The sequence below is a fragment of the Hyaena hyaena genome, unplaced genomic scaffold (genome assembly GCF_003009895.1).
Source record: "Hyaena hyaena isolate Hyena2069 unplaced genomic scaffold, ASM300989v1 scaffold_568, whole genome shotgun sequence".
Classification (NCBI taxonomy): Eukaryota; Metazoa; Chordata; class Mammalia; order Carnivora; family Hyaenidae; genus Hyaena; species Hyaena hyaena.
The window spans coordinates 1,063,550-1,134,533 of record NW_024081199.1 but is presented as its reverse complement, the minus strand read 5'-3'; the positions used below and the strand labels follow the sequence as shown (position 1 = coordinate 1,134,533).

Sequence of the window (70,984 nt, the reverse complement as noted above, 5' to 3'; positions counted from 1 at the left end):
TAGTGGTTAAAGTTTAGACCAAAGAGGCCACAGTGGGTCACTACAGGTTAGAAATCACCATCCACAACTCCCAATCTTCAAAGAGTCTTTATACAACCATCCTGACTTCTGCTCTACCTTCAAACCTTGTAAATTGAGAACCCTACTTCCTAAAATCGTCAACGTTATTTATCTCAGGTAATCATGGTTAATCAGATCAACTACCCACTGGTAATCAGTAATCCAGTTCTTTGACATAAACAGGGAACAACAGAACTTTAATGTATCATTATTGACAATAATAGCAACTAACATTTACTGAAGACTCACTCTGTGACGTCACTGTGCATTATCCATTTTTTTATGTTTATTTATTTTTGAAAAAGAGAGTGTGAGCGGGGGAGGAGCAGAGAGAGGGAAACACAGAAACCAAAGCAGGCTCCAGGCTCTGAGGTGTCAGCACAGAGCCTGTCATGGGGCTCAAACTCACAAACCATGAGATCATGACTAGAGCCTAAATTGGATGTTCAACCGACTGACCCAACCAGGCGCCTCTCACTGTACACTATCTAATTTAGTGTTCACTAAAACTATGAATGTACACTATATTAAACCCATTTTACCCATGTAAAACCTAGTTCCTAACATGCACCCTATTCCTGTTTAAATACAGGAAATGTGTTTAGAAATAACTAATAGAATTTTGGAATTATAAAAGATCATATATCTTAATATAGTGTCTTGTATGTTTATTCTCCTCACTGACACTTGATTGGTAGTACTTCATAAGCCATAAAGATGATCACACTATAAAATGTTTGAAACCTTTTTTTCACTTAATATATTGAGATATCTTTATATAAATAAATAAGGATTAAAAAGTTTCAACAGCACTTGAGATCAAAGAAACTGGCACTTTCTCATTTTGGTTTAAGTTTTTACAAAGAACACAAAAAAGTAAATTATTTCCATTCCTAAAGAACAAAATAAGATTCCAGTACTGCATCTGCCTGTGTTGCGGGACACTGACACGGATTCACTGATACAAAAAATCTGTAATAATCATTTGCACCTACTTAGAGCTTTATGGTTTGTAAAGCACATTTGCATATGGCTTGACCTTATCTTCTCAGTAATCTCATGTGATATGCAGCATGATGCCAACTTTTTGGGCAAGGAAACTGAGGCTCAAAGAGTTTACAGTATGCATGACTCAAGGTTATACAAAATCAAACAGTAGAAGTTGGACTCTGGTCTCTTGATGCTAAGTGGTGCATATTTTCCACTACTTGGGTATCTTTCTGTGGTTACCTATCCATGTGCCCTGGGTCCCAAGTATTTTCTGGATTCTTCTTGGTCACTTTTCCTAAAGGTTTACATTATAAGTTTTCACTCTGGGGATCTGCTGTTTTGAAAAGGGCATCTGTGTATAACAGCTGCTTCTGATCGCTGTGAAGATAAAGATAACACCTTCTTAGTCACCTGTTCTTAGATAGCCCCTCTGTGGAAAGATGGTACACACATTGCAAGTATGAGCATAGCACCTCCTTCCCCTCCCTTGCTGTGGACTTCCCTGAGTCCTGACTACTCTCAGAGCGCAAGTCTTGGGGGAAACTTCCAGAGAAGAACAACCACAATCAGCCGTTATTGTATGTTTCCTATGTGCCAAGAATCAGTCCCAACAATAATGGTGTGCCCATTTTCACATGAAGAAACTGAGATTCAGGAAGGTAAAGTCACTAGCCCATGATCACAGTCAGTAAGGGATGGAATGGAAATTTATACCCAGTCATGTGTCCCCACATGCTATGCTCCTCTTCGCTGCCCTTGAGGAGTGAGTACACAATGGAAAAGAAGGAATCGGAAATCCTGTTTGGGTTTTTAAAAGTATACATCTTGATCATTTTTTAAATGTTTATTTATTTTGAGAGAGACAGAGAGAGCAGGGGAGAGGCAGAGAGAGAGAGGGAGAGAGAATCTCAAGCAGGTTCCATGCTGTCAGCACAGAGCCCAAAGAGGGGCTCAATCTCATGACCATGAGACCATGACCTGAGCTGAAATCAAGAGTCGGATGCTTAACTGACTGAGCCACGCAGGCTCCTTTAGATCATTCTTAAATGTACAGTTCAGCCTTATTAAATACATTCACACTCTTGTGCAACCTTCATAGTGTCCATATCCAGAAATTTTTCACCTTGCAAAACTGAAACTCTGCACCCATTAAACACTAACCCCTTACCCCTCCTCCCTGCTCCACCCCGGGCAACCATCATTCTACTTTCTGTGCCTATGAATCTGACTGTATTCAGTATATCATGTAAGTGGAGTAATGTAGTATTTGTCTTTTGTGACTGACTTATTTCACTCAGCCAAGGTTCATCCATGTTGTAGCATGTGTCTGTATTTCCTTCCTTTTTTAATGCTGAATAACATTTGTAGGTACATTCCACATTTCACTTACCCATTCATCCACTGATATACACCTGGGCTGTTTCCACCTTTTAGCTGTTGTGAATAATGCTGTTATGAGCATAGGTGGACAAATGTCTCTTTGAGACTATGATTTCAATTCTTTTGGGTATGTACCCAGAAGCAGACTTGTTGGATCATACGGTAATACTTATAACTTATAATTTATAACTTAAAAAATAAAAGCTTTTTTATGTGACTCTCACATAGATTAAAAAATATTTAATAATGAGTCATGGAAGACAATAGTGAAAGAAGACGATGGGCTTAAAGGTCACTGAGGTCATCATGGGCTCCAGGAGCACCTATTGGGCTGTGTGATTCCTGAGGACAGGGGCCGGCTTTGGAGCTTTATACTCCAGCCCACCCCATGCCCAACACCACGCCTATCTTCTTGCAGGTGCACAATATACACGGACTGAAGGAATGACTTCACCAGAACATCTAGGCAGGTGACAAATTTTCCCAAAGGTAACAAAAGGACTGCATGGAAGCAGTGCTCCAGTGACAATGGAGGATAGGACTTTATCCTGTTTACTCTCTGTGTGAACTTGGGCACCTAACTTCTTGGGCCTTTTTCTCCTGTTACATGAAGACACTACCACTTTGTATCATCACAGGATGATTGTGAAAATTCACCATTTGTTCTTTCAACAAATATTGTATGGCTCCTTGCCCAGAGCTAGATCAAATTCGAAATGAGCATTCAATGAGCGTTGCTTGAGTTTTCATTTTGTATCATTTTGCACAGTATTTTTGTATTCCTTGGTTAGTTCTACATTGAAGTGACTGGTGTCATTCCTTAGCCTTTAAAGCAAGGCTCTAAAAAGAAAGAGGGTGCTCAGGGCTTTTTGAGGGCTTCAAACATGACTTTCGTCTGTTAGTTCTATAAACCAGAAGATTGTCTCCCATGTCCTTCAGGAGAGAAGCCCTGGGTCATGAGCTTCTGGGAAACCGTGGATTCCTCTGCTCTCGGAAAAACCCATCAGCTCGCCTAATCCATAATGGGCATCTCCAGCTGCAAGGAGAAGTTAATGAGGTGTGCGGGATAGTGATGGGAAAAGGCCAGCCTTTCCATCACTCTGACACCACAGCTAAGTGAAGGCCATGAAAGGGAACTAGCCATAGGGTAAGAGAGAAGGACCAGAAAACAATATCCACTTCATTAGCTGGTGATTCCGAATGTGTGGAAAGAGGCCAAGGTCCAACCTACAGACTGTGACGGGACATTCTTACTAGGCAGTGAGAGGTCTGGGCAAAGGCCAGCCTGAGAACGTCCTCACTGCCTCTGTCCAGTGGCATCTTGGGGACATTTTCCCTTTATCCTTTGCCTTCCTACCTCCCCCACACCTTCCTACCTTTCTTTTCTTTCTTCCTTCCTACCTTCCTTCCTTCCTTCCTTCCTTCCTTCCTTCCTTCCTTCCTTCCTTCTTTCCTTCCTTCCTTCCTTCCTTCCTTCCTTCCTTCCTTCCTTCCTTCCTTCCTTCCTTTCTTTCTTTCTTTCTTTCTTTCTTTCTTTCTTTCTTTCTTTCTTTCTTTCTTTCTTTTCTTCCTTCTTTCCTTCCTTTCTTTCTCTCTCTCTCTCTCTTCCTTCCTTCCTTCCTTCCTTCCTTCCTTCCTTCCTTCCTTCCTTCCTTCCTTCCTTCCCTTCTTTTTTTCTTCCTCTTCCTTGCTCTCTCTCTTTCTCTCCCTTTTACCTTTCTTCCTTTCCTTTTAAAATTATATTAATCTGACCTCTTTTTCTCATTATCCTCCATTTCTTCCTTTGATCCTTTCTCTCATCCTGTGCCTCCAATCCATTTCCCCTTTTATCCAAATCTTAAAAAATTCCTAAGAGGCAGATATCTGGGGTCCTCTAGGAAGATTTTCACTTAATAAAATAAAATAAAATAAAATAAAATGTAACCCTTTCATGCATTAGAACAGGGATTCCAGAGCAGAGTGCACATGGCAGGGACAGGATGAAAACACGCTCTTACTTTCATGTTTGTGTGAATTCCATAGCCTTTTAAAATTTTCTTTAAATTTTGTTTAAATTTGTCTAAAAATTCTGTTTGCTTTAAAATGAGCATAAAGTATTAGTCCAGTAGCACACATAGTAAGTGTATTGATTACTTAATACAAGTAATAGGATTGAGGTGCTTGAACATTTTTATTTTAACTGAGGGATAGTTGGGAAAACCATTTACAGATCACTGCTTTAAAGAAAAGCCCCTTAAAAACTACCGGTTCAGGGGCACCTGGGTGGCTCAGTCAGTTAAGCATCCAACTGGATTTCGGCTCAAGTCATGATCTCATGGTTTGTGGGTTCGAGCCCTGTGTTGGGCTCCATGCTGACAGTGTGGAACCTGCTTGAGATTCTCTCTCTTCATCTCTCTCTCTGTCTCTGTCTCTCTCTCCCCCCTTTCTCTCTGCCCTTCCTGTGCTCTCTTTTGCTCAAATAAATACATAAGCTTAAAAAAAAACAACAACACCTCATTCAATTCATTCCTCTTAAAATTCAGTGCCTTTGACTGCACTCAGAGGGGATTTCTGGGCTCCCAGGGCCCAGAGTTGAGGGGGTGCCACAGGCTGAGAAACTACACTGAGCTTTTCACTTGAAAAGCCTTCCCTGGGAAGACCCCTCACTACCACGTGTCTCCTGCATGCTCTTTCACTTGGCTGCCCTTTGACCTTTCTCCAGAGCATGACATCCTCAGACTTGCTGTGGCTCTGCTTACTCACTGGTTCCCTGGTAGGTCCCCCACTCTTGCTGGAGCAAAAGCTCTGTGAGGCCAGGCCTTCCTCAGCTTTCCTCCCCGCTGCCCCCTAGTAGGAGAACTGTGCCCCCCACACATAGGCTAACAAAGTGCCGCCAATGGGACCAGACAGGGCTTGAGGATGAACCCTTAGAAATGGAATCGTGGATCGTCTCTCTTCTCTGTTTCATCATTCATCTTCTGAAGGCTAATTTCACAGCAACTGTGATGCTTAATTACACTGAGTTAGAACACTCTCTGACTCCGTGGCCAGTCTGAACTCCTTGAGGATAGGTGCTATACCTCTAAGGTCTCCAAATCCCCAACACTTCACATAGAGTAAATCCTTGATGGCTGTTTGTTGAATGAATAAGTGAATGTCATCTGGGCCTTGGACATGCAGGAAGCTGGCATCAGCACAGAGCGTAAGCGGTCTGCCAGCAAGCACCTTACGGACTGCTGGCTGCACCCAGGACTCATTCTCAAGACTACCAACCAACACACAAGATTTAGAAAGTTTCTTTCCTGCAGCTTTAGATATTTACAACCCACTTAGAGGAGATAAAGCAGAATCATGTAGTGCCTCCAAAAAGCTAACAGTGGTTTCATGTTTCCCAGGTTTAATTAAACAAGAGAAGGCACATTCATAAGCCCTGCTGGTAAGTCCAGTCTAGGAGTGTTGAGAACCTACTATGTGCTGGTTAGGACTTAGGACCTGGTAACACAAAGATGAATAAAAATGAAACCCTGCCTTTGAAGACCCCCCAGGCCAGACAGCTGGTGAGGTCATTTCCACCGCATGGGCAAAGAGCGGAGGGAGAGATAAGTGCAGAAGATACCGGAAGCAGAAAGGAGCAGATAACCCAAGGGGTTCTCAACCTCGGCACTGTTGACATTTGGACCAGAGAATTCTTTGTTTGGGGGGCTGTTCTGTGACTTGCAGGGTGTTTAGCAGCATCGGTGGCCTCTACCCACCAGATGCTATAGCAACCCCTGCTAGGACAATACAAAATGCCTCTAGACTACAGAAGTCGTGGGGCCCAGTACAACATGAAAACGTGGGACCCTTTGTTCAAAAAGCAGGTAAAACAAGTGTTATTGAAGATCCTGAAATATAAAGATTTTACAATTCTTCAGTGATCTCTCTCTCTCTCCCTCTATGCCCTCTCTCCCTCCATCCCCTCCCCATACACTTTTTCTCCCCACCCTCCCGCCAACTCCCCATTTTTATTTGCTACTTCACGTGGCACTCCCTGGGGAATGGGGACGCTAGTGGGGTTAGTGCAAGCCCCCATAGGTGTCTGAGGACTGCTCTGTGACTCAGTATGCACACATGCACTCGGCCCACCAGCTGCCAGTTTCCCCCTCTGACCAGTCACCTGCCCAGTGCCTGGTGCTCCAGCTGTGAGCATGGAAATCAAGCCATGTGTGTACCCTTCCCACCGCTGCTGCTCTGAATCATCGCAGACAGGCAACCCCCAGAGGCATTACAAGGATGTGGTTGGGTGAAGGCCTTACAGTGGCCTGCCCGATGCTCCATGGCACTGCCAGCCTGTGTCAGGGATGCCCCATCCTGAGACACCACGGCTGGAGCAGCCTTCCTCAGTCTCCCCATGCCCACAATCGCGCCCCCTAAAGGCACAGAGGGAGGCAGTGGCTGCTGGGTGAGAGTGGGGAGACAGGCCTCCAGGGCCAGGGACACCAGGTTGTGCAGGAGTTGGGGCCAAAATTCCATCCCAGAAAGTCAGAGGCGACAGGAGAGGGTTCTGGTGAGTTGAGGCTCCAAGCCCCTGGGGCAAGCTCCATCATCCAGTCAGTCTTCACTTATAAAATAGAAATACAAAGGTAAAATTATTAAGAATTTCAGGACAGTGACTACAGTGTGTTTAACCCCAAGCACATCCAGGAAGCCAGCCCTGCCCGATAATGCCAGATCTGCCATAGGGCCCAAACCAGCCTCGGCTGAGAACCACTAAACTCAGTCCGGGTTTTCTAAGGGAGTGAGCCCTCAGCGGATCCCAGAAGACTGTGGGGGGTGAGGAATTGTTAGAAGGAACTGAACTAATCAGGAAAATTTTCCTGTGTGGCAACTGGGTGGCTCAGTCAGTTAAGCGTCTGACTTTGGCTCAGACCATGATCTGTTCATGAGTTTGAGCCCTACATCGGGCTCTGTGCTGACAGCTCAGAGCCTGGAGCCTCCTTTGGATTCTGTGTCTCCCTCTTTCTCTGCCCCTCCCTTGTTTGTGCTCTCTCTCTCTCTTTCTTTCCCTCTCTCTCTCAAAAATAAACAAATGTTAAAAAAATTTTTTTAAAAAGGAACATTTCTCGTGGCTCATGAATTGTAAAGCAAGTTTACAGGGAAGTTGCAGAATCTGGTTTGGTCTTTAAGCTTTTGTTCAGAACTTCTTTCTGCCTGAAAGGCTGTGTGACTTCTTGTCAAAATCCTACTTATCCTTCTAGGACTCTGAGCCCTTACAGCATTTTGCAGGTTCTCCTATGATTATTAGCATTTGCTTCTATGATTAATTGTGCCAGGTGGTTTACATATTTATCTTTCCTGCCAAATTCTTACTTTGTAGATGAAGAAATGGAGGTTCAGAGTGTCTCTGAGTTTCTGAGGTCATACCTCGGAAGTGGCAGAGACAAATTTCAAACCCAGATCAGCCTGACTCCAAGCCCTGCGCTGATTTCCCTGTTGCATATGCCTCTTGGCTAGTACAGATGTTAGAAGCCAGACAGTGCTACTTTTGATTTCTAACTTTGTATGAGCAATAACAGGCTTTCTGCAACTCAAGCTCTCTGAGATTCAGCTGAGAAAACTAAGAGTAGGAATGTAGGAAGAGTAGGAAGAGAGACATGAGAAACTGTCTCATGGGGCTGTTAGTAGGAGTGAGATGTCTTATGTAAAACAACCGGCACAGGGCTTATTATAAAGCCTGCTCCATTCTAACCAGAAATAGAAGTCTATATGCCCCACTATGTAAATTGAATCTTGCCTATCTCAGAGGCCAGACACCTACCACAGTGCCTGGCACATTGTGAGTGCTCAGTAAATGTTTGCTACGTTGACTCAGCAACCCTGCAATGCTCTTTACCCCCAGGCCGGGAGCAGGGACTGTGTGTAGTCATGAGAGCATTAAAGGACACCATCCCTTAGCGTGGGCCGCATGGTCACTGTCATGCCCAAGGTACGTGTCGTGGACAGCATTCCTACCTGGACACAACAGGCAGAGAGAGTGCAGGAACCCCCATGGGAGGAGAGGAGATGCAGGTTGGGGAGGTACAGGGCAACAGCAAGTGCATAGCATTTCCTGCCTCATAGATTGGACCTTGTGTTCAGTGCAGCTTTGCGGAGTAGAGATGGGAGTCTCCAGTTGTGTCTTGTTCTTAGGTCTTGTACATGCACTTTGTGGTCCTCCTGTCATTATACAAACACAGTGCTGTGGAGAAAACACTGGTGTCTAGATTCAGAAGACTTGGGTTAAGACTTAGGTGGCTCTGGCACCTTCAGAGGATCATTTTTCCTCTCTCAGCCTCAGCTTCCTCATCTGTGAAATGGGAATAGTAATGTCTGCCTTGCCTTCTTTATGGGACTGTTTTGAGGATCAAAGGAAAGGAGAAAGCTCTTTGGACACCATTAAACCCTGTTCACATATTATAGTTCTTTATGTATCAGATATCTCCTTGGACAGGAAAGATTGATCTCTATCTCTTACACAAGATGTCTCTTGTGATGTGTCTCACAAGATGGTTGAGACCATTCAATGTGCTTCTATGTGCTCCTCCCTCAGTTTGGGTATGTAGAAGGTTTGGAAGTTGCCAGAAAGAGCCATAAAGGAGGCACTGAGAATGTGGGATTAGGAGGTCTGTCATTCAAATCCCAGTCTCTGTTCCTCAACCATTTGTGGATCTTTGGGCCAGTCCTCTATCAGAGTTCCATTTGCTCATCAATAAAGTGGGGATGATACCTCCTACCTCATAAGTTCATGAGGAGAAGGGGAGAATACAGTAAGGGCACCTCACTAACACTTATTTGAATATTAATCTGAAAACAGATTCCAAGAGATTTTAGTAAAGACTATGGTTCTTTTTTTCTTTTTTCCTAAATACCATAACTTACCCCACATGGTTCATTCAACAAACACTTATGGAGCACCTGCTGTGTGGTGGGCCCACTGCCAGTCACTCTTCATGGCTGTGCTAGGAGGAGGAATAGATTATTGCTCTGGAGTGAAGGTTTTCTATGCTAGGTGTAGTATTTATTAGTTTAATATCATACTAGGTTGCTAGTTTTTAATCTTTTACAAGCTACTGGGAACACCCTATTTCTAAAAATGAGCCAGGAGAAGGATGTGGATTGTTAAATTGAAATGAGAGAAATCTCCACTACCCCTAAGAGTTTCCCTGGCAAAGATCATCTGATAGTATGTTTGGGAAATAAAAGCACAGAGCTCGAAGGCGTTTCTAGAAAGAAAGCTGAGGTCTGGGCTTAGTGGGATTTGAGATCTTCCTGTATCCATTTGTTATTAGTTCACAGCTCTCCCCCAAAGGACTTCACACATAGCAGATGCTTGTTAGTATTTGTCAGTGAACTTACTCTGGAAATTCTGCATTTAGAGGAGAGGCAGGGAGGGAGACAGAGAAGGAGGGAGGGGGCACTTGAGCCATGTACTGTGATTGAGGAAGCACTTGATTTATAGGTAAGCTTTACTCTGGCTGGCCCCCATACAAGGTGTTTTCCTGTGTTCTCATTTAATTCTTCCATTAACCCTGTAAGGTATAAATTCCATTATTATCACCATCTACATGTGGTGTTGATATATATAAAGACTCAAAGAAATTAAGTACCTTGCCCAAAGTCATAGCTATACCCCTACCCCACACCACTCCCCAGAGAGCAGCCAGTCTGCTTGGCTCCAATGCTAGGATTTCTCTAGTGCAATGTTCTGTATCTCTTGGGAAAGTCATTTCTCCTTCTTTATCTGCTAATATTTTAGTCTGGAAATAAAGACTGTGATATGGGGTGACTACAAGGTCTCTTCAGATCTTTGGATTTCTACCTGTATAACTACTTTATCCAAGGGTTGACCAACTGGACCAATTCCAGCCAGCCAGTTGTTGTAATAGTTTCATCAGAACACAGCCACACAGGGGCACCAGGGTGACTCAGTCGGTTGAGCATCTGACTTAGGCTCAAGTCATGATCTCATGGTTCATAGGTTTGAGCCCTGTGTCAGGCTCTGTGCTGACAGCTCAGAGCCTGGAGCCCACTTCAGATTCTGTGTCTCCCTCTCTCTCTCTGCCCCTCCCCCCCTCACACTCTGTCTCTCAAAATAAGTAAACATTAAACTACAACTTCATTGCTGACAATTTGGAAAATCGAGCAGTACACTTAAAGCAACAAAAATCTTCCTTAGTGGTGGCATCCAGAGGTGATCACTTACTTGTTCATTTATTCAACAGGTATTTTATTGAGCATATGCTATGTATCAGGCACCTCTTCAGGCACTGAAGAGGAGGACATGAGACAGTCCCTACCCTCATGGAGCCTTCTGTTTGTGGTGTACTTTTTCAAGGGCTGCTCAAAAGCCCCACGGCCAGCACTACACAGAGGTCCAGTATGAGCTCTCAAGCCATCTGCCCAAAGGCCTGGAAAAAGACAGCCTGGTAATATGAAACCATTGAGAAATGTCAAATTATAGAAGATTTAGGGAATTCAAATGGTCATATGGACTAACTGGCTCTTTTTTTTTTTTCCTTTCAAGCAATGCTTTTATGAATAAGATAATTTATTAAACATTACTGAAGAGAAATCTCATTTGGGACAGGCATTTTGTTTTCTTTGAACTAATTAAGTAGCATTTCTTTCTTTTTTAAAAAAATTATTTCTGAGAGAGAGAGAGACAGTGTGAGCAGGGGAGGGTCAGAGAGAGAGGGAGACACAGAATCTGAAACAGGTTCCAGGCTCTGAGCTAGCTGTCAGCACAGAGCCCGACGCAGGGCTCGAACCCACAAACCGAGAGATCATGACCTGAGCCGAAGTTGGACGCTCAACCGGCTGAGCTACCCAGGCACCCCTTAAGCATTTCAATGTCCATTTATTGGCATAAAATTTATTGGGATCCTGTGTGAAATATGCTATTTCCTCCTGGTTGGGTGCTATGAAGCCCACACTAAGGAATCTGATAATGTCCTATAGGTATCATCCTTCCCTCTACCATGGTAGGGGCATCATGAGAATGCCAACATGATTCCAAGCTTAGACGATCACTGAACTTTTTGAGACCTTAGAAAAAAAAATTCTTATGGAAAATTTGAAATATATAAATAGAATAGTACAATGTCCCCATATGTTTCATCATTCAATTTCAGAAATTATAAACAGTTTGCCAGTCATGTTTCATATCTATCCCTTCCCATTTTACAGGGTGAGGGGGCTAACTGGTCATTTTTCATTAAAAAAATTTTTTTTAAGTTTATTTATTTTTGAGAGAGAGAGAGCACAAGCAAGGGAGGGGCAGAGAGAAAAGGGGACACAGAATCCAAAGCAAGCTTCAGGCTCTGAACTGTCAGCCCAGAGCACAACACAAGGCTTGAACTCATGAACCATGAGATCATGACCTGCGCCAAAGTTGGATGGTTAACCGACTGAACCACCCAGGCTCCCCTAACTGGCCATTTTTCAAAAAGCAGAATCAGAGGACCAGAGAAGGTGCTCACCAAAGCCCTTGGGAAGGTGAAGAGTCCTCCAGAAAGAAGTATTGTATACAGAGCTGGAAACTCAGACTCTAACCCTGCAGTGTAGAATGTCCTCTAGACCACGACAGTGTTTCAGAGCAGGATAGAACAGTATTTATGCTTTACTCTAGTGATGATTTCATTTTGGGGCCTTCTAGGGACTGCCAAATCAATGGAAGAGCCTTGGAGAGTGGAAATGGCAGAGGGTAGAGAGGGCCAGGCTCTCTCTCCTGGAAGCAAAGGAGGGTTGCCATGGAAAGTAGGAGGAAGATGATGTGCCTGAGAGCAGAAAAGGAAAGTCACTTATGCTGCGAGGCCACAGGAGAGTTGAATCCACTGGAACAACATTTGCCATCCTGTGAAATTTCCAATATGGTGCTCCAAAGACTTTCATAGAGTAATGAGTCAATTGGATTTTAAATGACCCTACCCCAGGGCCTGTACTTCACACAGCAAATCTTGGGATTTGACCTGCAGGTGCATCTTTTGAGTAGAAGAACTTCATATGACCTCTTAAAAAAAAATAAAAAAAAAAAGCTAGGAATGAAAGATCCCAAAGAGATCAGGTGCCTTACTTGTTTGCATGTTTTCATGACCTGTTGCTGCTGCTTTCTAAACACGTGGGAGCTGGTCATCCTCTGGGAACTCACAATTACTAACTCATTTAACCCTCACACAAAAGCCCAGTAGGGTGTATTATTATCATTTTCCACATAAGGAATCTGAGGGTCAGAGTGATGATGCATTATGCCCAAATCGCACTGCTGGTTAAGCAGATCTGAGACTCAAACTGAGGTAGGTCTGCTTGATTTCAACATCTACCCTCTATTTCTCTGCCATGGGTCCTTCACTTCTGCTGCATGGAGTCCCCTATTTCAATTTCCCATCTCCCAAAATGGTAAAAGCTGGAGACTTTCCTCTTTTATCCCTGCTCAAAAGTCCTAAGCCCCAATCCCAGCCCCTCATTTACTCCAAGAGCTGCAAGCCACCTCCTTAAAGTGTCTTATGTTTTATTTTCCCACCTTTAAAGGGAGGCTACTATATCAGCCTATCACCATTGTATCCTGCCTGAAGCATAAGTACAGAGTATTTCAAACTGTACTCTTGTTTCCTCTATTTGGGGGAAGTTTAACCAAAGGGTTTTAAGAGATAACTCATTGAATTAGCATTTATGACCCACATCCTGAAGAACTCTCTGCTGAGATACTTAACACTTTTCTTTTTAAATGTCCATAGGAAGAGGTAGGTATTGGATCTGCTCACAGAGCTGTAGTTGCTGTTACTTAGTGAGCACTCATATTACACCAGGTAACATATTCAAGGTAGGAATGAGCAGGATTACAGGAAGTTGCTGGACATGAATAGCCAGATTAACTGAAAGACGGACCTGGACACTCACAGGAAGTTTCCCTATGAAAGTGAAACTTCCCGTACGTTCACATCGTTGGCTTAGGGTAGAGGGGAAAGAATGGGTTTGCTACCACCTGAATTTTGATAGATAAGGAAGCTTGAGTCAGACTGGGCACATGGTAGTTGGAACTACAAATCAAAGCTTTGCTGTTAAAAGGGAAGTGATTGCTGGTTTTTTAATGGGTTTTCCCAACTGAACACAGAAACTGATCTTCAATTACACTTGACTGCTTCTATAATGATAGCAAGTGAGACACAGAGAAAAAGAGATTGTTCTCCAGGGACATTTACTCTGAACACTTCATTATCCTGACTGAGGGGAACTGAGTAGGCAGAGAATGTTCTCCCATTGGGCCAAATTGTGAGGGGCAAGGACCTGCCATTTGTCACAACAAACTAAAAGACAATAGGGTGAAATGAAGGACCCTCATTTCCATGAACTTATTAACTCTTTCTCAAGGAAAGAGCCTAAGATAGTGTAACACTCCCTGAAGGTTCCATGCACACAATCACCCCCTTCCTTCTGGCTCCAGCACGTGTCCCAGGCATGCCCAGCAGACCCCGTGTTTAAGAAGCAGCCTCACTCTTTAGCAGCTAGACTTGGATCAGTCACACCTGGAGCTTCAGCTCTAACACACCAAGGAGATTTGATCCAGAAGAAAGCAGATGAGAGCCTCTAACCCTTCCTCCCCCTTGCTGAAATTCCTCTTTTCCCAGAACTAGCCCGGACTTCCTCCTAATTGTCTTTTAAAGGTGGGAATGGTAGGAGAATTTGATTAGAAGCTCCTTTGCAAATTCCCTGCTGCTTCTGAATTTTTGTCCCTAATCTCCCAGTCCCTCCAACACCAGTGTGGGATCTGCCTGATTCTGAGAATGCTAACACACCGCCTCCCCCCCCCCCCCCCCCCCCCCCCCCCCCCGCCCCGCCGGCCCGCCCAAAAGGGTTAGATTTTCCTACTGGGAACTGGCTTCCTCCCCCTTCCAGACTGAAAAGCATGAACACCAATTTTTAGACAAAGGGGTTCACAAGTGGTCTCATTCAATGTATGTACCACTCCTCCCCCCCAACTGTCTGTATCAGTATTTCGCCGATGAAGAACTGATGCTTAGAGAGGGTCAGGGGGTGTCCTCTGCCCCAGGAGCTATGGGTTTGTGATCAGTGGATCCTAAAAAGCCCCTTGCCCTGTTCTGCAGGTGAGGGCCAGCCCGGACGACCAGATGCGTTGCAGGCCTCCTACCCGACCTCCCCCCCCCCCCCCCCCCCCCCCCCCCGCTTTGGCGCCCGGGGAGATGTAGTGAAACTCCCATAAAGCTTGAAAGGTTCCGGCTTCCTTCCTGACACGGACCCAGGTGGAAAAAAACTTCATTCCCTCAGCGGCTTCGTGGTCGCCTGCTCCCACCACTGCTGCGGTGACCTCGCGTCCGCAGAGCGCCGTCCATGGCCCTGGAAACTGTTGTGTCCTGGAGCTGCGAATAAACCAGCAGGCAGGCCCCGGGGACACGCGGCTCCAACTGTCCGTCCAGCTAGCTGCAGGCCACGCGTTGCTTTCACTGCTAGAAAGGAGGCCTGGCAATCCTAGTTTTGCCCGGAAAGCGGAGGCGCTTTGATATTCCGGGTTTAAAGACGAGAGCATGGCCCAGGCGGCCAGCTCCCCCGCGGCTTGGCCAGCCTAGGTGCTAGTGCAGCTGGGCTGCTGGGGGGGCTCAACTTTGGCTGCTCCCCTGACCATAAATTAGTGGGCGCCTCCTCCCAAGGGTTCTCCGGGCCTCCTTCCCGCTCGCCTGCGCTCTCCGGGCCAGCAGTTCTGCAAATCCAAACCTCCAGACCCGTGTGCTAAGGGTCTGGGGTCTGCAGAACGATAAGCCGGATAGAGCTAAATGGGGTCGCGGCGATCCACACTCACCCCGCCTGATAACCCCACTTCCCCCGGGTCTCCGCGTCCATTCCCAAGGAGTCAGTTTTTCCTCTCCGGGATTGCTCTCCCTGTCGGCCACCTGCGTCTGTTGGGATGCCTCGGAAGGTCTCTACTCTTCGCATCCTCCTCCATCTCCTTCCAAGACCACCCTAACTTCTTCCAGATCTCCTATGAAACCCCGAAGGGCAGTTTCTTCTCTCCAGACTAAACCGGACCCGCAGCGGGTGGAAAAGCCCCGAAGCCTCCCACACTAGGCTGCAAACTACTTGCTTACCAAGTCCAAAGGTCAGCTAAAGTTTGGCTGATAAACAGAACCCGTACAAGAAGGTCTTCAGCCCCCCAGCGTGAGTACAATGGACCCTGGTAAGCCCTGCTCCCGGCCGGGGTCTCCAGCTCTCCGGTCTGCCCCTCATGCGCTCCCTCTCTCGTTTTTCCCCCCTCCCCACGACCATTTGCATCTTGCCGAAAGCCGGGCCCTCCCCACTAATTTGCATATCTTATATGGCCTAATGGTGGCGATCATGGCAAGTTAGAAATTTTCTGACTCCTCTCGGAGGAGACTCCGGGACCCCGGGGAGTAACAGGTGTCTGAAGGGTGGGGGGGTTCCTGGACTTGGGGTTCGCTTGTGAAACTCCCCTCCACCCTCCTGTCTCGCGCCCACCCAACTCCCCTCAGCCCCTTCTTTTTCTTTCCTTGGAAAATGGTGTCCAAGCTCACGTCGCTCCAGCAAGAACTCCTGAGCGCCCTGCTGAGCTCCGGGGTCACCAAGGAGGTGCTGGTCCAGGCCTTAGAAGAGTTGCTGCCATCCCCGAGTTTCGGGGTGAAGCTGGAGACGCTACCCCTGTCCCCCGGGAGCGGGGCCGACTCCGACACCAAGCCAGTCTTCCATACTCTCACGAACGGCCACGCCAAGGGCCGCCTGTCTGGGGACGAGGGTTCTGAGGACGGGGACGACTATGACACCCCTCCCATCCTCAAGGAGCTGCAGGCGCTCAACACCGAGGAGGCGGCGGAGCAACGGGCGGAGGTGGACCGGATGCTCAGGTAGGCGCGGGCCGAGGTGGAGGCCCTAGAACCCAGGGCTTGTGCCTGAGCGACGCCGCGTCCAACCCCTCTCGCCAAGCCTGTTTCCCACGAAGGAAGACCCCCGGGGGGCGCTCCGCTTCTCTCCCAACACCTGGACCCCTCCCAGTACCTCAGTCGGAGGGCCCTGAATCCTGAGGCTCCCTCTCCCCCTGCCCAGGCCAGCGCTCGGGACCGAGGGGCCCTCCCGGCCTGGGAGAACCGGAGCTGCGGAGCCCTTTGCGGAAGGGTTGCGCGCCCTACTGAAGGTACGGGTGGGTGCAATGAGGCAGTGGCCATTTCCCAGAGCAGAGGCTCGGGCCCGCACAAGTCCCAGGCCGAGCGTTTCCCCCGGGCCAGCCTCCTCCCCGATCCCGGGAAACGCAGGCCGGCCTCAGGCGCCCTGTCCTGCCGTTCTTTGCAGAGGGCCTGGGGACCCCCGGAGCCGGGACCCGGCGGGGCCAATTCTTTAGCGGGCACTCCCATCTGCAGCGCCCATGCAAGACCCCAGGATTATCCGGAATCCCCAAAGCCAGTTCAGATTTGCAAAAGGAAATGTTTGAGTGTTGCAGGGCCGGGGCTCACCCGCACGGGGCAAAAGAATCACGTATCTAAGCAAGCCGGCGACAAATTCGGCTGAGATAGCATTTGCAGAGGATTTGGTCTCATACTGAGAAATAAGGGCGTCTCCAGATCTCGCCCCGGACATCCCGGCGTCCCGGGGAATTCAGGCAGGCTGGGATCCTTTGCTGGGCCTCTCCGACCCGCCGAGGGCTTTGACAGCTGGTTACTAATTATCCAAGGAGCCCAGCGGTTCCCTTAGACCGCACGTCTCTCTCGGCCGCTCGGCTCGAGGACCGAGCCCCTCGCGTGGCCTCGGACACTTGAACGCCGCGGTTTCAAGGCAGGGACCAGGACCAAAGTCGCGCCCCGATTCAATCAGGCAGCCTCAGTCGTGAGAGCAGCAGTTTGGGGTGGGATGTGACCTTGTATTTGAATTTGCGATCTGGGGACTCAGCGGCTTACTCTCTAGCAAAGACGCTGGGGGATTTCTAGATTTTCCCCCCAAAAGTATTTGGCTATTCGTAGGTTTGAGGTTCTTGCCTCGCAGTTTCCCCCGAGCGGCGGCGGTTTCTCCCCTGCCGGATTCGGGCGCAGGAAGGTGAGGAGTCGGAAGAGGAGCAGCTGGGGCTCTGGGGCGGTCGGGCGATCTAACCGAGCTCCCGCTGCCTGCCACCGGCAGCCCGCGGGGCCCAGGCCCGTCTACCTGGCCGCAAGCAGCCGTCTTCTAGCCGGTCTCTGGGAGGATTTGGGCAGCACGAGGCGACCCAGGGCCCCCTCCGCACCCAGCCCCGCGCTGGGCTGGACGCAGCAGAGATGTAACATAAACGGCAGCACGTGGAGTTGGGGTGTTATTAATTTATTTCTATAAATCATCAACAGAAAGATACACAGAGTCGCGATTAGGTTGAAAAGAGAGGCGGGTTATTCATTGGTGAAGTTGTAAACGCTGCTTAGACGGGGAAGGAAATCCAAACGCCGACGTGGGTCGGCTCGCCGCTGCCCTCGCGCACGCTCGGCCCTGCGGGGCGCTCCCGGCCAACCCCCGGCGCCGGACCTCGGTTGCCCCCGCGGCCCCCGCCGACCCGGGGCCGCGCGCGCCTGCAAGCCCTGCGCGAGCCTCGACCCTCTGCCCTCCGCCCAGCGCTTGGCTCCAGCGGGGCGGGGAGGGAGGCGAGGGGCCGACCCCCTCACCCGGGTAGAGGCGCAGGACAGACCCAAGGTTTTTCCCCCTTTCCCAGGCGAGCGCCACCTTCCCTCCCCCCATCTTCGGGAGTGCTCAGACTTTATTAAAGTAATTTTTCAAGAAATTGCAAGCGGTTCCCAGGTCACTGAACGGTCGGCTTCTGAGCACTCCCTTTTTTGCCCACCCTGTTCTCCTAAAGCTGAGAGAACAGAATTAAATTCACTTTTTGTACTGCCTGGACGCTCTTTATACCTCCTAGAAAGGAAAGGAGAGAAGTGAAGTTCCGGGAGTGCGCGCCGCCCAGCCCCGGGACCCGGGCTCTCGGCTCGGAGCCGCCAGGTTCGCAGGCCTCTGTCCTGGGGCGCCTGCCGCGTTTGCAAAGTGGGCTGCTCCCTGAGGAAGCCAGAGTCGAAGCTTCTTAAGGAACGCGCGGTGAACCGTGCTGGGCTTTTCTCCTCGTGGGCAGCAAAGTCACTGTTCGGAAGGAGCGTGCTGGGCCCCACTGGGGTCGAACGTTTGACACCTGCGCCCTGAGCGCAGTGGTCACTTGTGCTTCTCCGGATCCGTGTATTTGTCGGGCTCTGGAACCCCTCATTATAAGCTGTATTTTCAAATGAACAAGCATAATGAGCTCTCTGGGCGCTTCCCGGTGAACACAGGTGAATTCTGTGATTAGAGAGCTGGAAAGGTATAAATAACTGCGCCATCTTACCCCTGATTCTAGTCCTTAGATACGGCCTTAAAAGTTTGCTACTTTGCAAGGTTTCCTTGGACCTTTTTTTTTTTAACCTTCCCAATTGTTAAGATAATTATTCTTTCCACAGAAACCTCCGCTCTAAAGAACATTACACTACTATGCTAGCTTTCTTAGACACACGAAATGAACACAGGTGAAGAAATTTGAACCAAACGAAAATAGTCAAAGAATCTGTTAAAGCGATATCAACTTTGAAAATCCACTTTTTCTAACTTTCGAAGCAATTGTATTTGTTGGAAGTGTTTTTCCACCCTAAAACCATCTGTGGAAATACTTGTCAGAAGTAAGCTTTTAACGTGATCGCTGGTGTTTATACAGGTATATGCATTCCACCGACCTATTACACTACTTTTACTCAAGGTGAATTTTGCATGTGTGAAACTGGAATGTGTTTTCACATTTTTTGTTCTTGTTGTTAGTTTCTTGTGTTTCATTACTTGGACATAGCTTTATAAATACTCGCGAAATGTATTAACTTATATATGATTGATCTTAAAAGTTTGTCTTTCCCAAAAATATCCCTACCAAAGTCTATGATCCTGTGAATTTAATATCAGACTTGTTAATATAGCCACAATTATTCAAATGCTTACAAAATAGTTTAATTACTAGGATTTTAAGTTCATCAAACAAAAACTAATTTTATTTGACATATGATAAGCACCATTTAGAAATGAATTGACTAATTTACAACCCTACCCGTTTTATCCTCTGCTTTATACGTTCTTTATTGTTTGGGATGAAACAAATTTTTCCCTTTTTTCTTTTCATGTTCTATGAGGCTACTTTACACATCGGCATATAGTAAAAGGGTGCTGGGTCTTTTTTTTTTTTAATTAAATATAGAGCTGTATTAAACACACAGTGTACGTGATGTATTGCATTAATACTTTTGTTCTATACTTTGCCTCATTTCTTAATTTCTTGTTTTAAATGATATCTCTCACTTTTAAGTCAATAAGCAATGAAAGATAGTAGCAAAGTTGAAAACACCTTAAACAAATACAATTCAAAGGCACTGGTACATTGCTGTAAAATTGCTTATGTATACCTGTGTTTATGAGAAATGAAAAGTATAAATAAGTTTATCCCAAGCTTGAAATTTATGAAAGACATTGCCTTCCAGAAACTCTTACCCAATCAGGGTAGAACTGCAAGAATACAGGAAACCATCGCATTTGGGATGGTTAATATCTCATTCAGAAACTGAAAATATTCCCACTCTGTTTCATCTGAGAGGTGGGGCTCTGGTGACTTTTTTTTTTTTTAACTTGGCTCATCTCACTGGAGCAATTCTTCACTCCAGGAGGAACATCATTGTATTTCTTAAAACTTTTCTGAAACTGTTTAGCATTTGCCCAAGAAGTTCTTCTTGCTTCTCAAGAGACAAGCACACATGTTTCACTCCACTCTCGTAAGCTAGGAAACTGAGACACCCATTCAGAAAGGAAATAAGGTAGAAAAGGTCTAGCATCAAAACTGATGCTGCCCCCCTATCATTGCAGGATCAATGTCCCTGAGCTAATGGCATCTCCACTTTCCAGACAGGGAAAATTCTTGCCTTCAAGCCTCTCACTTTCCAGGAAAATGAAGGAAGGCAAAATAAAATGGGAACGTTTCTTTCTGCTTAATGAGAAAGAGTGCAGGTGGTGCTGTCCCATCCTTAAGACAGGAGGTCCTCCTCACCTTTACCCTCCTGGTCTCACATGAAAGGAATGGAGTGTACTGTATAGAAGCTTTCATCTCCCTTTTTTCTAGGTTCTGTTTTGGCCTCCCCTCTCTCCCGAGGATGGAGAAATAGGTGAAGATCAAGGTTTTGCAAATAGTTTAGGTAAAACTCCTAAAAAGAGAATCTTTCTCCCCAGACATCTTCCATCAAATTCATAACCATCTGCTTATCTGTCTAGTGAGGACCCCTGGAGGGCTGCCAAAATGATAAAGGGCTACATGCAGCAACACAACATCCCCCAGAGGGAAGTGGTCGATGTCACAGGTCTGAACCAGTCACACCTCTCTCAGCATCTCAACAAGGGCACTCCCATGAAGACCCAGAAGCGAGCAGCCCTCTACACCTGGTACGTCCGAAAGCAACGGGAGATCCTCCGACGTAAGTGCTTTAATCCCCCCTGGACCTCAACCTGTGGTGACCTTTGCCCTGATTCTGACCCCTGTGGATTGCCTCAGTTTCCCCTTCCACAAGATGGCCTGCATAGCACTTGGCAAATATTAGGAAGCTTGTAGATGGATTTGGTTTCCATAATTATTGTACAATGGATTGGCTTTGATCATTTTCTTCTCCATGGTCCCTTATTACCTAGCCAGCTACCTTGACAAGTACTTTAGAGTATGCCTTGAATTTCCTGGTCCCTGCTTCCAACATCCTTCTCTTTGAAGCCAAGTAGGTCACAGTGGAATATTGTCTCCCAAGTCAGCCAAGCAACTACCCCTTGATATATAACCACAGATAAGAGTTTCCAAGGAAGATGTTTTGTAGCAATCAATAATATTGATCACTGTTCCTGTTCTCTCTTCCCTTTGGAGAGAATGTACAAAATTGAAGATATTTGTATATATAGATATATTCAGAACTCGACCCTGCTATTTGGGAGGGGGTTGCACTTGCATCCTGAAGCAACTTAAGGTGATTATTCACATTTACCAAAATCAGTAAAGCTTTGAGACTTGAGCTGGTGATGCTGTCTGATGAAGAAGCTTCTCTGGCTAAATCGGGACATAACACAAGTGTCTGCGTTTGGAACTCTGACTGATCAATACTTGTCATTTCCATCCCCATCCCCAAATCTCCTCTCTGTCCCAACATCTTTTCCACCTACTAATACCAAGAGATTTTTGTTTTGAAGTATTGGGAAGTTTGAACTGCATTTGAAAGATATTCTGTGTTTATTTTAGGACAGTGTACTTTTATTATCCTTTAATTATTTCAATCAGCCCTTTTCCTAGGAAAATTTTGTATGAGCTTCCACCCTTCCCATATACTATCCTCTGGGCCATGGTCTTCTCTGCCTTTGTTAAGATGCCAGTTTCCACCACCTTCTGGGTTGGATTTTTCTCCCCTCTCACTGGATGTCCACTTCTTAAAATCATTCTCATTTTCTGTCCTACACTGCTCTAAAGTGATTGTTTCAGTATTTATGATCTCAATGTCTGTGGGCTGGAAAGGCCTTCATGGTGGAAGGAAATGTTTCAGACCTCCATCTCCTGTTGTGGCTGCTTGTTGTAAGCGTTAAATGGATAGATTAGAAGAAGCAAAGCAGCATAGGAGAAGAGGCCCCTTTTAAACTCTGGGTTGATTCACTCCCCATGTTGACTAGGTCTTTAAGAATTTGTGTTTTTGACATGAAGCGACTCTCTGTAATTCCTGGAAAGGCAGAGAACATTCTCAGGAGCCAGAGTCTCCGAAGGCCAGGGAACCATTGGACCTGCCCTTGCTCCAATCCAAGCCCCATGTGGCATCTCCAGTTTGAGCTGCCTCTCTGTGCTCAATGGAAGTTCCCTCAGAAAGGAGAGGGAGACAGGAAAGGCCAGCTAGAAGCTTTGAAAAACACACACATCCTAGAAAGTTTTGCAACATGCTTGAAAAGAAACATTTTACAAAAACATATGACAGGCCCTGCCAGGGATTTTTTGAGTTATTGTTATTGCTGTTTTAAAGCCACATGAGACATAAACCTTAAGAAACTGTAAATACTATCTGAACATCGATTATGTGCCAAACACTGCTGGGCTGTGAAATACACAGGCCCTTTTCTCCAGGGAGTTACAACCCAATGGGGGAGATGATATGTTCAAGTCAATGACAGCTGCTTTCAAAAAGCTGTTATAAAGGTATACACAAGGGGTAGCAGAGGCACTGTTAAATTGCCTAGAGGCCTCACAGAAGGCTTCCTAGAGGAGGTGACATTGGAACCAATTCTTGAAGGATGAATACCAGACACATAAATGTGAGATAAAAATTAGGAATTGAGATGAATAAAAGAGGGACACAAGTGAATGGGGTGTGTGGAAGGAGAAAGAAATGGGAGAATTTGAAAAGATGACCCACTGGTGCACCTGGGTGTCTCAGTCGGTTAAGCATCCAACTCTTGATTTTGGCTTAGGTCGTGATCTGACCTCATGGTCAGAGATCAAGCCCTGAGTCAGGCTCTGCACTGATAGTGCTTGGGATTCTTTCCCTCTTTCTCTGCCCCTCCCTGCCCTCTCACAAATTAAAAAAACAAAACAAAAAAACAAAAAAAGTTTTAAAAAAAGATGACATAAATTTTTTTTAAAAAACTAAAACTAATAAGTGAAAATATTCATGGGCCCATCTACACATAGAGAATGTGCTTGTCCATGCTGGCTCCTGAGTCTATAAATAGGCTGTTGAAACCAGCTTCTTAAAGAATTTTTATGGGCAGTGAACATTTTCTGTCCTCTCACTTCCCGTCCTCCCCCCAACTTTAATCTAGAAGGAACTGAAGGAGAGGTGGTGGATTCTGCTTCTTCAAAAATTGTGAAGCTAGGGTCCTGAGGTGGGTAGAGCCTGGATGGTTCTGGACCCCCACAGGCAATGTATTGAGGCTGATTCTGGCACACACAGGTTTCTGAATATAGTGCCAGTGGCTGCCTCCTCAGAGGGCAGCCCCGCACTTCTGGATGACTGTGAGTGATCTTCACACCTATCACAGACAACAGTGGAGTCCATTGTATTACCTCCACCCAAGTCAGATTGCAAGGTTTTGGGGATGCATTGGTTGAGTTTTGTTTTTAGCAATAGGTGACGCATAGGCTGCTGATAAGGAAACTTCACGTCACATCTTTAGGCTGGGTTCACGTCCTGGCTCACATCATGCAACTTTGGGCAAGTTCTGTAACCAGTCTGAACCTCTATTTCTTCAGGTACAAAGTGGAGATAACCATACTTCTTGCATGTAGAGATTATAGGAATTAGATGAAGGGATACACTTAGAGGACCTTGTACAATACCCCAGCAAGGGAGCAGTTCAATAAGTGTTCATTGTTATCACATCTCTTCGTAGTACAGAAAGAGCCTTATATTGATCCTGGGTCCTTGGGATTATCCATACTGGCTTTTGGCTCTTACGGAGACTCCACAGGGCCACAGGGAGGAGAGAAGACCCTGAGCAGGGAACTTCTTTTTCCCTCTTATTGTCCCTGAAGTAAAGGCACTAGCTGGCTGCCATGAAGACCAAATGACATAAGAGGTATGAAAGCACTCTGAGAGATATAGCGTCCATAGGAATTTGGGTCCCCATCACCATCCTGACTAGAGGTAGATATTCTGAGAGACTGTTGAGTGCCCCTTAGGTGTTCACCCAGTCCCTTTCCACAGGCAGGGAAGCTGTGGAGTTGGAGGGATGGGGGACAGGATTAGGTAACTTGTCTGGGGCCCTCCAGTATCCAATGGAGGCAGTGGCTTCCTGCCAGTGTATTTGGCAAAGACTTTCTCAGGTATCTAAAACAATTGTTGGGAACCAGTGAAAACACAGCTGTAAGTGGCCTAAGAATCATCCAAAGTGGGTAGGGCCCAAATCAAAGGCCCCAATTACATGTTTGGTCCATCCACCCAGGAGACTGCTTGTAACTTGGCCAATCAGAAACCGGTTCAAACAAAGCTAAGTCCTGAGTCCAGGCTAGTTACAGGCCCACTGCTTCTGAGGATGGAACCAAATGGAAATGGATCCTTAGATTGGTAGTAAGTTCCCTGTTGCTGGAGGTGTGTGGACTGGAAGACTATGTGGTAGGGTGTTGTCAGGGGGATTCAAGCGTTAAATAGTGGCCCCAACTTTGAACCTTGGAGAATTTTGGATTGAGTTGCCTCTGAGATTGCCAGGAGGGACTCCAGGAACCAAGAAAGAAAAACATCAAGGTCCAGAACCTGGAGACCAGGAGTTAGGAAATGAATCTGTTATGTGTCCTTACTCAGCAGGGTGGTTGGCCTCTATGCTTATTCATCTGTAAAATGGAACTAATGACTCTTAACCCTGCTTCATGCAGATAGGAGGAGGACAATAACAAAGTTCGCCCACAACCAAATATCACATCTCAGTTAAACCATATAGGCTAGGGTGTCACCACTGGGTGAGCTTCCACCTTTTATTCATTCATTCATCCAAAAATGTATCGAGGGTCATTGTGGACCTGGATCCTTGGGAATTGGGTGGACAGGGAGCATCTACATTTATCTTTCTCCAACTCATTAAATGCCATTGCTAGAAAGGTCCTATGTCTATAGACTTCTGCATTTGCCATCTTTTAAATGTGTAGGCAGGTCTGTGAGATCTTCCCTCTTGGGCTGTTTCTCTCATAAATGGACCCTTGGACACACACACACACACACACACACACACACACACACACACACCATCACCTTTGAAATGATCTGAAATGAAAGCTTCTTCTCTTTCAAATATAAAACTCCAGTTCTATTTATTTCAAAGTTCTAGTCAACAGGTTTTGAGTCTTGGGTTTTTCTAAGAGCATCATAAGGTAGACACCTAGGATATATGAAGAGAGAGGGGAGGTGGGGAGAGCTGTTTTTAGTCTCTGAATATTTTTTCTAAGTGCAAATTGTACCTAGGAGCCCTTTCCCTCTACACCTGAGACTTGGTTGAGCCATCCTCTTGGACACCAAAACACAAGAGGTCAGGATTCAGAGGGCTGCTTCATGTCTGAGGGCCAGTGAGCCAAAGAAAACACATTACCACTAAAAACTATGGGTGGCCATATTTGAGCTCCTTCAAAGAAAGAAAAGGGGTGGCTTTGTGGGGTGGACTACGGTGGGCAGAGAGAGGCCTATTGTGAGGTTCCCCTCTGTACACCATGCCCCAAACATAATAACAGCAGATGGCAAAACTTCGGGGAGAGGAATAAAGGTGTTTTTGTCCGTCTGTCTGTCTGTCTGTCTGTCTGTGTGCCAAGTGAAGGCTACAGACCCTATCAAATCTACTCCTCTCTCTTTGCAGAATTCAACCAGACAGTCCAGAGTTCTGGAAATATGACAGACAAAAGCAGTCAGGATCAGCTGCTGTTTCTCTTTCCAGAGTTCAGTCAACAGAACCAGGGGCCTGGGCAGTCCGATGACGCCTGCTCTGAGCCCCCCAACAAGAAGATGCGTCGCAACCGGTTCAAATGGGGGCCCGCATCCCAGCAAATCTTGTACCAGGCCTACGACCGGCAAAAGAACCCCAGCAAGGAAGAGAGGGAGGCGTTAGTGGAGGAGTGCAACAGGTAACACCACCAGAAACTCGCTTGAGCAGGCAGGCAAGCACGTGGACCTGAGATCCATCCCCTCAGTCCCAGGATATTGAAGTACTGATTATCCAGCTAAGTGTGCCTCGTTTGGGGTTTCCCAATGTGTGTTCCATGGAACCCTGAATTCAAGTCATTACCAAATAAGTTTGAGAAACATCAGATGCATAATCCCTCTTGAGGAGTCATGGCATAAAGTAACATCTTAAAGATTCTGAGAAGGCCTAGAGGCAAGAGATTCACTTAGCTTTGTTGAATTGATTGCTAGCTGTGGAATCTTTTTTTCTGGGGGACATTTGCATCATCAGCTTTTTTGCAAGGAAGATACTCTGGAGAATCCTGGTCTAAAATATGCCAGTGAAATAAGAATCATGTGTCTGACTTCAATGCAGACCAGGGAAAAATCGTTGGTCCAAAAGGAAACTTGGCAGAAAAGAACTGGTCAGATCTGTCCAATCCACTCTGCCCACATGAACAGAGTTCTTTTGTTATCTTAACACTGCATGTAATTTTAAAGAAAACTATCAGAAATCCTTGGGATACCTTATTAATTAATTAATTAATTCATTCATTCATTCCTGCCATCCTCTGACTCCAACAATGACTTTCTTTTTTTTTTTTTTTTAAGTTTATTTATTTAAGAGAGAGAAAGAGAGAGAGAGAGAATATCCCAAGCAGGCTCCATACTGTCAGTATAGATCCCAATGTGGGACTTGAACTCATGAACGGTGAGATCATGACCAGAGCTGAAACCAGAGTCAGACACTTAACTGACTGAGCGTCCCAGGTGCCCCTCCAATATTGACTTTCTTAAAAGTCTGGTCTTTGCTCTGGCCAACACCTGTGGTCTCTCTCTGTTTCAGGGCTGGGCTGGCTCCAGCAAAGGATATGGTTGGGGAGGTCAGGCCAGGAAGGGGGAGGCAAAGCAGTCTGCTTGGAGTTGCTACAGAGTCCCCAGGCTGTACTCTGTCCCCCTGCTTATGAGAAGCTCCCTAGCATCCAACGGTGTCTAAAAGTCTCTCTGATATGCCAAGAGGCCCAGTCTGGACCTTCTCCCTGAATTACCTGCCTTTTGGCCACTCTCTTCTTGTCAGGAGCCACACCAGAGGCCTCTGCCCCTCACTTCCAGGGCCACAGAGCTTGTGCTGCACCTGTGTTGAGCCTTATTCCAGCCATGTCATCAGAGAATGACTACTACATGGGCTGGGCTTTTCTCAGGACCAGCTTTTCCCCAGGATCCAGCTCTATCCTTGGTCTTTTTATACCCCTAACTGAAACCACTGGGATTGTGTGTCTGGAGCCGAGCACCAGCAAGCCTCCCCCTGGCTGCCCTTACTCACCATCTCTCCCACTGTCCATCCTCAGGGCAGAATGTTTGCAGCGAGGTGTCTCCCCCTCCAAAGCCCATGGCCTGGGCTCCAACCTGGTCACTGAAGTCCGCGTCTACAACTGGTTTGCAAACCGCAGGAAGGAGGAGGCATTCCGCCAGAAGCTGGCCATGGATGCCTACAGTTCCAACCAGACACACAATCTGAATCCCCTGCTTTCCCACGGCTCTCCCCACCATCAGCCCAGCGCCTCTCCTCCAAATAAGCTGTCAGGTAAGCCTGGCCCAGGCCTCACTGCCTTGGCAACCCCACCATCCTGCTCTCCCCATGGGTCTTATCTGGATCAGGATTTTTCAGAGGAGGAAATGCTTTGGGATGGGGCTCAGGCTGGCCTCCCATTGCCAGGATGTTCTTGTGAAAACAGTGTTTGGCTGTGATCAGGTTTCCTCTGAGTCCTTGCTCAGCCTCTAGGGAGCCCCTCTCTCCAGTCTTCTCTGGTCCCCTTTCTTCTCCCTGTGTGGCTGCTGACTCAGCAAGTCAGTGCGGCTGTCAGATTAGACAGAGAGGCTGCCTTATTGGTATGCTAGGTCCACACTGCAGGCAGAGGGGTCACTTCCTCCACCCCGTCCATATCCTCCCCCAGGGCTCTGTCCAGCTCCAGCAGGAGGAGCCCAGGGGCCTCTCTGGAAGGGCCACTCTATTGACAGTTTCTGCTTGTTCTCTGCCAGAGTTTGGGTGGAAACAACCACTTAAAATCTTTGCGCAGATGGCCTTCTGGCCGATTCACATTGAGTACCTACTGTGTGCCGGCCTGGATTAGGATGCCTCTGTTGTGGGGTGTGGGTTTATCAGGGTGAAACCCCTATATGCTGAGTGCTGCAGCAGGCATAGTCTGAAGGCGCTTCTCCTCCTGAGGCTTAGTTCTTCCAGGAAAGCTGGCTTCCCAGAATTGGTTTGCTTACTGAGGCTGATGTGGTGCCCATGTAAAAAGAGTATGGCATCATCTCCCACCACTCTGGGGAAGGGCTTGCAAAAGTAGAGCCAACCACCATTTCCAACTCAGGGTTGGTTCTGAAGTCTGTTGTCCCCTTGCCTGCTGGTTGCTCCTCTGCTTGGAGAGCCCTGTCTAGGGCTGGCCTAAGTGTTGGGGGGCCCAGCCCGGGCAGTATCCAAGCTTTTGTTCCACTCTGTGCTCCCACCAGGATCTCTGGTAGCCTGAAACTGTCCAGCATGAAGCCTGGGCCAGGGCTTAGGGGCTTCTGTGGATCCAACTCCCACCGAAGGGAAAGGCTCAGCCACATAGGGAGAAAGTTGGGGTTACTCTTGAGAGATGGAGGAGCCCCTGATGGACACTGGCCTGATTGCAGAGTAACACAGTCCCTTAATGGAAATTCAAAGCAGGGTTCAGAGGGTAGTGGCAAACGGCATGTGACAAGCACTGAGCAAGACTGGAGCACTTGCCACCCGCAGTGATCCACGGAGCTGGCTCTGGAGCTGTGGGGGGCATTATTGAGGAGACAATGGCTATTGTGTTGGGACCTGTGATCTCCACACCAAAGTCAGGGAGCCTGCAAGCCAAACAAAGGCCCAGCAGCTTTCTGACAAGCTGGGGTTGTGGTGAGGTCACCACAGGGTCGTTAGCTTAGGCCTTATGTATATGGACAGGAGACAGATAGGGGCTGGAGGGACAGGGGCGGGTCCTGGAAACAGAGCAGGCTGGGTGGAAAATACAGTCCCAGAGCCATCTAAGTTGAGTCCAAGAAGTCATGGCCCACTGGGAGTGGGTTCTCAGGGTCTCCCCAGATATCGGCTTTTGAAACAATCATGGAATGCTAGAACTGGGCAGAACGTCAAGGAAGGAAACTGAGGCTCAAAAGAAGCAATGACTTGCCAAAGTTATACAGAGCGATGGTGGCATATAGGGCTAGAACTTGGGCCTGCTGTTTCCCACTCAATACAGCATAGATACATGCGTGTCCCTACCCACGGGAGCATATTGTGTCCTTGGGGAGACATCGTGCTGGTATGGAGGTCCCAGAACCATCTAGGGACTGAGGCTGTCTTTTAGGGCTTCGTGTGTCTTTCTAGGGAAAGATTCCTATTTATGGAGCAATAATTATGGGACATTGTATATTTTCAGTGGCTGTCCTTCCCCTCTGTGTTAATTTTCACTCAGGGCTCATCATGATATCCTTGTCCATGCCCAGGGAGTAGATTCTCTGGACTTAGTTTTGAATCCTGCATCTAGCCTGTAACTGAGTGTGACCCAGCCATGTAACTTCTCTGAGTCTAACTTTCCTGTCTGTAAGATCAATACCTTCCTCATCGGGTCCACATGAGGATTAAATGAGAGAATGTGTAAACACCATCTTTCCCAATAAACTGTAACCACTATCATTATCACTCATGGGATTAGCGCAGAGGGAAGAATGACAGGTAGCAGAAATCCATTTCCTTCTAAATTTCACACACTGGGGCATTATTCCGAAGAGGCAGTGACATGTGACCTGGCCCTGGGACTGGAAACAGAAGCGACCCCTGGGCTGGGGCCTGGGGTGCAGAATGCTGGCATGTGTGTCTATTCCCCTAGTCAGGTTGCCAGGGGGACACATGAGGTGTGAAGGGGCTGCTGGGGAATGCACCCAGGGCTAGGCTGACAGCAGGCTAGAGCCCAGCACTCAGAACGGGGTATGGTCTGTAGAGCCTCATGGTGCACTTCCTAACATGGGCCCCATGGCCAAGGTATTGCTCTCTAACCAAGCCCAGAATGTACATGGGTGTAGAATACAAAATAAGCTCTATGGTGGCCAAGGAGAAACCAACACCCAGAGTCAGCATCAGCACCAAGCACCCTCCAAGGCTAAGCTGGGGAGACAAGGCCCTGATCTCTCTCCCCTGCACTCCTTCCCCTCTGAACACCAGCCTCTGAGCCTGGAGGACTGGAGGCACTTTAGAGACAAACCTTTCCCTTGAACCTTCTTCGGGAGAGGAGAGCATCTCTTCCCTAATGAGCCACCTTCTCTCCTAGCCACTCTGGGTGTGTTGTGGCCCACTTGCCCATGGTGACCACAGTGTGACCCTGGTCCTGGAATGTCCAGCACAATAGGAGGGGCAGGAGGAGCACTTTGCCTCTGTCAGCGGCTGATTGGTTACAAGGTGCCCTACAAACACACTGTCAGCAGAATCAGCTGTTTTCGGCGTTGCCTCTCCCCGCTTTACAATCACACACCAGCATGCAGCCCAGGGTTGTCATGGCTTTGTCTCCCTTATGCATGCTTAATTGACAATTAAGTTGGGGCTTTGAAACAGCCTGGCTGCCGCTGATGGGCCTTCATCTTTCCAGTGAGTGTCACAGGGGCACCCTTTGTTTGCTCTTCTTGGGGGCCTGAAGTTACTGTAGCAGGCTGCAGGCAGCCATTTATCTTCAGCCTGGAAGGCCTTTATCTGCACCACCCCCCCAGCCCTGCTCTCGCCAGCAGGAGCTGTCCCTGGTTATAAGCCACATGACAGCCCATTCTGAGGCCATTGAGCAGGCCTGGAGTGATGGCCCCTACCTCCATTCTGGAGCGGAATCAAGAGAAAGGCCCCCAAAAGGTCAGAGAGCAGGGCTGTGGCAAGGAAGGGACTGGTTGGGGACAGGTGCTTGTATTGATTGGCTCGAGAAGGAGGAGGAAGTTGGCATAGAGTGAAAGCTGGGCTAGCCTTGGCCCAAGCCTTGGGATCCGGCTGCATGATCTGGTGACCTGGTTCACTGTACCCTTTACTCCAGACCACAGCTGCCTACGACAGCAAGAGAGGGGCAGAAGGTCCCCATCAGCCTTCCTTCAGCCCACACTGCACGTCCTCACTCTTACATCATCTTTTGGGAAGGAGAATAAGGCTCATTCTCCTGGAGGCCATCTGAAGCCCTTCCAGAAGAATTTTTGGGATACCCTGACTAATAGCTTCTTTAAATGGAGACTTTTTTTCTGTAGCTGTTTACTCCTGCGTCTCTTCAAACTCTCTTGCCCCTTTTCCAAGCCCAGTGGACTTGATGGTCAGATCAGAGCTTGAAACCCAGAAAATCCTGCTTGTGGCCTCTCACATGCCCTACCTAGTCACCCACGAGAGTCCAAAGACTGGGTCTTAGACAAACCAAACTCTGGGCCAGGATATCTGTGTGGTTCCTAGTATTTTCCCTGATTTCCCTGAAATCTGCAGGACCTAAGGACATCTCAAAAGTGCCCAACATAAGGGTTATGGCTCAATGTGAATAATCATAACAGCTAGTGTTGATTAAATACTTCCTGGGTCCCAGGCCCTGGGCTGAGCACCTCCACGCATCATCTTATCTAATACACATGACAACCTTGTAGGGTAGAAACTTTCTGTACCCATACCACCATTTTACAATCAATGAAGGTGAGATGTTTGGAACATAAATAATTTGCCCAAGTTCATATAGTTAGCAAGCAGCAGAGACAGGTTTGGAACTATTACATACTGATCATCTCTCTGCTTTATGCAGATGCTAAGAACTTTTTGGGCATGGAAACCACCACACACACACACACACACACACACACACACACACATACACACAAACACTCACGCACAATACCCCCACAGTCCCTTCTTCTCCCACATTCTTATTGCTCCCCTCTGAATGACAAAATATTTTAGGACAGTGTGGGCAAGGACAGGTGTCTCCAAGTCTGGCTGGTTTACTGCTTCCCCTGCACCAACTGTTGCCTCTGACCAAGGTAGATTCTGCACTCTGCCCAGGGAAGAGATGTGAGCCCCCTCTTTCACCACCCCATCCCCATCTGGGCAGGGATTTGAACTGCCCTTGCAGTCAGCACTGTCTGCACTAAATACCTTAACAACTTAATGGGGCTTCTGAGACAGCCAGGTCACCTCAGCTCACCTCTGGAGCTCCGCCCCCTCCCCCGGGTAGCAGACAAGGGGCGGGTTGGGGGGGGGGGGCATTTATTAGGGTAGTCGTAAAAATATTCATCTCCACAGCAAAGGTCCCCAGAGTAAATAAACCCTATTGTCCCAAAGTAGCAAATTATTTCAGTTCAGAAAAGAAACAAATGCCACCTTGAAACATCTGGTCTTTTAGGAAACACTTTGTACTGACTGGGAGTTTAGGGGTGGACCTGGCTCCAGTGTTCTCCTTCATAAGGACCTTATCTGACAGCCATTTTATCTGCTGAATTTGAAGGTCATTTTATCTTGCGGTACCACCCCATCGGCTGCCACTGGGTTGAGGAAGACAATCAGGATATTAATGAGATTAAGAGGCCCAGCCTTCAGAGATTCTGCTGGCAACCTCCTCCTGATAGTGGACTGAGCCTGGTCTGCATACAAAGAAACCTGGTTGGTGGGCTGGTGGCGCTCAGAGCCTCTGCACAAAGGGGCCGGGAGATACTGGAGTGCTATCACGGGAAGCAGCCCCATCAGCCATGCCTAATCCCCCTGAAGGAGCCTTAGATGATTCAAGGACTCCTTGTTGCCTCCAGTCAGCGCTGAGGAGGAAGGAAGCTGCCTGCAAGCACACCCCCACTCCTCCCTCCCCACCTGCAGGTTACAGGAGAAGTGCCCTTGGAATCTGTTTGTTGAAGGTTTGATGGGAATGGAAAGGAACTTGGGGAGAATTAAGCACCAGAGGTACAGACAGCGGCCAAAATCTGTGCAAGGGGCCTTTGAAGCTAACTGCTCCATGAGAAGGCACAAGATCTGGCATTTTGCCTCTACCACTTTTCAAGGAGAAGTACAAGCACAAATGGGGAAGCTGTATATAGCTTATAGTGTGTGTGTGTATATATAGCTATACACATGGTGCACACACACACATATATGAGAATTCATAAAAATATATGAATGAAACATAACCCCAAAATAAGGTCAAATGAAGCATTCAGTTGTGGTTATCATCCCAGAAACTCTGGAATAGGAGTTGGCAAGCTTTTTCTGTAAAGAGCCAGATGGTAAACATTTTAGGCTTTTTGGGCAGTATAGTCCGTCTTCACAGCTACTTGACTCTGCCTTTGTAGGATAAAAGCAGCCACAACCATATGTAAACAAGTGAATGTGGCTGTCTTCCAATAAAACCTTATGTGTAGGACTGAAATTCAAATTCTCTATCATTTTCAAATATCACAAAATATTCTTTGGATTTTTTCCCCAGCCATTTTAAAAAGTAAAAGCCAAACTGAGCTCATGGGTCCCACAAAAACAGGCTGCTTTGGCCTATTTGGATCACAGTTTGCAGACCCCAACTCTAGGATAATGGTTCCTGAACCTTGCCACACTTTAGAATCAACTAGGGAGCTTCTAAAATCCCAAAGCCCAGGGATGCCTGGTGGCAGTCGGTTAAGCATCCAACTCTTGATTTCAGCTCAGGTCATGATCTCACAGGTTGTGAGTTCGAGCCCCTCATTGGGCTCTGTGCTGGCAGCATGGAGCCTGCTTGATATTCTGTCTCCCTCCTTCCATGCCTCTCCCCAGCTTGCTCTCTCTCTCTCAAAATAAAAATAAATATTTAAAAAAATGTAAAAATCTCAGTTCCCAGGCTGTGCCATAGACGCCTGACCGTCAATCACCCTGATGTGTAATACACATTGAAGGTAATCTGGGGAAATCCTTTTTTAAATCCAGTGGGTGTAGCAATGAGTCAGGCTATGCAGGTAGACTTGAATTCCAACCTCAATTTGGCCTGTGTGACCCTGGGCAAATCTCTGGTATCACTAAGCCCCAGTGTTTCAATTTGTAAAGTGGGGACACCAACTCAGGCAGTCGTTAGAAGTATTAAACGAGCTAATGTATGTAAATCTCATAAATGGTAGCTATTTCCGTTCCTTGCAGGGCCTTGTTTTGGCCCTGCCTTTCTCTCCGTTCCTCTTGGAGGTTTCTTTCAATCCTGACTTTTAGAGAATTTGAGTGTTTCCAACTAGACACTCATCTTGGTGTTTGTAGCAGATTAAGCCTGGCTTCTTGTATAAGGCAGTTTCTCATTCTTCCAAGAAAGACTGTTCATAATGCATTTCCAATGATAGGCATTCAATGCAAATGCACTAAACAGAGAGAGCTGGGAAGCTCCAAGGATTGTGGGGAGGGGTGGAGGCTCATGACCATGTAGCTGGAGGTCAGGTTCATAAGATGACCCTGAATTTCCTGTAGGGCATTTTTCTCCTTTAATTTAAGGAGGCGTGAGCACCCTGCTTGTTAGTAATTAGCCCTGGGAACCTGCCAATTAGAGGGGGTGTGGTACTTTCTTGGTGGAAGCCCAATCGGAGAAGCTTAATGGCCTTTGTTCTTAGGAGAGAAGCTCCCCCAAACTTAAAGCAAAAGAGCAGTAAGAAGGGGAGAGTGGGCACAGCTCCTGCAGTGAACACAGGAAACCTCAGAAGCTCCAGAGGGCTGATTTCTCTGGAAGCTACTTCTTACAACCTGTGAGCCTGCGTCTGCTTAAGGTACCTTCCCGTTGCCCTGTGCTCTTTCTTCAGCAGCCAACAAAAGCACCACTGTGTGAGTTTAGCCACTGCGGAGTCAACTGATGAAGCCCAATCTCTAATGCTTTCAGGAAGTAAAAAACCACCTTTCTCACAACATAGGCTCCTGTCCTTCCCAAGCTGGAGGAACACCATGCAGATATCTTTAATGTTTAATGACTCTCCTGAGGGAAGTCTGCATCCCCTGAAGCAAGCTGGCTACCTGCAGGCCCTCGCCTGGACCGCATTCAGAAGCGGGTATCTGGGTAGCAACGGGTAGCACCCCAACAGGCTTGGGCTTGATCCATGGTTCTTTCACTGTCTGGTAGTTACTTACCCTCTTTGAACCTCAGTGTGTTTGTCTATAAAATAGGGATCAGGAATTGTGATGTCTATTTCCTCAGGGCTGTTGTGAGGCTTAAGTATGAAGTATGATAAATGGCCCAGCACCTAGGTGCCAGACAAGGTATTGTTGGGTTGGCTCAGGAGCCCTTAGGGCCTTTCGGTTTTCTTGGGTTCTTGACTGGGGTGTGGCTTGCAGTTTCACCCTGGAAGTTTCCTTTTCCGTGAACCCTGCTTCTCATTTGAGACCTCAGAAAACATGAAACCCAAATATTGGCATGACCTATACTTCTCACATCTCTTTCCTGAGCCACATAAAAGGGATCTGGGGAGCTCATGAAAAACACCCACATCTCCCCCACCTACACCTTTTAGAATCAGAACTTTATGTTGGAAGGGGGGGTCAGGCATGGAAAGTTTGAACAAACTCTCTAGGAAATTTGGATGTATGGTCAGGGCTGGACATCACAAGGCCAGATGGAGCAGGAGGGTCCCGAAGGGGTTGATGATGGTCCTGACAGCCCTGTGCTAAACTAGGAGGGGTGATGCAGATGGGGGAAGGGCCCTGGACTAGGATTCAGGAGACCTGAGCTCTGAATGAGAAGGGGTGACCGTGGGCCAATCATATAACTTCTCAGGGATTCTAACCAATGAGGATATCAGATTTCTCAGCTCTGACAGGTTATTATTTGGAGATTGTGCATAGCATCAAGTGTTGGGGCCCAGGCCCTGCTGCCTGAAGTAGCAGAGGGAGGTTGGCCATTGTGATATCTTATTGTTAAGCCCATCATCTGTCTTTCCCTCGCTCCTTCCCCATTTCAAGAACTGTGTGCTGTTACAATCCTTCCACCTTTATTAGGGACCATTAGAGCTTTACAGCACCAGCAGATTGGGTGGGGCCAGTCACAATAAACAGATTTATAATGGGTGTAAACGAGACACCTATCACTGCTGAAGGTTAACACTTTCAGGGCCTTTGAGTGGCAGCCTGCATGCCCATTGCCTTCTGGCCCTACTCAAGGCAGGGCGCCTCTTCCTGGTCAGCACCTCTTGGACTGGGTTGGCGACGAAGCCCACTGAGATCTTGTTCAGCGAGCATGGAAAACCTCTGAGTAGCATCTCCCATTTGTGTCACATCAGTTTGCGTGGTGGGTACAAAACAGCTGCTTGATTTATCTCAAGATATTTTACCAATGGAAACAGAGACAAGCCTTCTCCTCCTCCTTTTTAAAAGAAATTTTTTTAACGTCTATTTATTTTTGAGACAGAGCACAAGCTGGGGAGGGGCAGAGAGAGAGGGAGACACAGAATCTGAAACCGGCTCTAGGCTCTGAGCCATCAGCACAGAGCCCGATGCGGGGCTTGAACCCATGGACCCCAAGATCATGATCTGAGCCGAAGTCTAATGCCTAACTGACTGAGCCACCCAGGTGCCCCATGCCTTCTCCTGCTCCTTGAGAATCCTACTGCCAGGTGAAGTATAGGGTTTGCATCACTATGTGTCAAAGAAAAAGAAAGAAATCCAGTAAGTCTTATTCTTCCTGTAAAGAAGAGTAATTATCGAAGTCTCTAAAACCGTGTATGCATTGAGTGGTAGAATTACAGGCTGTACCAACATCAAAGCTCGAGTTGGCTCTCTTCACCACTGTGTCTCCAGTCCATAGCTTGTGCCTGGCACATGGTAGACATTCCATTATTTGTGCACTGACGATATCTATTATAAAGGGCTTCTTGTCCAAAAGCTGAATGCATTTTGTAATCTGTTTTTCAGGTTTAGAGTTAAACTGAGCATGGAATCTGTCTCATTTTATATAACATAGTACTACGTATTATGATTTTTTTTTCTTTAAATATGGAACGCTTCACGAATTTGCGTGTTATCCTTGCGCAGGGGCGATGCTAATCTTCTCTGTATCGTTCCAATTTTAGTATATGTGCTGCCGAAGCGAGCACTACGTATTATGATTTAAAGCATACTTTCCCTTTTCTAGAAACAATAGCATCTAGCTCTACATCCAATGATACTGCTTATCCAAAGTATACAGTATGCATACACACACACACACACACACACACAAGACCTCCAATATTTAATGTTACCAGGAAGTTTTCAAAGAACATATTATTGGGGTGTCTGGGTGGCTCAGTAGGTTGAGCACCAGACTCTTGATTTCAGCTTAGGTCATGATCCCAGGTGGTGGGATTGAGCCCTGTGTTGGGCTCCATGCTAAGCATGGAACCTGCTTAAGATTCTCTCTCTCTCCCTCTGCCCCTCTCCCCTGCTCACATGTGCATTCCCTCTCTCTGTAAACATAAAAATAAAAAAGAGCATTTTATTCTTTCTCTCTTAATGTTCTACTGGTTTAGTTTCTACTGGTTTAGTTTATTACTAACTTAGTCTACTAGTTTAATTTAGTTCTACTAGTTAGCTTAATGCTCTACTAGATTAGTTCCTATTATAATTTCTTACCAGCACACCTTGGACAAGAAAAGAGCTAGAATAGCTCTTCCTGAGTTTCTGTTGAGTGAACTGAGGTCTAGAAAAGGGACTGGACTTTTTGCAGATCAGAGGCATTTGGAGGGATGGCTCTAAGTAGCCACCATCCTTAAGGAATGCTCCCTGAGTGCTTCTCTGATGCTCCTATTCACTGGAAGCCAGTAGTCATCCAGCATCCAAAGCCTCAGTAGGGATGCTTGGTGCTGCCTGGGACCCACATCCATGAGCTGGCACCCAGTGGCAATCTGTCATGATGATGGCAATGCTGCTGCTGCTGCTGGAGCTGCCTCCAGCGACGGTGATGAAGAGGCTGGGGTCTGGCCAGGCAAACTCCCATAACGGGGTGGCTCTGACACTTACCAGGCCTCAAAGGATCTTCTCCCCGGGTGTCACTTCCCAGTGGGGCCTTGCTTATGAATAGGTCACAGTGGAAAACCTCTCCTTTCTAAGGCAATTTTATGAGCCCTTCAGTCACAATACAGATGTCTGTTTTTAGGACCTTACTTTTGTGTGGACGCCCAGTGGCTCAGTCTGCTGATGGCTTTATAGCCTTCTTCGTTGCCCAGATCCACTAGAAGCGTCATCATCCTCCTCGGCAGCCAAGCCCAGGGGCCTTTGTTGCAGCCATATTACCCCTCCCCGCAAAGGCTGCCTCTGAGAAAAGAGACCCCAGGAGCCAGACTGCGGCAGGGCTCTGTCTGTCCTCACAGCCTTTAGGCCTAATGATGTCCACCATTAACCCTTCTTAGTTTTCACTCCAGCTTAGTTTTCACTTTTCTCCTTTGGAGAAGGCATTTAAGTGACTTGTGTTGCCACAGTAAATTCCCATTAATTGATCCTTCCTCAAAATCAACCTGATTAATCCCAAATTGGGTTCTAACAGGGTGTCTAAATTTGGGGTTCCCATCTGGACCCCCAAACCTTCAGAAATGCTCAGCCTGTGTTCATGGAAGCACCCATTTCTACCCCTCCCTGCTTAAAGCATCCTAGGTAATGAGAGTTATGCTTAGGCCTCAAGAAGTGAGGAATGCCCCCACCAGGCACCCCCACTGGCCCTTTACACGCTAGGTAAAGCACTGCTCAAGATCTGTGCTGCTTCAGAAGTAATACTCCTTGGTGCACCCACCCTGCGCCTTCAAACACAAAATCGCCCCAATATGTCAGTGCTCTTTCTAGTTTGATTATATTTTACTCCCGTTTCTCCTCGTCTCTCCCCCATTTTCCTTCTTTGAGGGGCATGCCTCCCACTAACCTCAGCAAAATCAGGAGATCTAGAGGAGAAATGTGTACCACCATCACTTCTGCACCACTCAGCCGCAGACAGTGTGGAGCATGGTCATCAGTTCCTCATTCCATCAGTATTTACTGAGCGCGCCTAGCACAGGCTAGGCTCCGTGCGAGGACCCGAGGACGCAGTGGAGACAGCAGGCAAGGTCTTGCCCTCATTGGGCTTACATACCAGTGACAGTCAAGAAATGAGTAAACAAACAAAATAATTTCAAACTATTTGGGCGGGAGGTCATGATGGAGGCTCAACATACCTGTAGTTAATTTGGGGCTTACAGGCAGGAGGAAAAAAGGTCAGCTTCTGGATACCACTGACTTGCGGGGGCCCCTTCACAAGAGGTAGTGAAAAATAACCTCTTCCTCTTCGAATCTCAGCTTTCCATTCTGTTGAACGGGCATCTGTGACACACTGAGAGCAGGCTGCGTAAAACACTCCCAGACACGAGGACTTCTCAAGTTCTCAAGTGCCGACCTGGTTTCTTTCACTTGTTTCTTTCAGCCTCCGGGCTGAAGGGCTTGTTGCAAAGGATCTGATGTTTGCTTGCAGAAACCGGCTCTCTGGTAAGGGCCAGGCATGGTGGCCAGTTTCTGTGGCCCCTCCTACCTCCCCACATGTGTGATTTTCTCAGGTGTGCTGTGCAGGTCAGCTTCTGTTCTCAGCCAAGATGCTTTTGATGGAAGACGATTTTTCCCTTTTGGTTACATTTGCTTTGATTTTTATAAGAAAACCAGTTTGTGGGCTTCCCTTAAGTATCACTCAACTTTTACTCCTTGAGTTCAAGAATGTTTACCGTCCCCACAGGCCTGTCTGTGTTCCTCCTCTTAGGAACTGGGCTCCTAACCCAGCCACCTCAGGTAGAAAGAGATGTGGAATTAAAACCCAGCCCAGTGTTTAAACTGCTTCCATCTCGCATCAGCTTTTTTCCTCCCAGGCTTTTGGATTTTTAACCTCTTGAATTCTTCACAAACATTAATCTTTATCCCCAGAGAGGAGGAAATATGAAAAAGAAATGGTGGTAGTCCCATGTTACCAATGAGGAGACTAAGGGAGCTGTGCTATCTCCTTTATTTAAAGCTTTTATTTCTGGAGTTCCCAGTTCACACTCTTTTTATCCCAAATGAGCATCTTAGGCATTCACTAGACTGAATCATTTGTGTGTCTGCCTCTTTTCTCAAGAAAGTGACTCCTCTGTGGGGAGAGAGGAACTGGATTTCTGAGGATGCGTTCCTGGGCCTAATTCTCTCTGGCTCCCTCCCCAGCCCTGTTTTGGAGTCATAGGAAAGACAGCCCTGTCTACCCATAACTGATGGACAGAGTTGTTTCCTTTAGGAGGAGCTTTTTTTCACAGGCTCCCGCTTACCTGGGTTTAAATTCCCAGTTTCTAGACCCAACAGGGTTGGGCTGCACTCTGCATGAGGTTAGAAACACAGGGGAAGAATGTGTGTGACAGAGCTCTGGCCAGTTGAGTAATGTTTACTCTGTTGGTGGCTGGGACGCTCATTTGCGCTGGCAGAGGTCCATCAGCCGGAGGAACATTCCTGCATTATCAGGGATGGGAGATTGGCTCTGAAATGTCAAGGGTGAAAGGCATCCCACCAGATCCTGGGTGCAGCTCACAGACCCCAGTAAAAAAGGACCCCCTCGCCTCAGCGCCAAAGGCCATGTGGGGGCAAGATGAGCCTCACATTGCCCGGAGGGCCACACCTCCTGCTTCTTTTCTTACTAAAAAGAGCGATTCTGGTCATGTTTTCCTGGCTGACATTACTCTTCTGTTTGCCTGGCATTTTCTCTCTGAGCAAAACCCAGTGCTTCTCTTACCTTATTTAATTCATTCATCATTGTGGCTTCTAAGGAAGGAAGATCCATATGCCCATCTTGTAGATTAAAAGATCAAGACCCAAAAGTTGACTGGCCCAGAATCATCAAGGCAGAGAGACAGAAAGAGAGAGGGTGTTAATTTCAAGTTTCTAGACACTGGTGCCCTGTTGATTTCTGGAATTGTGGAATTGGGCTCTCAGCTGGTTTTAGAAGCTCTAAGAAAGGGGCTCCTTGGTGGCTCGGTCAGTTAAGTATCTGACTTCATCTCAGGTTATGATCTTGTGATTCATGGGTTCAAGCCCCATGTAGGGCTCTGTGCTGACAACTCAGAGCCTGGAGCCTGCTTTGGATTCTGTGTGTGTCTCTCTTTCTGCCACTCCCCTGCTCATGTTCTGTCTTCTTCTCTCTCCCCAAAATAAATAAAACATTAAAAAAAAATTTTAGAAGCTCTAAGACAGCTATAGTTCTAAGTCCCTGAAGCACAGGTTTCTGAAAAGTTCCTGTGGTTGAATACACCCTCAGCAGGTCCTCTCTGGGGTTCCTCCTGCAAGGCAGTTGTGTCTGTCTTTGAAAACAGATACGTGGTTAGTTCTATAGAACCTGACATTCACATCATAAAAACCACCATGCTCTGTAAAGTAACCCAATAAAAACCATGTGGTTTATGGGGACAAAATAGGGTTAAGTGCACAATACTCAAAACTTCTTCAATGACACCCTTTAAAAAGATAAGAATCTAATAAAACATTAGTAGAGTTTTACACCTGTTCCACGGTTAAGAAATACGTAAATGCTGTACAATAATAAATATGGCACTTTACCTTGAAAACAGTCCTGAAGTTTGCCTATGGAAGCAGGCATCAGAAGGGCTATAGCTTAAGAGTTGATGTGAAGTAGTAGATGGAAGGTTGTCAGAAATTGAAGGAAAATTCTAACTCCAGTGTGGACTGGTGTGGCTTATAGCACATGCAGTGAACTGATGGTATTTGGTAGATGTTCAAAGTATGTGTGCGTGCATGTGTGTGTGTGTGTGTGTGTGTGTGTGCACATGCGCATGCGTGTATGTACGTGCATGCACACTAGTATGGTTAGTGTTGTCCTATGTGGCTCCACTCAGCTGGGTGCAGATTTCTGCATTCCTCAAGTGTGAACTTCATGTTACAGTCAGATTATCCCATATTTGTCAGTAGAATTGGAACAGATCCACACTTTCAATACCAACATTGCCACAGGACTGATGGCATTTTATCCTTCTGCCTGAAGGGATGCTCCCTTTTTCTAGAGCACAGCTGCTCAAAGCAGCTGAGGGCTCATTCCTTCATTCAGGAAATACTCACAGTTCCAGGTCCTCTGTTAGGCTCTGAGGATGCAACAAAGAGTAAAAAGCCATCCTTTCCTTTGGGAGGGAATGAAAAGTATCCTATCATCAGAACACTATAGTGCAGGGTGACCGACTCCTGCCGTGGGTCTCAACTAAATGTAAAATACAGAGGCACCTGGGTGGCTTAGTCGGTTAAGTGTCTGACTTCGGCTCAGGTCATGATCTCACAGTTCATGGGTTCAAGCCCTGCATGGGGCTCTGTGCTGACAGCTAGCTCAGAGCCTGGAGCTTGTTTCAGATTCTGTATCTCCCTCTCTCTCTCTCTCTCTCAGAAATAAATAAAACATAAAAATAAATAAATAGATAGACAAATAGATAAATAAATAAATGTAAAATACAAAGGCCAAAGCAGATAACTACCAGGATGAATTGAAGAGAGCTCCACAGAGGAGGTGGCATTTAACCTTCTTAAAAGATGTGGCATGAAGGAGGGAAGAGCTTTCCAGGCAGAGGGAAGAGCAGATGCAAAGGCACAGAGGTAGGAGATGGCAGGGCCAATGGGACGAATGGAAGGTGCTTTGACATGGCCGTTTGGGATGTCATGGGAGATGATACAAGTAAGGTGAGCTGGAGTCACAAAGGTCTGATTCTGCTAATTTTGGTCTTGGGGTTTTTCCAGAAGACAGCAAGGGGCCATCATAGGTCTCCAAACAGGGCAGTGACATGGTGGTACGAGTTTGTTTGAAAAAGAAATTCCAAGCTCCAGCCAGGAAAAGAGTGCCCTAGAGGTGGGTGCTGGTGCAGGAAATAGAACATAGAGATGCTGGCTTCTGGAACCCATAAGCTTCTTTCATGTGTTGATGTGTTTGTCTCTAGATTCTAGCTGGGATGACTTTTACTGCTATGCTGTGGTTCATAGGACCAGTGGTGGGGGCATGGACAATTAGTGACTTGAGCCAGGAAGGGAGCAGAAGGTACACGGCCACGTCTAGCATTATCATATCTCCTGTGGGACCTCTGGGGCTGTTAACCTGGCATCTTAGGCATCCTGACCCAGAGCCCTTATGGTATATTCATTTCCAGAGCTTGTAATGGTGAAGAAAGAAAGGATGGATGCTATTCCACTCCCCGAGCACAGTACCTGGCACATGATAGGTACTCAATAAAGTTTTGTGATCTCAGCCTCCTGAAGACATCTTTTAAACAAAGACAGTCCCAAATAGAAGGAGCTGAGGTATCTCGTGCCAAACATGTTCTGGGGACTTTCACATCCACTGAATCGTCCATCTTCCTCCCTGTGATCCTAAGGGGCAGATAATGTTAACAGCAGAGAAACTGAAGCTCAGAGAGGTTAAGTAACTTCCCCAAGGTCACACAGCTAATATGTGGGAGAACCAGGATTTAAACCCAAGTTGCCTGACTCCAGAGCCTCCTCCACTTTGCTTCTCCTTTGAAGCGCCGTTCTGAACTTGTGAAATACACAAGGACCTGGCCTCTCTCTTTTCTCTGACAAGAACCTCTATTTCTGAGGAATTGCCAGTGGATAACTTGGGATCCACCTTCCACCTCCACACCCCCTTTAAGGTGGCTGCTTGATTACAGCCACCTTCTCTGGGTCCAGAGTGACTGCCAAACTCCTTGGTGAGAGAAGCACTGGTGGGAAAGGTTACAGATGAATCTGGAGCAGGTGAGCAACCCCATGTCCAGCCCCCACCACACTCTGCACTGAGAACAGCTCCCTCCCCACAGCAAGCAGACCTCGGGCTCAGAGATGCAGAAGCTAGAACTCACCCAGGACAATGACGGCAGAGCTGAGATCAAACAGGGGTGATCCCCTACCTCCCAGCCCAATGTTACCACTTAGCCGGAGGTCTAGGTCCCTCTGCCTTTTTTTTTTTTAAGTTTATTTATTTATTTTGAGAGAGAGAGAAAGCGCAATTGGGGAGGGACAGAAAGTGAGTGAGAGAGAGAGAGAGGGAGAGAGAGAGAGAGAGAGAGAGAGAATCCCAAGCAGGCTCTGCACTGTCAGTGAACCTGAACTGAAGTCTGATGCTTAACCAACTAAGCCACCCAGGTGCCCCAAGGCCCTTCTGTCTTTAAACAGAACAGCTCCACCCTTACATTTCTCATAAAATGAAGCTCTGCAGGGGGAGAAAACAAGGTTTGAAAAATACAGCAGCCTTGGGCTACCCTGGCTGGATTCTAACAAATGGCTCTTGATTCTCTTCTGCCAGGCTCCTCCTAAAGAAGGCTTTGTTTCCTGTGGATATCCCTGGTTAATTATTTTTAAATACATAATTATGTAGCCTGCAGTAGGGGAGAAGCCTCCCCATGACCCATATTTGATCATCAGAGGACGGGCCCTCTTCCTTTGGCCAAATTAAATAGGCTAAAACCAGAATCTGTTTGACTTGAGGCTGAATCGATGATGGGGACAGGCTGGGAGGTGAACACACACCTGACTCCCAGCGTTATCACCACTTTCTCAGGAGCAGAGCATCTTGGGGAGGTAAATAGCTGGTGAGGGAGTCAGAGAAAGCAAGAGAAAAACAAGGTGAAGTCCAGTCCCTCCAAAAGGAAAGAATGAGAGAACAGGGGTCAGACTTGCCTCCCAAATGGCTTCCAAGGCAAAACACATCAGTGGTTCTTCAGAGTAGGATTCTTGAGAAACTACGCTCCATGGACAGGTCGTTCCATTCAGTACTTGAAATCTGCCCTAAGTTGCCTAGCATTCTAGAGACTTAAGGCAAATATCCTGGGGTCCATCCCCATACCAGCTCCCCCCTGATCCATAGTTACCATTTCTTTAGCATCATGGTAGGAGTCTTCTAGATATCTTTTCTTATCCAGAATTAGCCCTGTTAAGGAAGTGTTCCCTCCATTTTATGAGAGGAGATGAAGGCACAGAGAGAGAGAGAAGTAATTTTTCCAAGATCACACATCTCCTAAGGACAAGGTGGGACTTGAGCCTGAATTTGTTTAGCTCCTGAGCCCATAGTCTTCCCCCTGTCCCTCATCAGAAAATTCTTCCTATTATTGCTTTAAAACCTGCCTCCCTCTGTTCCATCGGATCTTCTCTGCCTCCTGAACTCACAAGGCACAGATCTATCTTCTTCTATGTAACAACACTGTTGGATGTATCCTGCCAAGAGCCCAGTGGTAAATGTGAGTGGAGAAAAAGGACCCACTATGATCCAATGGGATGAATAGAGGGTGGGAAATAGGAGACCCAGGGGCTGCAGATAGGTGTGGAGGAACACAGGCAGGACTGGGGAGGGGGTGTTGGTTTGGAGGCAGAGAAGCCTTCCTCCTTTTAACCTCATAGCTCCTGTTCTCCCAAAAGTGTGGTGCCCCAGACCAATAACCACCAAATTCCAATGCTGTCTCTCTGCCACCATCACCCCCACTGACAGCCCCTTGAGTCAAAGGATGAGGACAACAACCAATAGAGGAAGCTCAGAGAACATGCATCATCAAGCCATTCAGAGTCAAACACGTTGCTCTTGAAGGTTAGAACCCTGCCTTAGCATTTGTTTGTTTTCTTCCCAGCCCCCTTAAGCTCTAGGTCATGTCAGCCTTGGGTAACATCCTTCAGATGATCCTTGGGTCTCTTCTTGGAAAGCTTCATCTTAGTGATTTGTAAGGCTTCTGGTTATGGCGGCTTGCCTGGCCCCGGGGAAGGGGCGTTATAGCCTCCTGGGGCAGGTGGGGCTCCACCTGCAGGGGAAAACAGACCAACAAATAGAATCAGTATACTTTATACAGGGACGGTTCATCCTGGGAAAGCTGGCAAAAGGAGAAGTGCAGCCAGATAATTGGCCCACCCCTCCAAATAATTGTGTGCCCATAGCATTGCTCTCTCCCTTCCAGGTAGAAACAGGATCCCTCAAACCTTTTTGTCAAATCCAAAGCGCAACACAAGAATACGGTCTTTGTAGGCTTTGAGCTTAGGGTGAGATGCCCCAGCTACCCCCCAGCTTTGTCTTTGGCTATTTCACGGGCACATCCAGCAGGACTTGGACTCTGCAAACTAGGTCCAGGTTACTTGCACCCCTTCAGTAAGCCTTCTCTGCCCAGTGCTTTCCCTTTCCTGAGCACAGACCTCTTTTTTGGTTCCTGCGCAAGAGGGAGGGTTAGAGCAGTGAGGCTGTAAACATGCTTGGTTCTCCCCTCCCTTGCAGACCAAACTGCAGTGGTTTACTAAAGCATCCACATCCTGGCTGTGTGTGCTGCCTGCCCCACCTCCCGGCAGACGCGCCTTCCCCTGGGCCCTGGAAGTCAGCCAAATGGGACCCCATCAAAGGAATGTGAGTTCCAGAGCCACGGACGCTCAGCTGCAGCCCCATTCCAGTCCTGCTCTGCCTGTGACCCCCCGGCCTTTTGGGCTCAGCCAAAATAGTGGTGCACAGAGACTGATACCTTCCACTTTGGCTCTTACAGGGCTCCCTGGGCAAGTGCCTCTTTGTAGGACGGGTCTCTTCATACTTTGCAGCCCCACATTGCCAAGAGATGTCAGAGAAACATTTCTAGAAGACATTTTGAAGAATAAAAGAAATACTCTAGTTAGGAAGAGAAGGCCAATCTTAGCCCCTAAGTCCTACAAGAAGTATACTGAAGCAAGAATAAGCAGAATACTTTTGTTTGCTCACTCATTTGTTCATTCATTCATTCATTCCTCTGACAGATATTTATTTTATTTTTATTTATTTCTAGGAGAGAGAGAGACAGTGTGAGCAGGGGAGGGTCAGAGAGAGAGGGAGACACAGACTCTGAAACAGCCTCCAGGCTCTGAGCTGGCAGTCAGCACAGAGCCCGACGTGGGGCTCGAACCCACGAACCACAAGATCATGACCTAAGTGAAAGTCGGACGCTTAACCAACTAAGCTTAACCGACTAAGCTTAACCGACTAATCTGCCCCCGACAGATATTTATTGAGTGGTTACCAAGTGCAAGGCACTGGGGATACAGCAATGAACAAAAGAAAACAGACAAAAATGTCATGCCCTCAAGGAGCTTATGTTCCAGAATTAAGTAGAGTCCACGCTAGCCTTTACCCTGGAGAAAGCCAGCCAGTGTTTCTCATGGGAAACGGGAGAAGAAGGCAACTTTGGATTCTTGTCATCCACCGTGTGAAAACAAGGAGAGCTGAGTTTGTGTTCCAGGGCCCTGGGGGCACTCACATCTGCTGTTGGGTCTGTCTTGTTTTGCAGGAGTGCGTTACAGCCAGCCGGGAAACAGTGAGGTCACTTCCTCTTCAACAATCAGTCACCATGGCAACAATGCCATGGTGACCAGCCAGTCTGTTTTACAGCAAGTCTCTCCAGCCAGTCTGGACCCTGGCCACAATCTCCTCTCACCTGATGGTAAAATGGTGAGTACACCTGGGCCATTGTAGCTCTGGAGCTGATAAGATAAGAGGCAAAACAAACACAACTTCTCACAAGGCCTGCCTCAAACAATGAGCCATTGTAGCCCCAGAGGGGAAAATGGGGGCTGTCCAGAGTTGGGACGGAAAGGTAGAGTTGGTGACCCAGCTTTCGGTGGGTGGAAGAGGTGTTCGGTTTGAACCTAGCCAATAAATCTGACAGAGTTCTGCTCTCATTTTATTGATTGAATGCCTCATAAAGGAGGCGGCCGGGTGGGACACTGTTTGTTTAGGGGCAGGCAATGACATTTGTGTTGATAAAATGTTCATTCGTAAACCCCCCCTCCCAGGGCCTCCAAAGCCAGTCTTTTAACCTTAGAGAATATTTCACTTTGAAACAAGCCCCCTCTTTTTCTTCGCCACCCCCTGGTGCTGGCAGGGAGAGAAATTAAGTCAGAATTTAGTGGGTGGCAGGAGATGGAGAGAGGCTTCTTAAACTAGGACATCAGGTGGTGTGTCAGTGAAGAGTAGGGCACAAAATGGCGGTGGGGTGGGGCGATGCTTACAAGGAAAGTGAGAAACACCGACTTTGAAGTTTCTGTGACCCAGGTTCAAATCCCAGCTCTAGCACTTAATAGCTGTGTAGCCTTGGGCAGGTTACTGAACCACTCTACATCTCTCTTAACTATAAAAAGGGGTAATAACAATTCGGTTGTTGGGGAAACAACTGTGATAACAAGGGAAATAGCACAGTGTTAAATATTCAAGTGACTGGAGTTGTTGTTAATGTCAGTGTTCCTGTCTTTACATGAAGTTTTCTATAATCATAACCAGAGCCCACACCCAGATGTAAGTTTAGCACACTTGGTGAGGAACAGGCTCTTTTTGATTTTGAATTTTCAAGGCTCTAATTCTCCTAACAGCACAAATGCAAGGGAGCGCAGCCCAGGAGAGAAACAAGCATTACGACACGACACGAGCAAGGGCAGGAAATGGAAAACTTTATTCTTTGGGTCATGCTCTGTTTCAGTGGGGGGAGGAGCTGCAGGTTCCTGGCTTCCACACTCAAGGTGGAGCCGCACACATTCCCTCAAGGTGTCTGACCCAGGGGCAGGTGGGGGCTGGCGTGGGGGAAGGGGACGGGGAGCAGATGCCATTTTAGACCTTGACGTGTGTGCTGTGTAGGCAACACAGGAATGGTGAGTCACAGGTGATTGAGTCCCCAGCTCCCTGGAGGAAAAACAAAGTGTAGTTTCCAAGAGGAGTGCTGGCTCGGCCAACTCTCGTCTCAGGGGACACAAGCTGCTCTCCCTGGCAGCGGTCTGTGCAAACAAAAATGGAAAGGCACTCCTGGGGGAGGCATTTTGTAGCCCCCTTGCCCTCCCCTTACCCTTATGCCTTTTCTTCATGAAGAACAGGTTTGTGTGGCTACCTTGTCAGAGGCACAGACAAATCTTCATGAATCACTTTGAGACTCAGACAGGTTAAGGGTAAGGATTGCCCAAGCTGCCCTGGGGAAGGGGGTCTTGGGGAAGAAGTCTTGACTTCTCAGTGCATGAAACCCTTCAGGTCTCTGCTTCTATTGCCTGAAGGTCCTTGGGGTTTCCCTTGCACCCTCCTGCTCTTTTTCCTAAGTGGCAAGTGGCCTCACCCGGAGCCAGGGCTGCTCCAAAGGCAGCCTGCAAACATGCTTTCTGCTTCCTGTTCTGCTCGGCAGTGCCCTAATGGCCAGTATATTATTGGATTGATGATTGACCGAGAGAGTACACCTCAACGTTAGCAAACACCTGGAAGCTTGTTTGCAGGGACCAGCTTTTTACTAGTCTCCAACACCCCGGCTTGTATGTTATGTCACTCTTACTAGATTCCCAAATTCAAGAATCTGTTTTCTGTTAATATCTAACAGGTGCATCACAGATTGTGGCCCACCAAGGCAAGAGCGGAGTATGGTTTAAAATAACACAGGCAAGAGAACTAGTGTGTCCAAGCCTTGGGCTCCGTGATTTACCAGCAATCAGATAGATATTGCTTAACTTTAGTTTCCTCATCTATAAATGGGGGATAATAATGCCTGCGTCATGGGGTTGGTGTGAGGGCTGCTTATAGCTCTGCTGTTGTTTGAGTAAGCCCCATGCGAGGAGTGACAATCTCTTGTGTACTAACTTTCATTGGGACTTGATTGGAAATCATTCCCCAGCTATTAGTTTCAGAAATACTGCTAATCATCTGAGCTCTCCTTTGCATTATCTGTCCCCTCTCCCATAGCCAAATGCATTGACAAAAAGCTGGCCAGGCCAGATTTAGGGTTGCAGTTTGTGTGTGTTGAACCTTGGGGTTTTTTTCATAGATAATTTTTTTAATGTTTGTTTATTTTTGAGAGAGAGAGAGAGACAGAGCACGAGAAGGGGAGGGACAGAGAGAGAGGGGGAGATCCAGAATCCGAAGTAGCCTCTAGGCTCTGAGCTGTCAGCACAGATGCAGGGCTAGAACTCATGAACCTTGAGATCATGACCTGAGCCGAAGTCAGGTACTAAACCAACTGAGCCACATCCTCCGGGCTTTTTTTTCAAAAGCACATACTGGGGTGCTTGTCTGGTTTCACCAGTGGGGCATGTGGCTTTCGATTTCAGGGTTGTGAGTTTGAGCCCCACGTTGGGTATAGAGTTTACTTAATAAATAATAATAATAATAATTAAAAAGCGCATTCTGTATTCTTTCACATTGAAGCAGTATAGACTAACTGTGAAAAGCCTAACAGTGAAAAGACAAATGGCCTATTTTCGATGCCAACATGACTTCTTGAGCACATTTCTTCACTTCTCACAACTTCAGTTTCCTTGTCCACAATGTATGGGCAATAACACTAACCTCTTAGGCTATAGGCAGTAAAGCATAGGTGACAGTTCTGCAAGTGGCAGCATTCATGTAATTCAGACTCAACTGTGTCCTTGGCAGCCCTGGGTTTCCTTTAGTCCTGGAGGCAAATAGAAAAGAATGGTTGCATTTAGAGTGGAAAGGTACTTGACCAAGGTTACCCCCAAAATAGTAAGTGTTTGAACTCTAGCAAAGCTGAGTTTTGAATTCTGGCTTCCTCACTCACTAGTCAAGGGACTTAGAGCTAGTCTCTCTACTCTTCGAGGGATCAGTCTCTTAATCTGTAACATAGGGGCAGTGATGATAATACCCTCCCTAGCCGTGTCGTTACCTATCGAGGACAATCAGTGGAAGCACATTACAGACTCTGAAGCCATGCACATTTAAGTTGTTTTTATCATTGACATCTGCATTTGTCTTTCACCGTTAAAATCAAACATTGAAACAGGAGAGATTACCGTCACTTCATTGACTTTCTCCAAAGGACTACATTACCCAAAGGAAGTCTGAAGGCAGGTTACTGTTTTTTTTTTTTTTTTTTTAATGACTCTGACATTTTGAAAAACAAGTCCAGCAAACAGGCTGGTTCTCTCTTGTTTGATGTGGTCAGAATTCCTTCTTGGTCACGTGACACCCCCCAACTCCTTTCTTGATGCCCATTTTAAAAACACAAACAAACCTGTTTGGTTTCTTTCTTTCTTTTTCAAATTAACCTTGGAAGCTATGGGGCTTACCAGAAGGTCAGGGTGGGAGATAGTGTCTTACCTGGGTGCTTGTGTGCCACCTATATAATTTGAAAAGCTCTGGGAGGAAGGGCAACTGGATTACTCAGGCATTGAGTGTTTGTATCCTAACCCTGAAACATTTCCCAGTGGTCCTGATACCATCAAGAATGTCGGGAGCAGTTCACAATGATGGCAGACATCTATTTTCCTTCCTTCCTACCTTCCTTCTTTCCGTCCTTCCTTAAGATTTTATTTTTAAGTAGTCTCTACAGCCAGTGTGGGGCTCGAACTTACAACCCTGAGATATCAAGAGTAACGTGCTCCACTGACTAAGCCAGATAGGTGCCCTGAAACACCCTTTCTTAATAACTTTAGAAGTTATTTTAAAACTATAAGTATTAAACTACTTCATCACCAAAAATGTGTGTGTGTGTGTCTGTGTGTGTGTCTGTGTGTGTGTGAGAGAGAGAGAGAGAGAGAAAGTGATAGCTCCTTATAATTAATGGGGAAACATTGGAAGCATTTCTGAAAACATCGGAATCAAAGCAACTACATCTATCACAGCTGTTACTGTTTGATACTATTAAGAAAGTTCTAACCAATGCAATAGACATGTAAACATATTAGTACTAGCAAGGAAGAGACCCTATCAGCACATATGCTTGTGATGTCATTATATGCTTGGAGAAATGAAGAGAATCAATAAGGAAAAGACACTATTAGTAATAAGTAAAAGGATTTGATCCCAAATAAAAGGATTCAAAGTGGCCATGTAGGAAGTAAACATGTTAAAATCAGTAGCTTTCTCTTACTAACCTGTCACTATAATATAATGGTGAAACAGAATGGGGGCACCTGGGGCCGAGGGCTTATTAGTTAGTAGTTTTGTCACTACAAAATCAGTTCCTTCACCAAAAATATAAAAATTTTTAATGGAGAGTGGAGATTTGGAAAAGGTAGAGAAGGCCAATGATGGCTGATTCCCCCCTAACGCTTGGTCATAATTGCAGTGTTAGGGAAAGGTTCTCTCTAAAAGGTAAGAACTCAAATTCTAGAGGCAGACAGGCCTGTGTTTGAATACCAGATACACTACTTACTAGGTTATTGGATCTTAGGCATTATACATATCTACTCTAAGCCTTGTTTGTTTGTTTGTTTTTTTATCTGCCTCAAAGAACTATCGTGAAGTTTATAAGTTAATGTACAAGTGGTACTTAGTGGAGCCTGTAGTCCGTGAAATCTTTCCTGCACTCACTTCTGCCTGGTCCCCAGTCTGCTCTTACTAGGGAATCCTAGAGTATTTCTTCAGTTACTATTTTTAGCAGCCACATGTCTTTAGCACCAATAATATAGAAGGCATAGAGCAGAACAGAGGATACTTCCAAATTAAGCAAGTGACAGTCCTATAATACCCCATGGGCAGAAGAATCTCTAAGGCAGGCTAGGAACTCAAAGATAGTCACCAATGAGGGGCACCTGGGTGGCTCAGTTGGTTGAGCCTCCAACTTTGGCTCAGGTCATGATCTCAGTTTGTGCGTTCAAGCCCCACATCAGGCTCTGTGCTGACAGCTTGGAGCCTGGAGCCTGCTTCAGATTCTGTGTCTCCTTCTCTCTCTGCCCCTCCCCTGCTTATATTCTGTCTTGCAAAAATAAATGTTAAAAAGTTTTTTTCAAATAAAAACAAAAGATAGTCAACCAGTGGAAGCCACGTAAGGGAAGGGATTATTGGGTATTTTACTTCTCTATCTCCAGCATCTAGAACTGTGCCTCAGTGGATATTTAATAATTGATATTGAATGAATGAATGAATGAATTAGCTATGCCAAAGAATTGTTGTATCATGATATTATAAATTTTTTTTAATATTTTACTTATTTGTGTGAGAGAGAGAGACAGCACACGAGCAGGGGAGGGGCAGAGAGAGAGAGAGAGATAAAGAGAGAGAGAGAGAGAGAGAGAGAATCTGAAGCAGGCTCCAGGCTCTGAGCTATCAGCCCAGAGCCCAACACAGGGCTCAAACCCATGGACTATGAGATCAAGACCTGAGCTGAAGTCAGACGCTTAACCGACTGAGTCCCCCAGATGCCCTAAGCCATATCATTTTGGACACTGCTCTTCGCAATCTCAGTTCCACTCATGGTGTTCTTGTTTTTTCTCTCTAGCAGATCTCAGTCTCAGGAGGTGGTCTGCCCCCCGTCAGCACCTTGACGAATATCCACAGCCTGTCCCACCATAATCCCCAGCAATCTCAAAACCTCATCATGACCCCCCTGTCTGGAGTCATGACCATTACACAAAGTAAGTTCTGTTCTTGGTCAGAAAACTTTGGGGGTGGGTAAGGAGAAGAAGTGTAGGGGAAGTAAGTCAACCTGAATTTCAAAAAGGTTTCTAGAAGACCCCCTTCAAATTTGTCCACTGCTGAGGGATTTGATCCCACTTGTTTAGTTCCTTCTCTCTCTCCTCAACCATACTTGGATTGTTCAGCCTGAAGAAAGAGAAAATAATGAAATCAAGTTGAGTCTTGGGCACGGCTCACCAGCTGTGCATCCTGGGGCCAATCATTAACCTTAATGAGGTTCAGTTTCCACATCTGGAAAATGGGTTGCTGAGATGATCAAATAACAGTGCATAGAAACATGCTTCCAAATCTATAACAGATGAGTATGTATAGTATCATAGCTTATACTTTTGTCTAGTGTTCATTTCTACCCCTAAGCCTGCGGTGGATTTTCCAGGAAGTTGGGTTGATGTTTTTTTGTGTTGCTCCACAGCAACAATGGGGTTCCTTCCTTTTTTTTTTTTTTTAAATTTTTTTTAATGTTTTATTTATTTCTAGGAGAGAGAGAGAGAGAGAGAGAGAGAGACAGCGTGAGCAGGGGAGGGTCAGAGAGAGAGGGAGTCACAGACTGAAACAGGCTCCAGGCTCTGAGCTGGCAGTCAGCACAGAGCCCGACGCGGGGCTCGAACCCACGAACCGCGAGATCATGACCTAAGTGAAAGTCGGACGCCTAACCGACTAAGCCACCCAGGCGCCCCACGATGGGGTTCCTTCTAAACAGGGAATTTCGTGTGGTCATGGAACATCTGTTTGCCCAGTGGTGCAAGCACAGTAAGAGGGAACTCTGAGGAAAACTGGCAGGGCATCTCTGAGTCTTTAAGGAGATACATGGCTGGAGACTGGTGGGTGGATCAGGTCTGGGAGGCTCTCATTCCACATCCTCACAGATGGGCCAGTTCGGGACATTGGAAGGCTGACGGGGGCCATGTCTGTGGATGACACTCTCAGAATCCTAATGTTGATGAGTGCTCAGTGTGTTTTCAGCTTGGTCGTGACGGCCCAGGCCAAGTCATCACTGTGACCCTGGGAAATGCTCCCAAGAAGTCTCAGGAAGGCACATTGCTCATCTTTCTTTTCACTGATATTGCCCCTTTGTCCTTGTGGCCACACTGACCCTCTTTATTTTATCACCTTTTCCTTGTTCTCTTCTCTCTCTCTCTAAATCAGCCCCAGCCAAGGTAGCAATTCAGATCACTTCTGAGGAGAGTGGCTTATGTGTTCTTTGAGGGAGGCACAGCTTTAACTGAATGATCATGTGTGGCTCTTGCCATCCTCAACTGCTCAGAAATGGATGCACCCTGCATTTCTTTTTGCAGCGAGAAATGGGACTAGAGGAGCATTTAGAGGGCTTACAAAAAAAATATTTTAAGCTTACTGCCTTTTCACAGGAATATGGTAACCATACCAACACCAGGGTTTGAGAATGAGATACGATGCCTGAAATCTGCTTGCTCACCTTCTAGAATATTTGAGTAAAAGACCCATGAGTAAGATATACCACCTCTTTTTTTTTTTAATGTTTTATTTATTTCTAGGAGAGAGAGAGAGAGAGAGAGAGAGACAGCGTGAGCAGGGGAGGGTCAGAGAGAGAGGGAGTCACAGACTGAAACAGGCTCCAGGCTCTGAGCTGGCAGTCAGCACAGAGCCCGATGCGGGGCTCGAACCCACGAACCGCGAGATCATGACCCAAGCGAAAGTTGGACGCTTAACCGACTAAGCCACCCAGGTGCCCCAAGATATACCACCTCTTTATTTCCACAACCAAAATGACACACGAACATCCCACTTACTTCCTTTCTTCCCACATCAAGCTTTGGCCGACATACACACAATTACGTATTTTCTTAGGCACTATCTGAACTAAAAATTTTCCATATTTTTCAATTTCGTTCCTGCTAATTTCCTCCCCCACTTGCTGTATTCCTAATCTACTGCGGGTGGGCAGCACCAGAGTGTACTGGCCCTTGGAAGGATGTGCGCACGCATGTGCGCACGTGCGTTTGCTTGGAGCAGAGGGAGCATGAACAATGGAGAGGGTCACCAGAAAACCCAACTGAGACCCACAGTCCTACCCTACAGAGTGTCAGGATGAAGAATTGCTCGCAGCGACCCACATGTGACCAACTGTTGGGTGGAGTGTGGCCCATGGAGAATTTGGTAACAAAGGACCCAGCACTGTCGACTCCTCACTCTATTCATCCGCTGGGCTGGACAACATGCTTCTCAGGCAGGAGCTAGTGCACAGGAAGCAGGGGAGAAGGCCAGGAGTCACACTCTGCGGGAGCTGGAATGACATCAGTGGCTCTCCATCCTGGAATTGAGGCACAGCAGCCTCACAGACTGTGTTGAAAATAAGATTCCTGGGCCTCACCTCGGAAGGTTCTGACTCATTAAGTCTTGGGTGAGGCAGAGGAATGTATATTTCTTAGAGCTCCCCCAGATGACTCTAAAGCACAGGCAGGTTTCAGAACTGTGCCCTCAAATGTCATCCACTCTGGGCAGGGTAATTTGCTTTTCCGGGCAGGGATTTCCCAAAAGAGCAGTGGTAATGGGCTCCCCCAGGGGAACAGCAAGCACCTGGAGCCTCCCAGGAGACGGAGAGCACAGTGGAAGGCAGGCGAGGGAAACAGGATATCAGGGTATCAGGTGAGCCCCTGGGGAATGGGAGATAGTGCTGGTCTGAGGGAGGTCAGAGAACCCAGTCCCATCCTCACCCAGGGGAGCTAGGAAGGGGCTTCTTCTTCCTTCAGTTCTGCTCAGGAGTCTCGACTTTTAGGTTCCTGATAACAGTATCAGCTAAAGCCCTGAGTAAGCAACAGCTGAGGTCTTTGTGCTATCTCCGTGGAGGACTTCCCACAACCCACTTCTGGAACCCTCTCCATTTCAGGAAAGGCTCTCTAGGTGTCCCTTCCGTACTTGCCTAAAAGTGACCTTTTTCTGGATTTTCTTCTTCCTCCCATCCTGCCCCTCATTTCACAGAAAGCAAGATCAAGGGAACATTGACGGTCCCAGGAAAGAGGTCGGGGTGTCTTGTCCCTGATCCTCTCATCCCTACTCCCACGCTGCCTCAGCTGTCTTCCCCACACTGGGACAGGGGACCAGAAACCCAGTCTCTGCAGTGCCAACCCCATTACTGAAGAGGCTCGGGACACAGGCACAGAGCAGTACCACAGAGGCCTCACACCCCCAGAGCAGAAAGATGGCAAGAACCACTGTAAACTGCCACCCTTTCACTTACGACTCCCTCCTCCCAGTACCTGGACTCTTGATGCCACAAGCCCTGTGCTGCCAGATAAGTTACATCCACTTCATAGACTGGCTGAGGTCTGCTGTTTTTTCTGCTCTCTGCTATTGGCAAGAGAAGGAGCACCTGACCTCTGTCAGGGTCTTTGCACAAGTTCGCTAAATGAAAGTCTTCTCATTTGTGCTTCTCGGACTGTGGAGGGGTTTTATTGTTTTGTCAAAATGTGAGTTCCTGATCACTCCTGCCCTCTGCTGGACAGACAGGCCTGGGCACTAATCTGCAGCCTTTGACTTCCGTGAGGGCACCAGGCAGCCCTCTCTGGGAGTCAGGCCTGGAGAGAGCGGGCAAGTAGAGGCGGCTTTCCCAGGGCCCTGGCAACCTCAAGGGAAACAGGTTTGGGAGGTGCCAGGATGACTTTGGGAGACTCTCAGGCCTTGGATCCGTGTAACATCCACAACTCACTGTGGAATTCGAGTGAGTCGATTTCTCCAAGCCCCAGTTTCTTTATCTGTACAATGGATCGTTTCCCGTGCAGTCTCTCAAGCGAAGCTCAGCCCTGCCTGGCTCACAGCAGGGGCTCAGTGGGTGACCTCAGCCATGCACTCACCCCTCCCCTTCCCCGAAGACACCTCTGATCTTTCCTTCTTGCTCCCATAGGCCTCAGCACCTCCCAACCACAGAGCGTCCCTGTCATCAACAGTGTGGCAAGCAGCCTGGCCGCCCTGCAGCCTGTCCAGTTCTCCCAGCAGCTACACAGCCCTCACCAGCAGCCCCTCATGCAGCAAAGCCCCGGCAGCCACATGGCTCAGCAGCCTTTCATGGCGACTGTGACTCAGCTACAGAACTCCCACAGTAAGGACGCAGGCGGGTTGGGGTGGGGCGGGGGTACCAGAAAGGGCCCTGAGCAGCCCAGCCCTGCCCTCTCTGGATCTGTACTTGCTTGGAAGTACGTTGATTTGGTCACTTCTCTCTACCTATATCGACCCCGACAGTGTCTCAGCTTGACCTTCATACGGTCTGTGCCTTTCCTAGTTTGGCCTTCCTAGATCCCCATCACCCCGCCTCCATGATTCCCAGGGGAAGGTTTGAAGAGCACAGTTGAGGGCCCACATGTAAAGCGGAGTTAGAGACAGAAAGCAAGAGTAGCACATGCGTGGGACACATGCCACGGTTGCCCACTCTGGCACCCACGGAAGATATCACCAGTCCACAACAGCACCTTTTCCCGACAAGCCTCAACTTAGCCTTTTCAGCCTAAAAGTCTGAGGAGCCATTCCCAAATGGCACGAGTGAGCATGCAATTTGCATCCCATTCGCCCTTCCTGAAATGGAAGAAGCTTCTAGAATCTTCTCCGATGCTGTCCAATTTACGCACCCCAAACATCTCTAATCGAGAGTCCTGAGCACAAGTAAAATACTACCTACATGCCTTCCTGGTTAGGGATAACAGGACTTCTGCCCTCCCCTAGTCCCACCCAGGCTAGTTCTCATATCCTATTTCTATACCTACTTTAAGTCCTATCTTTCAACCAGTTATTTCCCACTCACTGCCAACCACTAGATCTCTGCCCTCCACATTGAGCCCCAGACCCCCAGCCCTCTGGCCTACAAGTCTGGGCAAAAATCATGGCAGGCACCATCCCACAGGAACACCAAAAAAGTCTCTGTAAGTAGAGTGATCATCTCTTGAAGTCTGACACACCTAAATTTAAATCCTGGCCCTGGGACTTACCAGCTGTGTAACCATTGGTAAGTTTCTTAGCCACTCTCTGAGCCTCAATTTTTCTCTTCTGTATAATGGAAATAATAATGTAGAGTGATAATGAAGTAATACTTGGTATGAGCTGTGTTTGGTGAGCATAAGAGTTAAAGAAATGCAAGTCAATATTAAGGGAGTTTTTTTTTTTTTAATGTTTTTATTTATTTTTGAGAGAGAGAGCATGAGCAGGGGAGGAGCAGAGAGAGAGAGGGAGACACAGAATCCAAAGCAGGCTCCAGGCTCTGAGCTGTCAGCACAGAACCTAACGTGGGGCTAGAACTCACTGACTGCAAGATCATGACCCGAGCTAAAGTCGGACGCTCAAATGACTGAGCCACCTAATTAAGGGAGTTTTTAATAGGAGGAGGCAGGAACAGGGAAGGGGAATTTGATTTCTCCCCTGGCTGCCACAGTCAGAGCCGTGGGTCTGAGGAAGAGCAGCCAAGCTCGGCCTTCTTCTATCCTCAGGCTCTGTCCCCAGCTCAGGCCTGTGGAGCTGGTTTCTACACACCATCTCACATTCCAATCACATTTTTTTTGTAGCTTCTAAAAAAATCTGCCATTAAAAAAAATCTGCAGAGTTTGGGACCACCTGTCATACCCCACTTTCTGTCCTTTCAGGGCCTGGCAATAAGCCGCCAATTATCACTGTCCCCTCACCTGGGCAGGATTCCTCAGTGGCCAGGCCCAGGTGGGACAGCCAGAGAGTGGTTGCCAGTGACCTGTGGACAGCCAAGGCCTAGCTGGGGGCCCCCGGACCAGGAAATAACTGGCCTCCCTCCACAGGAAGGACAAGCTAGGCTGGCGAGTGGTAACCTTTACCCCATTCCCTACTAGAGGACGCTTTGGTAACTGCTCCCTCCCTCATGGCTCAACAGCCACATGCTTCTGTTAGGTCGTGTGACCTGGAGTTTACATGAATCGAGTGGTCAGTCACATAACTCAAAAGGTTCTGGACTTGGTGAACAAGTACTGTAAGAGCTAAAAATGGAGCTACATGCTCCTGGAACTTTTATTTGAATCTAATCTCCCTTTGTCATCCTTCATATTTCCATGATGGCATAATGTGACATACGGTGTCCTTTTAGTGCAGTCTGAACAACCCAGAATTATACAATTAATTATACCCATCTCCAATTATAATTATGAATCCACTTATAATCGCTTGCATGAGGCCTGGTGCTTGAGTCATGGCAGATATGATAAGCATGAGCTGGCCAGCTTGTTTACATTTGCTAACTACTTAGACCTTTTTTTATGTCTTAAAATCTCTGATGCACCACATATGCCTGAGGGCCACTTGTTGATGCCTGGGCACCTAACATTTGATTGAAAGTCAGGAGAACAGAAGTGCTATCCACTACTATATAAAAGACACTGTACAAAGCTGTTTATTTGGTACAAAATACTTTACACATGATGTTTTCTAATCCTACAACAGGTATCATTACAGATGAGGAAATTGAGGCTAAGTCATTGAGGAGCGAGGATCTAAACACATGGCCATTCTTTTTGCCATATCACACTGCCTTCCAAAACATCGCCACCACCACTGACTGCCCTTTTGTCTGCCTGGGGACACAGGAATGGTGGGATGGGATGGGGTATCTGTAGCTGTGCATATTGCCAATGTGATGTCCACCTTGACTTTGTCCTCACCCTGTCTCTCCAGTGTACACACACAAACAGGAACCCCCCCAGTATTCCCACACATCCCGGTTTCCGTCTGCGATGGTGGTCACGGATACGAGCAGCATCAGTACACTTACCAACATGTCTTCCAGTAAACAGGTAATGCCAGCAGAAAGTGGGGATGGGGCAACGGCTGGGGCTACTGACGTGAAGAGAGCATGGCATGTGTGGACTGAGCCATAAGCCTGGTCCTTCCCAGGTTCCTAGTTACTTGTTAGAGAAATCTCTGAGGTCACAGGGCAGAGGAGATGGGCCACAGGTAAAGGGACTGACTGCTCCCCCAGCTTCACCAACAAGAGCATGAAATGACTAAAGTTTGATAAATCACTGGAGACCAGGTGATATAGAGTCTTCAGGTAGTGAGACTGAGTATTGCCCAGGGGATTAATCAGTGAGCCATGGAAAAGGTGTTTTCAAGAGAGGTTCAGGAAAGTCACACCCTCTGGAGAGTTTCATGCTTTGCAAGAGGGACCCATTCGAGGATTTTCCACAAGTTAATCAATGGAAAAAGGGAATAGGGAATCCGGGGCCTGAGGCCAATTCCCCCTATCCAGGACCCATGCTGGACCCAGAACGCTGTAAGCTCCAGAGAATGACCCAATTCTACCAACCCATGGAGATTCTCCAGTGCAGTCTGGCCTTACAGGGACCTGCATTTACTTGGTGTGCTGTCAAGAAACTTGGAATTGACTTCCTGGTGCATTGAAAGAGGGAAATCCAGAGGCTTGGTCACTCTTTCAGTGGATGGCTAGTTCCCACCTCTACACAGAGCTGATGGGAGTAGCAAAGACAACCAAAGGTGTGGCTCATCACTGCCGCTTGGACAGCTGGACTGTCACAGGACACCAAGAGTTAGGAAACAGGACAAGGTGTCTGAGCATGGATGACAATTCCAGAATAATACAATAGGACCTTTTAGGAGCTGGGGTCTGTGCAGTGTGGGAACTGTTTGGCCTCTATTGATTACTAGATAAGTAGGCGGCAACCTTGAACTTCATGTCAGTGCTCTCAGCAGCGTTTGGTCTTGTTGACGGTCTTTTTTCCACCTGAGCCCTGCCCATCACACCTCCTCCACTGCCCTGTGCTGACCAACAGTTTCTTTCATGGGCTCAGGTTCTCTGTTCTTCCCTTTGCCCACATCTCCTGGTCCTGCAGTATTGTGGAGCAGGTGGCTGCTGTTCCTGGTTTGCCACTTGTTTGGTGACCTTGACCTCTCTGGGCCCTCATTTCTTCAGCTTTAAAATGAGAGTTGTAACACCTCCTTTTTCTGGAAATTCAATGAGGTCGTGTAGATTAAATGTTCTGGGTGGGTGCCTGTATGCTTATGAACACACACACACACATACGCACACTTGCACACGCGAGCACATACACACACACACAGCCTAGGCAGCTGGGCTCTGGAGTTGGGGGGAGAGGGAACATTGTGTGGGACCAGCTCTGCCACTCTTCTCTCACCCAATGGAAGATGAAAGGACACCCCCTGTTGCCCTGCCCTTCGACTCCCGTGCGATTTCCCACTCTTTGTAGTGAGCAGGGAAAACATTTATCTGTGCTCACAAATCTCAATCAAGGGGGCAGCCAGGCGCAGCAGCCCTGCTTGGGAATACCTTCCCCTTTGAAAAGTTTATCAATCCATCTGCCGCTTGGTCAGCCCTAGACAGGGCTGTGATTAATTATTCCTGTCTTTCCCAAGTTGACTTTGATGCTTGCTTGTTGAAACAGGCCCTCTGAATTCAGGAAATGATCTCTTAATCAAAATACTTGGAGATGCTCTCTGAGACCCTGCACTGGCCCCAAATGGCTTCTCCCCTCCACTGGACAGAGTGGCCAGCCAACCTTGAAGCTGCATGAACCACTGTGAAGTTGTCCCTAAGTCCCCAGATATTCTGGGAGTCTGGTAATAGACTCATTTCTGTGATGATAAGAAGGATGATTACACTTATGATAAAACTATTCACATAGCATTTTATGTTTATGCTTCTCATGAACAGTATCTCATCATTCTTTTTACTGAAACTTCCATAGTGCAAAGGAATGAACTGAGGCTCAGAGATGGAGAGTGACCTGCCCAAGGTCCAAGAGGTGATCAGTTCTAGAGCTGGACCTTCAGACTTTGGGCTTTGGCTCTAAATCCTAGACTCCTTCCACTTAAACAATACTTGCCTTCCAATAGCCATCTCTAAAATATCCACAGTATTTGCTGCTGTTGTGGAGCTAACGGTCAGGAACAAGGGTAAAATCCAGCCCAGAGAGATGTTCCAATCAGGAAACTTTCTTCCTACAAACTGAAGGGGAGGAGGATGAGGAAAGGCAGAAGGAAGTCAAGTGAGGGTAAAGGTGCTGCCTCCCAACAGCAGAAAGAACCAAGGTGAAGAAAATTTGTATTAACTCTATTCCCAAGGCAAAGGGTCAGAAATGAGTTCTGGTGGCAATTCTGCTTTTTCTTTGTTTTAAAGTATTATTTTCCAAAAGGAGTTTCAAGACCATTGCTGGGAACCGGGGGGGCACACGATGTGAGGAAAGGAAGATTCCTTCATTATAAGCATTGGGTGAATGGCTGGTTTAAAGTTAGATACCACAAGCGGCGGGGCGGGGGGGGGGGGGACTTTTCTGAATCTTTCACTTGCTGCTGCTGTATGCATCGAATGGTGGAGGCATCCCAGAGTGCTAGGAAAGCCCAGCACCCCTGCATTAATCCTGGCTCCTTCACCACCCAACATGTGACCTTGAGCAGTTGATTCACCCTGCAAGACCATTTCTGCATGTCTCATGGGGAAAATCCTACCCTTCCCCCTCCCCCAGGATATTCAAAGTGCCTGAGACAGTGGCTGGTACATGGTCAAATACTCAAAGCACTAACTACCTCCCTGTTTCTCCTTGCCATCTGTGATCCTTTAGGAGATACTTTCTATCAACTCCTTCAAAATGTAACTCACTGGACTACATGGGGTCAAAGGAGGTTAACTCCCAGGATAAAAGCAAATAGAGCAGGGACCTGCCTTTGTGTTTAGCCAAATGCCTGGGCTATAGTAGACGTTCAGTAAATATGAGTGAGTGAGTGAGTGAGTGAGTGAGTGAGAGTGAGTGAATTCAGAACTAACATTTTTTTGAGTGCCTCCCATTTCCATAGCAACACTCCAGGTGCTTTTCCATTCTTAACTTTCCTGGCTAACCCTCCCACCCATTCTGCAAGGTATATATTTTTTATGGCTGACTTACAGAGCTTTAGAGGTGGGGAGGGATCTGGCCAAATTCACACAGATGATAAATCTGGAGCTCGACTTCCAGACTGGTCTTCTCGCTCCAAATCCGTTAAGCAATGCTCTCCTTTTAATATACATTTTTAAGCACTCATAAAAATGATCTGAGGTTATGCAGGCATAAGGCTAACATCCGGGATTTGAACTTGTATTTGATCCCACTATTTTCCATTGTTAGGACAGACATGCCCCAGGGCCTTGTGGATCACATTTCAGGAACCTCAGGCTGGGATTTTCTCACATGCCCTCCGTCCTTTCAGAGCTTATGCCTCTCCCTCCTCCTCAACCTTGGGAGCTGGCGAGTTACCATCTGAGTAGGTCTGGGTCTGAGCTCCTGCAAAACAATGCCCTGCCAGTCTGGAAACCAGACCGCAGCAAGCACCGACCTCGGTTAAAACAAGTGTGGGCAGGCTGCAAGCTGAATCCTGTTTCCACAACCTCTGTGCCCACTGCTCCACTTCCTAGTTTATAGAGAGTTCAGGAGAGGGCCCCCGAGCAGTCACTAGACAGGGGTGCTGACAGCAGGTAGACAGCCTCATCATAAATCCCTGGCAGCCATTCCCCAGCTTCCAACCTTCTCCGCTAGGGGTCAGGCAGTATGGTGTGATGATTAAGAGCACCAACTTGGGAGTTAGGCAGACCTAGACCCAAGATTCTACCACTTTCTACCTGGGTGATCTCATGCAGAAGTCCTAGCCTCTCTGAGCTTCAGTTTCCTCATTTGTAATATGAAAATAATGATTCCTCATCTGTGGGATCATTAAAAACCCTGCATGCTATAAATCTTGTAAAATACCTAGCTTGGTGGTTGGCCCAGAACACCCAGACCATGGCGGCTGGGGTGAACTTGGCCTTCCCTGCTGGCAACCCTGGGGAAAGAAGGCTGTAAATTTATTTATTTATTTATTTATTTATTTATTTCCCTGTGGCCTCCCCATGGCCATGCTCAGAAGGTAGAAGGAAATAATCTTCCTTGTGTTTAAGAGCATAGACGTTTCTATTATGAGACCCTGGGCAAGTTACTTATAACCCCTCTAAGTCACAATTCCCTTGAAGTATAATCATTACTTTTAATTAATGGGGCCATAATTAATCTAACTTAATAGTAGTAAGTTATCTGTACTCACTGTCTCTACTTCCTCACCCCCTAGTTCTGTCTTAAGGCTATTCTTGACTAGCATTTGTCCTCACACCATATTAAAACCTCTCTGGTCCAGCGCACGAGTACTGCCATATTGTTAAACTCAGTGGAGACTTTCTGACCTCTGCCTCTGACACAGCTGACTGCTCCTTCCTTTTTTCACTTTGGGACAGTACCCATCCTGGTTCTCCCCCACTGTGGCGTTTCCATAGCTGGCAGCTTGTCTTCCCAACACTTAATGGTTGGAGGGCCCTATCACTCATTCTCTTCTGTGTTCACTCCTGAGTGATCTCCAGTCCCATGGCTTTGGATCAAGCGTACCCGCCGATGGATCCTGTACTTCTGTCTCCGGTATGGACCTCTCCCTTGAGTGCCCATTCACAAACCCGGTGCAGCTTGGGCATTGTACATGTGCATCCCTAGTATACCTGACAAGCCTCACTAAAATAGGAAATCTTCATTTTGCCCCATTTCTCCCTACTCACACTGCTTCATCCTGGAGCTTCTCCACTTCCAGAAATGGTAACCAGTTGCTCAGGTAAGGTACCTGAGAGTCTCCTTGATTCTTCCCTGCACACCCCACAACCAGTCCATGGATAAACTCTGCATCCCTCATCTGAGCACTTCTCACTGCCCCACCAGTCCAGTCCCTGCTCCCACTGATGCCCTGCACTGGCCCCAGCTTCCCACTCCTATGTCCACCTGCCCCATGATGGTGGTTACAATCTGCTCACTACACAGCAACCAGAATGATCTCTTAAGAGGGGAAACCAATCATGTCTATCCGCCACACCCACACCCCCATCAAAACTCTCCAGTAGCTTCCCTTTGCAAACAAGCTGAAATGGAGGGTTCCAAGGCCCAGTGTGATCAGCCCCCTGCCAGCCTGCCCTTCTCACCTCCTTCTTCTCCTCCCTCTTTCACTCGACTTCAGCTGAACTAGAATCGATGTGATCTCACTTCAGGACTTCTGCATTTGTGGTCTCTTCTGCCCCCAAAACTCCATAATGCACATATTTTCATATTTGCTCCCTCATTTCATTCAGCTCAAATGTCATCACATCCAGGAGGCACCTCCTAATTCCCCTTTGTAAATTATTCCCTTGCCTTCAAATCACCCTAACCTGTCATCATGCCTATATTTCTACAGAGCGTTCATCTCCACCTGAAATTTTATTTTGTGTACACATGTACAGTATATATACACATGTGTATATGCACACACACTCCTTTATTGTTCAGAACTCTCTCTAGAATATAAACTCTGCAAGGGTCTGGACAGGGTCTTATTCGTGGCTGCATCCCCTGTGCCTAAAAAAGTGCTAAGCATGTAGAAAGCATTCAAAAATGTGTTAAATGGATGAATGATAATTACCTGCTTCAAAGGGTTGATGTGTGAATCCAAAAACAATGATGTGAGTAAAGTCCTTCCTTAGCAGGGTGCCTGGCACACAGTAGGACCTCAATAAATGTTAGCTCTTACCATATGTAATCATCACAGCTACCACCCCTTTCAGAGGGATGGTTCCCTCAGGGATCCTCTGGGCAAAGCCCCTGCGGGGCTAGGTCTGCCAGGCCTTGGTTCTGAGGGACCACAGTGCACCCCTTATCAGCTGTTTGTGTTTAGACTCGGAAAGGGACAAATAGCTCTAGTTCCTTTGACAACATTTAGGGCTCTGCCACCATTTTATTATGTGAGCAAACATTTGATAGCTGGGAAGCCCATCCCTAATGACAGGTCATAGAATCTCGCTGGCGTCTCCTTATCTGCCCTTCTTGTTTGCTCTTCTATTGAAACCTGCAAGGTCACAAGCCATTTTCTCTCTCCTTGCCTGAAATCTGAATATTGGAAAAAGGCTGATAGTGGGAAGTAAAGAGACTCAAAAGTGGGGGCAGGTGGTGGGCGGAAGAGGAGGCAAAGGGTATCAGAAGACCCTGACCAGGGCCTCAAGAATTTAAAAGGGTCAGAACTCGTCCCCTCAAATGAATGCATAGCTCGGTCGCATTCTGAAGAGGGCTCGAGGACAGCATGGACCAGGGTACCCTGTGTGGCCCAGTGTTAATTCTGAGCACTTCCCATACATCGGCTCACCTGATCCCTCTACAACCTCCATTTTATAGGTGACAAAACAGACACAAAGAGAGTACCTTGACCAAGAACACAAAGCCAGTAGAAGACTTTTAACCTCAGAGCATGTGCCACGAGGGTACCCAGAACCAGTTTGAATTTCTGTCTCTCTGCTCGCCTAGTTCTGAAACCCTGGACAATTCGCTTTCATTGAGCTTGTCTTTCTAATCCGTAAAATGGGCATAATGGCAACACATACGTATGCGTGCTCCTGAAAGTTTAGGGAAGAGTCTTTAGAGAAAGAGCCATTAAATCAAAAGGCAGGACTTTCCCCTTAGGCGCCCAAACAAGTGAAAGTGAAGGAAGAAACAGAGGGAAGCAAAAAGGGTCTCCCTGAAGGGAAAAGGACAGGAATGGTGTGCCATGACAGTTGAAATGAATGAGGCTGAGGGCTCTGGAAGGGATAGCTCTTCTTGGGGGTTTCTCCATCTATTCTGGGGTCTTCTGCCCCCGGCCATCTGGAAGTCTGGCACCAGGGGCCTTCAACCCAGGTTTCTTGTCCTATTAGGAACAAGCCTCCAGAGAGCTCTTCCCCACACTCCTTCCCTGATGAGTCGCTAGAGCAAGTGGTGATTTTCTTATATGCTCAAGTAGATTAGCAGTATTGACACAATCTGGGAGCTGATTAGAAATGCAGGTTCTTAGGTCTACTGCAAGTCCACTCCATCAGAGCACCATGTTCATGGGATGTCCTGTATTCTTAGGTCCATTGAAGTTTGGGGATCAATGGTCTAGTGGACACTAGCCCTTATAGGTCTTAGGAATAGGACCCTGACTTCCATGAGAGGCAAGAGCTCCCATCCAGCTGCCATTGCAACCACACTGAGCACATTGTAAAACCCACTCTTGGGGCGTCTGGGTGGAAGCATCCAACTTCAGCTCAGGTCATGATCTCACGATTCATGAGTTTGAGCCGTGCGTTGGGCTCTGTGCTGACAGCTCAGAGCTTGGAGCCTACTTCAGATTCTGTGTTTCCCTTTCTCTCTGCCCCTCCCCCCTCTTAAAAATAAATAAACATTAAAATAAAAACCCACTCTCAAAGAAAGAGGAGCTTGACTCCAGGATAAAAGTCAGTGAGTTATGATTAGTTCAAGGTCCCCAGCAGTTCATTTCTCTCTTCTGAAGTGGCCAGAAGATCTGGCTCCTGAGTTTTCCTAAAGGGAGTGTGCTTCAGGACCAACACTGTGGCATGGAGCAGACACTAGGTCCTTGGCCCTTTGCTGGCTGACTTGTGTGTCAGCTCCCCTGGAGAAGACAAACTAAGGGCCATTGTCTCTGCTAACTGCACGCAGCTGAGCTCTCTCTCCTCTGTCTGCAGTGTCCTCTCCAAGCCTGGTGATGATCACACATCACTTGCGTTGTGCACAGCAACTAGGACTCTATTTTCCACACCATCACCCTCCGGGCAGCTGTCACAGAAAAGCCCAGTGACCGGACAAGCACCTTTGAGAGGTCCCTGCTTACCTGACATCCTGCTGACGCTTCAGACAAGCTGTTCCGAGGCGCAGCCCTTCCCTTCTATGCAGTATTGTCGCCATGCCTCTCTCAATACGTCAAGTGCTCCCATCCTGCCCACAGGTGGGAGACAAGAAACCGTGGAAGAGGAAGAAAGAACGATGTGCCTGCATTATGCTCCTTCATCGAACAAACTGATGTGAAAACTTGAATCTGTTACTGACAGGAGGAGGACACGTGCTATTGAACTGAGCCAAACACACTGTAAATATCCACAGACTCCCACCCTCCCTCACCCCCTCCTAGCTGATCTCGAGATTTCTTTCGAAGAAGTAAATTTGTCCAATGGGTGTAAACTATAACCTACTGTAATTAAGTGCAATTTCCCCTCCACTCCCTTCCCCTCCCCCACCCTGTATATAATACTAAAGCGTCTATTAGTTTTCTTTGTAAAGGTCAGAGTTGAATTTTCGAAGTGACTGTCCTCTTCTTTCTCCCCCCACGGAGACATATCCCGAGTCAGAAGTGAAGCCTCTGTCCCTTTCCCTCAGGCCTCTGGACACTTATAGGGACTGTCCATTTGGGACTGACTGCCAGTTGACTCTAATCTCCTGATGTTAAGACACACCTCTGGATCCTGGAGGGGCTGAACGTAGTAGTGTCAGACTAACATCCTAGCTTCCAGTGGGGCTAGGAGTTCAGTCAGGGTGCCACCTAAGAAACCCCCAAGGCAGGAAAACTGGCTGCTTGATAGCACAAGAAAAAGTTACACTTTCAGAAAGCCTCCCATTAAAACAATTTATTTTATCACTGCCCCGAGTCTCATATTTCTGTCTCTGACATTTCCCCTGCCATGGTTCCAAGAGCCCCTGACTCCTGCTCTCCTTGGAATTTTCCATTTAGTCCATTGGATTCATGGCTACACATCCTAGTGTCTTTATACCGGATGTACTGCTAAGGTAAGAAGAGTTGATGCCCCTATCCAGACTCCACAAGCTCCTCTGAGGGAATCTGACAGAGCAGGAGCCCACACCTTTGTCTTCCCTGCAACTCACAGGAGTAAAGGAATAGAGCCAGCTCTTGGTGACTCGTGGCCTTAGGGACAGATTAAAAGCAGGAAGAATGGAAACCCTGTGGGTAACTTGTTCAGCCTTGTTTTAAGCATGAATCTCAGCCTTTCCTTCCTTCTATGGGGCTGTTAGCCACAGGGAGAATGGGAAGCTCTTGTGGGTGTCACCTTCTGTCCAGCTTTCCCCCTCTGGCCAGGATGCTAATGAATAAAAGCCAAAGGCCCGGACACTCCACCAGCAAGGACATTGCCACAAACAATCCAGTGCTGACTTCAGGAAAGAGGAGGTACCTATCTTCTTTGCCATCTCCTCTTGTACAGCATAGACCTACTAGCATGTGGTTTCTTGCTTCAAGTCAGAGGATTTCCTAGGTGTGGTATAAGCAAAGGAATTGTGCTGAGCAGGCCCCAGGCAACAGGTTTCTCTCAACCTCAGTGCAGTGGAAGATGCACTTTGCAGTGATCGGGGCAGATTTACTGAGTACATACTCTACTATGTACCCAGAATAGGGATGGATAGATAAGGAAATGGCGACCTCCTTTGGTTCCTGGTTCCCCTGGACAATGTTATATGAGCTGAAGTGGTCAAGAGAACACTCATGGTTCAGTTGAGAGGAGCTGGGGCCACGGCCAAGCACCATGTGTCGAGAGGCCAAGATCCTCTGTCACTAGTTGAGATGTCCTATTGGATAGCTCCTGTAAGCTCCAGGAAGAAGAAGGGAATATAGGCCTCAAGTCTGAACCTTAGTTGGAACCCTGTATCTGGACTCATTTTGTTTCTGGAACAAGTATCTACATTTGGTACATTTTAGATCTTGCATTATTGCAGTAGCCCTGAGAACGCAGAAGGTCTTTTCATCCAAGCAGTCATATGGGCAGAGCTGGAAGCTGAGGGGAGTGAGGATAGGTGGGTTGGGGAAGGTTCTAGAGACTTTTCCTAACTAAACCCTGTATAAACCAAGACATATAGAAGACAACCCTGGCAAGGTTAGCACCTCCCTTCTGAATGAAGCAGGGACCTTCTACACTGGCTCTACAAAGGGACAAGGAGGCCACCTACAATGTAGGGGTCAGGTGGAATTACCCACTCTAAAGATTCACTTGTAACTAGGAACTCCCATTCTTCCCCCAGAACCTCATGGAACAACATTTCCAGTGTCTCTCTTTACACCTGGAGCCCAAACAGATGGCTCTGTTTTCCCATGACCTACTGTCATTTTCTAGGGTAAGCTCTGGGGAAGCAGATTTCATTTTTAATGCTCATGGATAAGAAATGAGGTCAATAATGAAGACCTGCCTTAAAATGTATTAACCTTTTCCATCCCAAACAGTGGACTCCTCCCCCCACCCCAACTAAGGCAGAGATAACTGGAGGGCTAGGCTGCTAGATTCAGGGGGATAAGAACACAATGTAGACACCCAGGGAATCTGAGCTCTTGGCCCACAGCCAGGGGCAGGTCTTGGTGTTCATTTTGGAGCCAGAATGCCCTGATTAGAATCTCCAACTCCAGCACTTAACCCCATCCTCAGTGTCCTCCATTAAATTGAGTAATGATAATAGTACCCACTGTGTAAGGTTGTTTGAGGAGTGAATACATGTTGAATGCTTGGAAGTGTGGTTGGTATTTTATGTTATTAGTACTCTTTCATCCCACAGTGACTTCTTGTATAGTCTTCTGGGGTTTGTCACTATTTCCAAATAACCTCACCACAAATTTGATGCTTGATAAAACTGCCAAATTGCTGGTAACATGATTTTCTTCATTTCTATG

The 70,984-nt window shown here is 47.2% G+C and overlaps 1 protein-coding gene, 1 long non-coding RNA gene and 1 other non-coding gene across 5 annotated transcripts; 1 reads left to right on the top strand and 2 right to left on the bottom strand.

The window, feature by feature from the left end:
• Positions 1 to 15,951: 15,951 nt before the first annotated feature.
• On the top strand, positions 15,952 to 68,956 carry HNF1B (HNF1 homeobox B). 3 transcript variants are annotated; one of them, XM_039256320.1, is made up of 9 exons: positions 15,952 to 16,295; positions 20,725 to 20,924; positions 25,882 to 26,068; positions 27,455 to 27,690; positions 47,370 to 47,530; positions 53,289 to 53,421; positions 57,363 to 57,557; positions 60,137 to 60,255; positions 68,007 to 68,110. In XM_039256320.1, exons 1-9 carry the CDS (start codon positions 15,952 to 15,954, stop codon positions 68,025 to 68,027), a joined length of 1,596 nt encoding a protein of 531 aa, XP_039112251.1. In that variant the 3' UTR covers positions 68,028 to 68,110. The 3 variants fall into 3 exon arrangements, with proteins under 3 accessions (XP_039112251.1, XP_039112250.1, XP_039112252.1); XM_039256319.1 differs by having other exon boundaries at positions 25,804 to 26,068; XM_039256321.1 differs by lacking the exons at positions 57,363 to 57,557; positions 60,137 to 60,255 and having other exon boundaries at positions 68,007 to 68,956.
• On the bottom strand, positions 37,081 to 37,187 carry LOC120248131. Its single transcript, XR_005532500.1, has one exon. It is a non-coding gene; the product is annotated as a U6 spliceosomal RNA (small nuclear RNA).
• LOC120248106 lies at positions 45,605 to 47,395 on the bottom strand. Its single transcript, XR_005532495.1, has 2 exons — positions 47,340 to 47,395; positions 45,605 to 45,875 (listed from the first exon to the last, which is right to left on the bottom strand). It is a non-coding gene; the product is annotated as an uncharacterized LOC120248106 (long non-coding RNA).
• Positions 68,957 to 70,984: the final 2,028 nt, after the last annotated feature.

Bases quoted from the DNA above. Each gene is read 5' to 3' on its own strand.
- HNF1B (XM_039256319.1), top strand. From the start codon at position 15,952: ATGGTGTCCAAGCTCACGTCGCTCCAGCAAGAACTCCTGAGCGCCCTG. The intron at 47,531-53,288 runs GTGAGTACACCT...TCTCTCTAGCAG, and splicing joins TCTCACCTGATGGTAAAATG to ATCTCAGTCTCAGGAGGTGG. The intron at 60,256-68,006 runs GTAATGCCAGCA...CTCTGTCTGCAG, and splicing joins ACATGTCTTCCAGTAAACAG to TGTCCTCTCCAAGCCTGGTG.